At 43.6% G+C, this 62,837-nt stretch overlaps 2 protein-coding genes and 1 long non-coding RNA gene across 16 annotated transcripts; all 3 read left to right on the top strand.

Moving 5' to 3' along the window:
- Positions 1-16,671: 16,671 nt before the first annotated feature.
- LOC127302141 (vacuolar-sorting protein BRO1) lies at positions 16,672-22,021 on the top strand. The gene is made up of 8 exons (XM_051332541.2): positions 16,672-17,442; positions 17,774-18,724; positions 18,876-18,965; positions 19,058-19,126; positions 19,973-20,113; positions 20,409-20,457; positions 20,988-21,091; positions 21,205-22,021. The coding sequence occupies exons 1-8, from the start codon at positions 16,774-16,776 to the stop codon at positions 21,799-21,801; spliced, it is 2,670 nt and encodes an 889-aa protein (XP_051188501.1). The 5' UTR covers positions 16,672-16,773; the 3' UTR covers positions 21,802-22,021.
- A 964-nt stretch (positions 22,022-22,985) lies between these two features.
- On the top strand, positions 22,986-41,277 carry LOC127302109 (uncharacterized). 14 transcript variants are annotated; one of them, XM_051332469.2, is made up of 6 exons: positions 22,986-23,272; positions 23,341-23,451; positions 24,067-24,166; positions 24,435-24,556; positions 40,498-40,551; positions 40,739-41,277. In XM_051332469.2, exons 1-6 carry the CDS (start codon positions 23,184-23,186, stop codon positions 40,740-40,742), a joined length of 480 nt encoding a protein of 159 aa, XP_051188429.1. In that variant the 5' UTR covers positions 22,986-23,183; the 3' UTR covers positions 40,743-41,277. The 14 variants fall into 14 exon arrangements, 4 of the variants coding, with proteins under 4 accessions (XP_051188429.1, XP_051188443.1, XP_051188451.1 ...); XM_051332483.2 differs by lacking the exon at positions 24,067-24,166 and having other exon boundaries at positions 22,996-23,252; positions 40,498-40,632; XR_007852674.2 differs by lacking the exon at positions 24,067-24,166 and having other exon boundaries at positions 22,997-23,272; positions 40,526-40,551.
- Positions 41,278-57,057: 15,780 nt separating this feature from the next.
- Positions 57,058-59,650, top strand: LOC127302102 (uncharacterized). The gene is made up of 3 exons (XR_007852644.2): positions 57,058-57,145; positions 57,256-58,097; positions 58,433-59,650. It is a non-coding gene; the product is annotated as an uncharacterized lncRNA (long non-coding RNA).
- Positions 59,651-62,837: the final 3,187 nt, after the last annotated feature.

Here is a 62,837-nt window from a genome sequence, read left to right as displayed (position 1 = left end):
TGGCCCTTCGGCATCTCGTCAATAGGTTAGTTCCAGAAAACGCATAAATATGACTTAAAGTATGCATAAAACATGTAGATATCATCAATAATGTGGCATGGAACATAAGAAATTATCGATACGTCGGAGACGTATCAAGTAGTACAAGAGCATCACCCTTAGCCTAGAAAGCTATAAGCTAGTTAGCACCCCTCATGACTAGTTGCTAGTGCTAAAACTAAAAGTGACTACTCTAGATGGGAACTTGTGAAAACCAATGACTTTGAAAACCTTGGAATGATGAGTCATTCTATTGAAAGATTTTGAAGGTGAATATGACCTGTGAATGACATGGTGAACTTTACAAAAACTGATGGTTGGGTTCGGATGCGATACCATTCCAATTCTTGAGTACCCCCCACAATACCTGAATCTGAGTAGGGCTTAACTGGAAACTTATGTATTTTAGTATGAGTTCCCTCTGAACAAGCGTCATAGGGGTTATGCCAAGGCTGCCTCCACTAAAAGTGAAATGACGTGAAATGAGGTGAATGTCAGACCCAAGCCCTGTGCAGTTCCCAGGTTGACTGTTGGTCCTCACTGGGAGGCCAAGCTCATGGGGAGAGGTGCCTATACTAGGGTATATAAATGAAAGGTTATGATTGGTAGTTCGCGCACTGCGTGCGATAAATCAGGGCCAGTTACCCCTGACGAACTATTGCAGTTATTGTGGCACAAGTGTGCAACCTCTGCAGAGTGTAACCCTATTCGAATAGCCGCGTCCGCGGTCATGGACAGTTGGAAATGGCATACTATTCCGTCATCAGAACTTTTCCAAAAATATGAATGGTGACTTGTGACTTGAATTTGAAAGGTGACTTTTACTTTGAATCACAACAGAGTTGTGGGAATGACACTAATGTTCCCACTTGAGTTAAGAAAATGAAGAGGTTTTGTTTACTAAAGTGCTTATGAAATAAAACTAGCTTTATGCAAATGAAACTAGAGCTTAGCACCCCCTTACCATAGTTGATAGTACTTACATTAGTATTAGTTTGTGAGTACTTTAAAGTACTCACGGCTTTGTCCCTGGCTATTCAAATGGCTAGACTATGAAGAGGAGTATCAGAACCAGGAAGAAGGACAGCAGGACGTCTACGACAACTAGGACCACTCATGACATCAATAGTTGCCTGTGGAACAGATGGACCACAACCGCTACTTCGCTTCCGCTATGTGTTTTGTAATTGATCAATAGATCAACTATTATTGTAATGAGACTGGATCATGTGATCCTTTTAATTGTAAGACTATTATGATGTTGTAATGAATGATGTTCTGTGATATCAATCTGTTATGTCTCGCAAAAACAATATTCCTGGGATTGCGAGGAATGGCATAATAGGCATCTGGACTTAAAAATCCGGGTGTTGACATCATGGAGGGTCATATACGTAGCCGAAGTGAGGCGTTAATACTCCCCACACTGCTCCTTACTGGGTTGTTTTTTTTGTGGTCCTGATTATTAAGGATTGATGGTGGAAAATGTTGTTCTGCTCATTGCTCGGCATGATAGGCACATACGTCAAGCCCTGTGGTTCCAGTTATTAAACGTGGATCTTTTTTGCGAAAAGGACCTAGCGTTAAAATAAACATATGATAGTACAAAGCATCTTAAGAAAAAAAAAACATACAATAAAATCCTTAAGATGTCATTCATCTTCAACCTCCAGACCGTGTCGATGGCGCGCCACCGCTACCGCTCCTCCCTAAGCTGGCCTAACGTTGTTGGTTGCAGACAGGAAGCTGCTGAACGGGTCTAGAAGACCACATCCATCCCAGATACAAAGAGGAAGAAGTAACAGTCGATGAAGCTCCTTGACGATCTGGAAATCCCAAGCTAGAAGAAGTCCCCTTGATAGACACACCAATTGCCAAGATCCAAAGATAACCAACAGATCTGGCAACGCAAACCCTCACAGGCCCTTCGTTGACTCCGAATCGAACGCCCACGAGGTAGTTTGTGGCCGGAGAGAAAATTTTCCAACATGCCATCGCCGCCTCCACCTCGTCGATGCCGCTAGGGGGACAAAAACAAAGGAAAATAGGCCTACAAAAATCAAACAATGAAAGAGGATGGGTCCCCACTCCTCTATTTGTCGGTGTTGCCGCCGGACAGAGGGGAAGAGGGGGACCGTGTTGGCTGGATTAGGGGGCATTCGCTTGGTACTCGGGAGTGACCTTAGGTCCTCACAAAATCTCGTAGTTGCCCTCTTCCCTCCGTGGATCACAAAGAGACGAAAACAAGTTTGATCACCCAAGGGAAGACGTCAGAGTGGCTATTGTGGTGAGTATGTGAAAGGACACGGATGTCGCCTAGAGGGGGGGGGGGTGAATAGGCGATTTAAAACTTTTACGAGATGGGCTTAACAAATGCGGAATAAAACTAGCGTTTACTTTGTCAAGCCCAAAGCCTATATACTATGGTTCACCTATGTGCACCAACAACTTATTCTAAGCAAGAGTTCATCTATGTGCACCAACAACTTATGCTAAGCAATACAAGCAAGTATGTGATAGCAAAATATATATAACTTCAAGCACGAAGGCTATCACAAGGTAAAGTGCATAAGTAAAGAGCTCGGGTATAGAGATAACCGAGGCACGCGGGAGACGATGATTTATCCCGGAGTTCACACTCTTGCGAGTGCTAATCTCCGGTGGAGAGGTGCGGTTGCTTAGTGCTCCCGAACGCCACAAGAGGCTCACCTTGAGGTGTGGTTGCTTGATGCACACCAACGCCACAAAGGCCTCACCCCAAGATGCGGTACTCACACCACACACCGAACGCCACGAAGGCGCCTCACCTAAATCTCCGGTGACCCTCGCCACAAAGGCCTAGGTCACGGTTCCACTAAGGGATTTCCTTCGAGGCGGAAACCGAGCCTTACACAAAGATTGGGGCACACATCCACAACTTAATTGGAGGCTCCCAACAAATCGTCACAAAGGCCTAGAATCCGTCTAGGGTTCCAAGAACCCAAGAGTAACAACCTTCTTGCTTTCACCACCACGAATCACCGTGGAGAACTCAAACCGATGCACCAAATGCAATGGCAAGAACACCACAAAGATGCTCAAGTCCTTCTCTCTCAAATTCCAACAAAGCTACAAAAGCTATGGGGGGAATAAGAGAGGAAGAACAAATAGGAGGAGGAACACCAAATTTCTCCAAGATCTAGATCTAGTGGATTCCCCTCACAAAGAGAGGGATTTGATTGGTGAAGATGTAGATCTAGATCTCCTCTATCTTTCTCTCAAATAGATGCAAGATTCATGGGAGGGAGAGGGAGATAGCAAGCTCAAAGAAGGTCAACAATGGGGGCAAAAACGAGCTCAAACGGATGGGGAACTTTGGGGAAGAAGACCCCCTTAAATAGGGCAAGAGAAATCTGCCCGTTATGCACAAAACTCGTCAAAACCGGAACTTCCGGTCATTTGGGGCGGAACTTCCGCCCCCCGGAAGTTCCGGCCAACTTCCGGGTGAAGTAGGGCGCCCCCGGAATGCTCCCGGTATGTTTTCTGCGTGCAGATTCATCATTTCCGGAAGTTCAGCGGAAGTAGGGCGGAAGTTCCGGCCACCGGAACTTCCGGCCAACTTCCGGCCAAAAAACTGCTTCACGGAAACTTGAATAACTTTTGCATCCGGACTCCGATTTTGATGATCTTGGGCTCGTTTCGAAGCTAGTAACAAGCTCTACAAGATCATGCAGGGAACCATCATAGTCCAGTAAGTTAGGATAGAAACAAATGATGAAAGGTTTGACCTATCTAAAAAAGACATACCGGTAAAACCTCCAATCTTGAAAATGCAACAAGTTGAGTTAGGAAACTCGGATTTGGGTGAAACCAATTTTGTTGTAAAGAAGATGACAAGAGCTACCCCACAAAGAGTGAAAAGCTTAAGAACAAGTGGGGTAGGTTTTTCTATGTATTTTAGAGTGAAACCTCTCAATACGAGAAACCGAGAAAAACTCCAATATCGAAAACGCAACAAGTGATTCATGCGGAATCCGTTTTCGATGAACTAGAACTTGTCATGAGAATAAGCACAAGCTCTAAAACACCATATGGATAAGATAAAAATAACAACCAAGAAAGATGATGCAAGGATGCAAAGGTTTGAGCTCTCCGAAGGATACAATCGAGTTACTCACTCGAGAGCCCTCTTGATAGTACGTCAACTAAACTATAAACCGGTCTCCAACTACACTATGAGACCGGTGAGAGAGAAACCCTATCAAGAAAAAACCTTATACTTGCGCATTCCACTTGAGCTCGATGATGACGATCTTGACCGCAACAAGATGGAACACATTTCTTGTTTGTGCTTGCTTGACGAAGTCTTGTAGATTGCTCCCCCATAAACCACCATGGGAGAGCTTCTTCTTCGGCGCAACTTCACATATCCATGATCACCATATGGATGGCAAGATTCAATCAAAGGATCTCTTCAAGATGGCTCATCTTGAACTTGCACTTCATTTCTTCATACTTCATCATGTTGATGTCTTGAAGTAACTTGAGGGCTCACTTCATCTTCATCTTCAAGACATACTTGACACTTGATATCCTTCATCAATTTCTTCTTATTGCAACCTAATACAAACATGTTGATGTCCTGAAGTAACTTGATGGCTCACTTCATCTTCATCTTCAAGACATACTTGACACTTGATATCCTTCATCAAATTCTTCTTATTGCAACCTTAAAGCCAATATATGGTTCAAGAATTGCCTATGGACAACTCCTACAAATATAACTCAATGCAAACATTAGTCCATAGGGATTGTCATTAATTACCAAAACCACACATGGGGGCTCCATGCACTTTCAATCTCCCCCATTTTGGTAATGGATGACAATCTCTTTGAGAGGGTTTATATAAGGAATTGATGTAACAAACAAGTTGAATATATAGAGCAAACTCCCCCATAATATATGCATGTGTGAATGATCTTGACTTTCATTGCATATATTGGCATTCAAAGCCTAGTGGAGTTTCCTCTAACTATTCAACTATGCAAAGCAACAAGATGCAATGCAATAAAGGCACATGCTTAAGCACAAAGCAAAGACATAACCAAATTCCATTAAACCCTCCAAACTTCTCCCCCATTGGCACCAATTGCCGAAATGGGTGAAAAATTTAGAAGGCCAATATAGTGAGAGTTCCTCCATAGCGTGTGCATTTCTCATAATTTGAGTGGAATCAAATGCACATATCCAATTACGAATATTCGGAAGGAATCACACCATAGATAGGATCAAAGATTGCAAAAAGATAACAAAGTCAAGAAGCTTCAACAAATGAAGCAAGCAACCAAATGAACCACAGAGAAGATACCAAAAGAAAGATAGATATTATGATAAGATCAAGAAGATTGCTCTAAATAATATGAGGAAGCTCCCCAAGGTTTGTGCACAAAACAAGACAATTTGCATTGGAGTATAAAGTGCACAAACATGGAATCATCACTCCCATAATATCATTCAAAAACAAAATATACCAAGTGAATCAAACTCTAATGATCACCAAAAGATAGTGCTCTAAATTAAATGAGGAAGCTCCCCAAGGTACATGCATAAATTAAAATGTTGTATTTGAATACAATATGCATAACATGGAATCCTCACTCCCTCATTACCATTTAAAACACAAACATTTGGAATAGATCATAGATAGAGAAATAAGCTTAACACTTGCAACAAACAAATAGTTGAGCAACAAGTAAGAGGCACCATAATAAAAAGGCTCAACCAAGAGGATATGTGAAAGGCATGATAAAGCATATTATAAGACTATTACAAGGATGAGCAAAAAGCATCATCATAGTCTTCAATGAATTATATTGCTTAGCATGACCAATCAACACGCAATAAATAAATAAGATATCAAAAGGAGATGTATCATCTCTTATGTGTATAAGTTTCTCTAAGTGGGCAATATCACAAAGATATTTATCCACAAAGAAACATGCACACATAAAATAGATACGCAAGAAAAATAGTATGATATCCAAGACGAAGTCATGCAATATACCAATAAGAATTTTTGCTTAATAGCATGGCCAAAGGCTCAATTTTATCTTATTGTACATTCATGAACTTCAACCACAAACAACTAAAATACATCACAAATATCAACAAGGGATAGAAGATAGTTGGGATGCATTTGAGAAAGGTAACAAGTATCACAAACGGGGATACCAAAAGAAGTAACTAAATTTGCACTTTCATCTATATTGCACATGTGAGAGCCTTGAGGAATTGATATGCAACAAAATTGCTAGATAGGCATAGTTGGGATGGATGAATCATGAGCATGATTTAAAATACTTCCCAACAAATGCACTCATCTCAAATTACTCACATTCACAATAAAGAGGTTTCATTAAGACTTTTGCAAGAAGCACAACATTTGCAAATCAAGAGATTCATGCCAAGATGCAACCATAAGGTTGGATACAAGAAAAGTATGCATGAGAAGATACTTGTTACCGAGATAGCATTGGTGTGGATGTAGTAGATATGTGTTCGTTGACCATCCTAGCTTGCCTCAAGTTACCATTGAGTCACCACTTCTTTCCAAGAGAGAGACAAGCATCCAATGCATATCCATTGTACCTAACACAAAGGTAAGTACAAAATGGTCCCCAAACTAATTGGGTCCGAAGTAGTTAGACACACTACAACATATAGGACGAACTCCACAATACTATGTGCATATAGATATGAAATTGAATTTCATGCACATCTTAATCAAATTAGGATTTGATGGAGTTTACCCTATATATTGGATCAAAGAAAGTAACACATGCCATAAGATATACATATATTAAATATGCATGCACAATACTTTCAAGAACCAAAGGAAGATACAATTTGGACAAAACACAAAATAAATCAAGAGACAATGGTTGCCCAAATTATATCAAAGAATCAAATCAACACAAGATTTACTCTAAAGACTTATCTCATAATAAGAAGCTAATTAAGCCTAAACACAATGGAATGAGATAACCAACTCCCAAGAGAGCAAGGTTCCAACAAATAAACCAAACCCTCGACACTTTTTATGATGGCACAAAGTACCAAAAAGAAAATTTATGACTCCCAAAACCAAATTTTTTATAAAGATCAAGAGATGTTAAGCATTCTAACAAATATAGGAGAGCTCCCCCAAGATTAGTGCATTATCTAGGATTTTGCATATGAATACTAAATGCACACAACTAGGATCATCACGCTACCTAAATCTACTAAAATGCTAAGAAAGTTTGAATAGACAAATTAGATCCATAAGATGCAAGGAAGACACATGGGAGTCAAAGCACAACACATTCATGGCAATAAATAAGACAATTTAAACACAAGAGCCAATGTAAATATGATCAATAAATTTCTACCCAATAATAGATTGCCAATTGTCCTAGGACAAGAGGTATTAGGAAATATTTTCCGGTGGTAGTTTGTAAGTATATGTAAGATCATTTTTACACCAAATAAAGCATATGGTAAAAGATAAGAGTTAACCATCATGCAAAGAGAGTTTCTTGATAGCTTCAATTAGTCATACCAACATGCAAAGCAATTAATAGTATTCATACCAACATGCAAAGCAATTAATAGTATTCATACCAACATGCAAAGCAATTAATAGCATTCATACCAACATGCAAAGCAATTAATAGTATGACTTGAAGCACATGGTTTTCCAAAAATGTATTGAGGGACACATTGTGAAAAACCATGCCAAGAAAAACTTTCACAAATAAGATCCACAAAGATATTAGCAATGAAGCCATTTAAGCAAATTGGAACTTGTTTGAGAAAACATGTCACATATGAGAGACAATTTACAATATCAATTCTATGTGACACAACCTCAAATGTTCACATTTCCTAGGCTTGTAATATGCACAAAGCTTATTACTCCCCCATAATGTGATAAGGAATTTATTTTCACAAGAGGCAAATAAGATCCAACTAGAGATATTAATGGACATTAGAATTTGAATTTCTCATGAAGATGACTTACCACATAGAGACTAGATAATCTTGCAATATCAATTCTAAGTGATATTCCTCATGTACACACATTGTTAGGATTGTGAAATTCCTAAAGGCATATCACTCCCCCAAAATGTTATAGTCCATTAATCTCTCATAAGAGCCATATAAGATACAACAAGATGCAAAGAGGCTCCAACACAGGCACAAATACATGGTGTGCAACCTAACATACATAGAATTGATTTCTCAAGAAAAACAAGTAGGATGCACAACATATACAAACACATGTTAGGAACAAAACTAACACATGCAAAGGGGCGAGTAACTTTCAATATAAATGAGTTGAGCACATGTTACCGCAAGGAGGAACATTGGGTGTATGATAGAAGTAAGATAACCAAAAGACTTGGCTTGAGATAATATAAATGATGAAGATCCCTTAATTCTTCATGATGTAGCCAAGTCTCCAATGCCCTCCAACAAGCACCTATTGATCAAGTTTTGGATTGTTGGTCCCCAACTAAGTTGGGTCCTAAGAGGTTAGTCACAATAGGCTTGGCAACCCAAATGGTTCTTTTCTTGACACCACTTTGAGCACCAACATATTTGGCAAACACATTGCCACCCTCATCCTTACGAAGAGAATAAACATCATCAATGGAGATAGAGTTGGATGAGGTACCAATAGTGCAAAAAGAGGAGATGTGGCCCTTCTCACGGCATATGTAGCAAGTTCTTTTCTTCTCCTTCTTCTCACTAGATTTCTCCACAATGGGAGCATTGGCTTGATTCTTCTTGGGAAGTGGAATTTCTTCAACTTGAGGTTGAATATGAGTTTGAGCTTGAGGCCGCTTCCCTTTTTGCTTCTTCTTCAAAGGGCAAGATCTAACATGGTGCCCTTCAATTTTGCACTTGAAGCAAACAATCTTGGCCGGGTCTTTGACTTGTACTTGGCCCTTGTTGTTGTTGTTGTTGTTGTTGTTGTTGTTGTTGTTGTTGTTGTTGTTGTTGTTGTTGTTCTTGGACTTGTTCTTGTTGTTGGATTTGAATCCAAGTCCACTCTTGTCATTGGGGGATTGTTGCACACTTAACATCGTGTCAAGTTTGCATTTCCCTTCATGACTCTTTACCAAGTCGGTCTTCAAAGAAGTGACTTGGGCCTTGAGCTCTTTGATTTCCTCTACATGGTTAGTAATAACACAAGTACTAGAGGAAGTAGAACCTTCATTGTTATGGCAACAAGGCAAGGAAGATAATTCATCACAAGATTTAGCAATACTATGAGTGGATGAATTACTAGGACTAGCACATGGCAATATAGCATTTTGGGTAGTAGTGCTAGTATCCACATGAGGCTCACACGGTGTTGCCTTTGATATGATAGCCTCATGAGCTAACTTTAGCCTATCATGAGAAGCTAGAAGATCCTCATGGGAGCTAGAAAGCTTTCCATGATTTTCTTCCAATTTCCCATAATTTCTAGTTAGCAACTCAAGTTGAGCCCTTAGCTCAACATTCTCCTTCAAGATAGATGCTTCACAAGAAGTAGAGTTAGTAGCACAAGCATCATCACAAGACATATTAAGAAGAGAGGGTAACATAGCATGCTCTTTTAAATAGGAAGCTTGAAGTTGCTCATGGGACTTGGTGAGGATAGAGTGTTCGCTCTCCAAGACCTTGTGGGCCTTGTCTAGATCATCTAGATCCTTAACAAGTTTATCATGACCAACACCAACTTTGCGATTTTCCTTTTTAAGCATTTTTACTTGAGCTTTAGCATGGTCTCTTTCCTTAGTGAGTTTAGAAACTATTTCATTTTGAGACACTTCAAGGGTTTCAAGTTGCTCTTCAAGAGAGGCTATGGTCTCTTGTTCTTCTTCAAGATCATTCTTTAGGGATGCTACATCATTGGCATACTCTCGTTCAAGAGCACCCTTTTTATCAATGGTGTTCTCATGCATCCAAATAATTTTTTGGCTCTCAATAGCGGTAGTCAAGATTTCAAAGAAGTGAGTACTAGCAATTTTATCTTTGCAAATAACCTTGAATACGCTCTTACCCTTATCGCGTAGAGAGACAACCCAATCCTCTTCTTCATATTCATCCTCATCCTTATCACCACGAGACATATTAGGTTCCATGGTAGGAGGTACCGTGGAACCCTTGGCCATAAGGCATATATGAGGACCGTGAGATAAAGATGAGGAGTTACTTGAGGCTCCTTTCAAGATCTTGTCTTGACCAATAGAATCTTTGGTTTCCTCTACATTGTTAGACACACAACAACTAGAGGAAATAGAATCATTTTTATCATGGCCACAAGACAATGCAAGCATATCATCATTAGATTTTTTCAAACAACTTACACATGATATGCAAGGACTATCAACACAAGCACGTAAATCATTTCTAGTGCTAGATGTGTTTGAGTCCGTAGATGAAACATTGCAATGAGATAGAGATGAAGAATCATTAATAGAAAGCTCAAAATCAACATTGCAATTTTCATCACCACTCACCATATCATTACCTTGTGTCTTGACACACTTTGGTGAAGTGGATGAAGATGAGAACTCATCACGGCCGGAAGTGGAAGCAATGCAATCATCCTTAATAATATTGGACACATCATATTTATCTTGAATTTTTGTCCATAACTCATGAGCGCTCCAAAAAGGCAAGTATGGAAAAAGACCTACATCTCTCAAAGCATTCATAAGAACATAAGAAGCTTGAGAATTGAGATATAAATTTTTCTCATCCTCTAATGATAGATTTTGTGAATCCATAGGAGGAGAAAAACCTATATCTACAATTTTCTCCATATGAGGGTCAATGTCCCGAAAATGACTAAGCATGCAAATTTTCCAAACATCATAATTTGTGCCATCTAATATAAGAGTGTTATCATGCACTAATCCTCTAGCCGACATCTTTACTCTCAAGGCGGTGAAGCCTAAGAATGAGAGACCTTGCTCTGATACCAATTGAAAGGACACGGATGTCGCCTAGAGGGGGGGGGGGTGAATAGGCGATTTAAAACTTTTACGAGATGGGCTTAACAAATGCGGAATAAAACTAGCGTTTACTTTGTCAAGCCCAAAGCCTATATACTATGGTTCACCTATGTGCACCAACAACTTATGCTAAGCAATACAAGCAAGTATGTGATAGCAAGATATATATAACTTCAAGCACGAAGGCTATCACAAGGTAAAGTGCATAAGTAAAGAGCTCGGGTATAGAGATAACCGAGGCACGCGGGAGACGATGATTTATCCCGGAGTTCACACTCTTGCGAGTGCTAATCTCCGGTGGAGAGGTGCGGTTGCTTAGTGCTCCCGAACGCCACAAGAGGCTCACCTTGAGGTGTGGTTGCTTGATGCACACCAACGCCACAAAGGCCTCACCCCAAGATGCGGTACTCACACCACACACCGAACGCCACGAAGGCGCCTCACCTAAATCTCCGGTGACCCTCGCCACAAAGGCCTAGGTCACGGTTCCACTAAGGGATTTCCTTCGAGGCGGAAACCGGGCCTTACACAAAGATTGGGGCATACATCCACAACTTAATTGGAGGCTCCCAACAAATCGTCACAAAGGCCTAGAATCCGTCTAGGGTTCCAAGAACCCAAGAGTAACAACCTTCTTGCTTTCACCACCACGAATCACCGTGGAGAACTCAAACCGATGCACCAAATGCAATGGCAAGAACACCACAAAGATGCTCAAGTCCTTCTCTCTCAAATTCCAACAAAGCTACAAAAGCTATGGGGGGAATAAGAGAGGAAGAACAAATAGGAGGAGGAACACCAAATTTCTCCAAGATCTAGATCTAGTGGATTCCCCTCACAAAGAGAGGGATTTGATTGGTGAAGATGTAGATCTAGATCTCCTCTATCTTTCTCTCAAATAGATGCAAGATTCATGGGAGGGAGAGGGAGATAGCAAGCTCAAAGAAGGTCAACAATGGGGGCAAAAACGAGCTCAAACGGATGGGGAACTTTGGGGAAGAAGACCCCCTTAAATAGGGCAAGAGAAATCTGCCCGTTATGCACAAAACTCGTCAAAACCGGAACTTCCGGTCATTTGGGGCGGAACTTCCGCCCCCCGGAAGTTCCGGCCAACTTCCGGGTGAAGTAGGGCGCCCCCGGAATGCTCCCGGTATGTTTTCTGCGTGCAGATTCGTCATTTCCGGAAGTTCAGCGGAAGTAGGGCGGAAGTTCCGGCCACCGGAACTTCCGGCCAACTTCCGGCCAAAAAACTGCTTCACGGAAACTTGAATAACTTTTGCATCCGGACTCCGATTTTGATGATCTTGGGCTCGTTTCGAAGCTAGTAACAAGCTCTACAAGATCATGCAGGGAACCATCATAGTCCAGTAAGTTAGGATAGAAACAAATGATGAAAGGTTTGACCTATCTAAAAAAGACATACCGGTAAAACCTCCAATCTTGAAAATGCAACAAGTTGAGTTAGGAAACTCGGATTTGGGTGAAACCAATTTTTTTGTAAAGAAGATGACAAGAGCTACCCCACAAAGAGTGAAAAGCTTAAGAACAAGTGGGGTAGGTTTTTCTATGTATTTTAGAGTGAAACCTCTCAATACGAGAAACCGAGAAAAACTCCAATATCGAAAACGCAACAAGTGATTCATGCGGAATCCGTTTTCGATGAACTAGAACTTGTCATGAGAATAAGCACAAGCTCTAAAACACCATATGGATAAGATACAAATAACAACCAAGAAAGATGATGCAAGGATGCAAAGGTTTGAGCTCTCCGAAGGATACAATCGAGTTACTCACTCGAGAGCCCTCTTGATAGTACGGCAAGTAAACTATAAACCGGTCTCCAACTACACTATGAGACCGGTGAGAGAGAAACCCTATCAAGAGAAAACCTTATACTTGCGCATTCCACTTGAGCTCGATGATGACGATCTTGACCGCAACAAGATGGAACACCTTTCTTGCTTGTGCTTGCTTGACGAAGTCTTGTAGATTGCTCCCCCATAAACCACCATGGGAGAGCTTCTTCTTCGGCGCAACTTCACATATCCATGATCACCATATGGATGGCAAGATTCAATCAAAGGATCTCTTCAAGATGGCTCATCTTGAACTTGCACTTCATTTCTTCATACTTCATCATGTTGATGTCTTGAAGTAACTTGAGGGCTCACTTCATCTTCATCTTCAAGACATACTTGACACTTGATATCCTTCATCAATTTCTTCTTATTGCAACCTAATACAAACATGTTGATGTCCTGAAGTAACTTGATGGCTCACTTCATCTTCATCTTCAAGACATACTTGACACTTGATATCCTTCATCAAATTCTTCTTATTGCAACCTTAAAGCCAACATATGGTTCAAGAATTGCCTATGGACAACTCCTACAAATATAACTCAATGCAAACATTAGTCCATAGGGATTGTCATTAATTACCAAAACCACACATGGGGGCTCCATGCACTTTCAGTATGTCACTGAGCTGAAGTGGTGCCTTTGTTGAAGGTATTTAGGGTCGTGGAATGGGAAGGTGTCCCTATTGCTTTCAAGACACATGCTCTCTCTTGTGTGGAGTCGATGGAGTTGGGCCTTGTGGTGCGACAAACTTTGGGAATTGGGTTTACTAGCAATGTATGACATGATGACAACATTGCCAACATCGCCACATGGGCACATATAATGCAATGTGAGTTGCATGATAGAGTGTTGCACCACATGGTAGCCCATATTACATTTTTGGGACTCTTTCACAATGATTATCTTCTTCCGCCTCTTCATATGAAATCCTAAGTCGATCTCGAAGACGATGATGCCATTTGGCAAGTCTATAGAAATTATAAGATTGAAACATGTCGTCACTCAACGCACGTGTGTGTATTATAATTCCTGGAGGTTGAACTATTGTACTTTGCGGCATCAATTCTAGTGTGCACGCTAGATCGTGTGCATGTTTGTGCAGTCCTATCTATGCTTTACGATTTCAAATGTCAAGGGCACGTTCGGTAGCTCGCATGCCATTTGGCCCGCATCTAGGGATATGAAAATGGGCTGATTGGTTGCCCGGGCTCCCTCCTCATTGTGGCCCACATGATTCTTAAAGCAGCTCTAGGACAAGCCCGAGAGGAACAACCAAATCGGCCATTTTCAGCGAGCCACCTACGTCTCGCCGAAAATCGAGAACGTGGCTTCCCCGCAGAGCCACTGACGAATATGGCGCGAGCATGCGCGGAACTGCGAAAAAGTGGCAGGAAGAATTCGGTCACCGCCCTTAAACTTTTGCCATCGTATTTAGGTGTGGCACTCTCAACACCAAATCCAAATTCCCCATTTCCCCCCTCTCCGAGCTCGTTCACCCTACGAAATATACTAACATGGCGGGAGATTCCTCTCCGACTAGGTCCGGGAGGTTGGTTGCGACGATCATGGTTGTAAGCATCCGGTGGTTGTAAGCATCTCCGACCCTAATCTGTGGTAGATGTGGGTAGATTGAATGGATTCGATTGTAGGTCGTATCTTCTCCCTCGAGGACAACAATGCTGGTCCTGTCAGGAACCCCATCGAGCACAACGACAATAGTACAACCAGGTTCGCTGTCGGAGGCTCCTGGTTCCCCAACCTCCATGCTACATGTTGTTCCTCTCACTATAAGTACTCCCTGCTCTCTTATAGCTAAGATCTGATGAATTGGGTAGAGATTGTTCGCTAATGTACAATGCTTAGAGATGTTCTTCATACCCTAGTGTAGGCGATCAACCTTGTTAGCTCATCCCCTATTTGTCCACTCCCTCTGTCAAAACAAATGGCATGTCCTCGACTATGATCCACCCTTATGTCCATGACGAATTATTGTATGCACACAAACCTTCAATGGTTTGGAATCGATCTTTGCTAGAGTTCGTTCTTAACTGTTTGGTCGAGATGGTGTCCTTTACCCATGGCTTGAAAGAAGGCAAGATGAAGAAGGTTGCTTGCAATGTTCTTGACTTTACTGGGAAAGTTTGGGATTGATGCGAGCATTCTTCAGCTGTACAACCACACCAGAAAATGGAAAACCAAGTGAAGACTCATATGCAAGCTAACATAGGAAGGCAAGCTCGAATGTAGCGACAACGACACTTGCTTTGTGCTTAATGATAACATGCAACTGAGGAAGTACATGCATGTTGTGTGGTCCTGAGATTGTTCATACGTACATGTCCATCTACAACCTGAAGCATGAATACATCTAGAACAAGCTCATAGTCAACTATCCTTAGATGAAGGCAATCTTGACGTCCGGGTTTATTAACAAGCAACACCTCTATGGACCACATTTGCTGATCAAGGCATTAAACTTCATTGCTGACAATAAAGATTGATGTGCGCAATATCATGGGTCGCAACCAAGGGAGAGGAGGGCATGGCTTAAGACCTGACTGGGTAAGCAGTTTGTAACCAGACAAGAGGAGCTTGTATAAGCACAACCAAAATAGGGTAGGTGCAGGACACCAAATAAAATGGACTTTGTAGCCCAGCCGATACATCGAATTTCATTAAGAGAAACCAAACAAATCAGCAAAAGTGGCTCTGAGCTTTTTTTAATGGGCTAAGAGCATCTCTAGTAGAGCCCAAAAAGTGGAAACCAAAAAAGTGAAATTCAGTCTCCGGAAAACGTAAGTTCGTTCGATTTTGGCAGTCGCGCAGAACAGAAACTGTAACATAAGAACTAAAAACACAAAATTAAAATTCTCCCGGGAGAATTCATTGATAAGCACATATAGATGATAGTTGTTGCTCCGATTGAGCATCAAACTTTACATAATTCGAACTAATAACCTAAATTAACTACTATCGCAGCAACGCGATAATTTTGCCCAAAATTCGGCCCCGGCGGCCTCTACGCGCGAGGGCGGAGGTGGTGGCGTTCGAAGGCGAGGCGGCGGACGCGTCGAGCTCCTACTCCGCGTCGAGCTCGACGATCTCCAGCTTCACGCGACGGACGCGTTCTTCTCAGCGCGCCGCCTCGCGGGACCTGCCGGACGGCGTCGGCCTCCTCGCGGCGCCAGTTGGTCCACCGGCGTGTACCTTGCAAGCTTCCCGGGGGCGTGAGCCCCTAGTTGGTCCACTGGCGGGCGCTGCGCTTGCGCGCGCCCTCTGAGCGGACCCATTTGCGCCGCTCCTCCTCCGTGCGGAATACGGGTGGGCACGGCGAGTCCCCGCCGCCCAAACTTCCTCCTCCCCTAGCGGAGCTTCCGCGGCTAGCCATCCGGAGCTCGAGGGCGGCGATGCGATGCTGCCGACGCGAGAATTTCTCGTCGGAGCTGGCGGAGCGAGGCGGCAGAGGGGAGTAGGGTTTCACGAGGTTTCATCAAGTTCTAGAAATCCGTATGTATCCAGTTTGTTTTTTTGAACTGAAACAATACACGCGATGTATCTCGTTTCTCCTATGCAACACGCTAATACAGTTCTTTCTATCACCGATTGTGCGCGTAGAGTTGACCATGACTCAGTTCCGGCCTAAACAGTGCCGCGTGGCTGTCAGACGCTCGTGCACGAATCTTAGAGCACACCCAGCCAGCGTCCCCAACGCGGCGAAGTACTATCATCTGTAGTCCGTCAGTCGCCACCGCGACAAGTTCCAACTCCCCCCAAATTTCTTCACCTCGAAGCAATCCAGACCCCGATCTCCTCCCCTCCGGCCACCGCCGGCGTCCCCATGGCGGCCAACGTCATGCTGGCGATCCACGAGAAGAAGGCCACGCCCGTCGACCTCTACCGCCCGCTGCGCCAGTACATCGCCGCCGCCTACTCGGACCGCGACGCCGCCGCCGCCGACGACGACCTCTGCGCCGTGCGCGACCTCCGCGCCGCCGCCGTCGAGGCGCCCGCCCTCCCGGACCCGTCCTCCCTCGACCAGCGCCGCGCCGCGCTCCTCGCCTACGCGCGCGCGCTCGCGCTCGTCGAGCCCCGCTTCCCCGTCTCCCCCGACCGCGCGCACGTCCACTCCCTCTCCTTCACCTGGCACGACGCCTTCAAGACCGGCAAGAAGGCCAGCCTGCCCTCCCTCCACCTCGAGAGGGCCGCCGTGCTCTTCAACCTCGCCGCCGTCTACTCGCAGATCGCGCTCGCCGCGGATCGCGTCACCGACGTCGGCATCAGGACCGCCTGCGGCGCCTTCCAGAGCGCCGCGGGCGCGTTCGCGCTGCTCAGGGAGAGCGGGCTCGCCGCCAAGGCCGTCGCCGCGGGGGCTACCACCGTCGATGTCACACCCGACTGCGCCGGGATGCTCGAGAAGCTCATGCTCGCGCAGGCGCAGGAGTGCTTCTTCGAGAAGGTCATTGCTGGTGGCAAGCCGCACGCGCTTTGCTCAAAGGTCGCACGCCAGGTGCGTGCGTGCCAACACTCTCCTTGCTTGGGCTGTCTTCTCGTTGATACTATGAGCTTCTTCTGGATATTGCAAAGTGTTGATGAGAATAACTAGAACTGATATCATAGGAAGCTAATGTTATCTCAATATAACCCTTTCATAATATCGCATTACTCTGCTTTTATGTACCTCGATGTTAAACGTGCTATCTGCCTTGATATCATATATGCGTGCTAATTGCTTGGGCTGTAGCCTTGATATGAGCTTCTTCTGCTTATTGCAAAGTGTTGATGAGAATAACTAGAACTGATATCATACGTGCTATCTGCCTTGTTTTGTATGTACTCAGGTGGGTGTATACTACGAAGAAGCTTACGCGGCTCTCTGTGCGCCGCCTCTTAGTCAGCACTTCGACAAGACATGGGTCTCTCATGTCCAGCTCAAGGCAGCTCAGTTCTATGCTGATGCTTGCTATAGGTGTGCATTGGATCTTCATGAGAAAGAAGAAATTGCGCAGGAAATCGCGCGCCTAAAGATAGGAATGAGCGCCCTGGCTGATGCCAAGAAGGCAGCTAAGGGAGTTGCCGCGCAACTTCTGGATGCTGTCAATAAGCTGGAGAGTAACATGAAAACCAACTTGGATAGGGCCATCAAGGAGAACAATAGTGTTTATCTGATGCGGGTTCCAGATGCTGCTACTTTGGGCGCTCTGCCTGCAGCTTCTCTTGTAAAATCTTCTTCTTTGGCTGAAGTTCTGGATGCTAGCAAGGAGAGGCTTTTTTCATCACTTGTGCCTGATGGCAGCATGAAGGCCCTCTCTAAGTACACAGAGATGGTAGATGACATCATCCGCACCCAGGCGGAGAAACTTCAGCAATCTAGTGAGATCACGAGAGTCAGGCTCAAGGAGATGGACCTGCCTGATTCTATTCTATCATTGGAAGGTAATATCAGCATACCTGTAGATCTCAAGGAAGATGTCGAGGCTGTGCAGATAAGCGGTGGCCCTGCTGGCCTGGAAGCTGAGTTGCAGCAGCTTAGGGATTTGAGTAGGGTCAATCAGGACTTGCTTGTTCAAACTGAGGAGATGCTGCAGAAGGAGGCAAGTGAAGATTCTCAATTTCGAACTCAATTTGGAAGTCGTTGGACTAGGCCTCAATCAAGCACCCTTACCAAAAACATTCAAGACCGCTTGAATCTCTTCGCTGCTAATCTCAAGAAAGCTGCTGGTAGTGATGCTTTGATCGAACGAGGTGTGAAGGAGAACTACCCCTTGATGTCTATTCTTGACAAAAGACCGGTGAGAGTTTTAACATTTATATTAAACTAAAATGTAGATTTAGGAGATTTTGCCTTTCTTGATTTGATCCGCAATGAGTTGCATTTCCTTTAGTCATCACCATTCAGTTCTTCTCTCCTAGGTTGTTGATCAATGATTTTATGTGTTGCAGATAGAGTCTGCACTACCAAGTATTTCAAGGCCTATCATGTCCTTGGATGGGAACGAAGATGCTATTGTTGGGGCCCTTAAACAAAGCTTGGTAAAACACATTCCTTTTGTTAGCTAGTGAAAATGTAGCAGGCCCCAGTTAATTTTTCAAGCTTAGTAAAACTAATTGATGTGTCGACACAGAGGCAATTGCAATCTCTTGGTGAAGAAAGGGCAGGTCTTGAAGACATGCTTAAGGAAATGAAGAGAAAGGTACGGTCCTTACTCCTTTCCTACTGTGAGACTTTGCTATGTACATTGATCAATATTGAGGCTTGGCTCTGTCGAGTGCAACCGTAGGAATCTTGTGGTGCTTTAATTTATTTGTAACTGTCCTGCAAATACTATTTTATTTATAATCTGTTGATGACATTGACCTGCAAAATTATATATTTTGCGTGTAAACAAGGTAGTGGTCTTCTACAGTAGCCACAAGGAGCTTTGTGCAATTTTTCCTTTTTAAGTTTATTACCTCACATATTTGTTCCACGTATTCTATATACACAGGAAACATTTTTATTTTATGTTTGAACCTAGTGTTTTAGGCAATATATGGACCTAGCCCCTCAAGCGCACCTCTCACTATTTACTGCTTGAGTCTGGTAATAAATTAATTTACAAGCAATTTGCCCAGTTATCTTCGCAGTGAGAGAACCGTGCTTATGTGTTATACGTGATGTTTGTAGGGTGCTATGCTAAGAATGATTTGTGTGAAGTTGCTGTGAGAGCTTTGCTTTTAGTTTGTTACTCATGCTGCAATGAGCCATTTACTGATTTCCACTCTTTCCAAATTATCACCTTAACCTCAAGATTGAATGTAGGTGTTGTTACTTCAGTATTCAAGTTTGGTGTTCCTTGCATAGCTGAATTTGATGCCTTTCATAGTTTCATTACTTGGAAAAGTAACACTCCCTCTGATCCATACTAAGTATCACTGACTTAGTACAAAGATTTACTAAATCAGCGACACATATTACATACATAAGTTAACCCCTGTGATGCGGTCATATACATTGATTTGTGTACTGACATTTGGGACATACATTTATTTTATGCTAGGATGATATACTCCCTAAGTTAATGGCTGGTGTTGGATCACATGATGATCTTTTCAAGAAGGAGATTTCAAAGTACGATCCGATCTGTGCTGAAATTGCTGATAACATTGTGGCGCAGGAACAATTATTGCTACAAATACAGGTAAGCCTCGGTTTCTGATGAAGATGTGTAGTCCACTTTGGGACTAAATTTGTTCTACAAGTTTGCTGCAACCATTCTTTCTGCTAAATTAATAGTTAGATATGCTATTAATAACATATGTACATTGAAAACAACTCTAGAAGCATCAATCAGCATTAGCAAAGAAAAAAGAGCATCGGAAATTATCCCACAAAAAGTAGAATTAGAAGTTATTTCAAATTTCAAGCAATAAACAACACTATTATTACATAGCCTTTCTTCCTGTGTTTAAAATTATATTTGGATCCTCTTACAGGCACAAAATGAACAATTTGCTGCTGTATTCAATCTGGATGACTTCAAAGGTAACCGTTTATATTTCTCCACAAAGTGGATGGTTATATATTGTGCATTTTATGACTTCCAAACTGGCTTCATACAGTCTTAAATGGTGTACCAGCAAATGTTTTAAGAATGATTTGACCATTTATCTTTCCTTGTAACAATGAGGTTAAACAGTTATTGGTTTGATTTTGATCATGTTTGGGTCAGTTTCAGAAATTTTATCTTTTTAGTTATTCCTACAAGTATGTTCTGTGTACTTAATATGGTGGAATAGCTATTTGCTTGTACGCAGGCTTTCCCTTCCGTGCATCATTTTTTAGTGAAGTTCCTTGGATAGATACCACTTCTGTTTACTCCCATATCAAGTTCAAAATATGAGAAATCACTGCTGACACCTTCTATGTAGCTTGCTGTCTTTTAATCGCCGTCCAGTAGAAATGATATACGGATTGAGTTCTATTACGTACAGTATTTATTGCTTAGACCTGTAATACAAGATGCTTCTCAAATAATTAGCTGTGGTCCTGATTGGTGAAACGTAATTTTTCAGTTGCTCGTGAGAGATGTTACAAGCAAATTGCTGCAGCTGTTGTTAAATACCAGGAAACCAAGAAGAACATTAATGATGGCCTAAATTTTTACGTGACTTTGCAGGTTTGTGTACATCTCCATTGCATTGTGTTTTCTTATGTAATGAAAATATAGATGCTGATGATTCCTGTTAGTAGAGCTACTGATTATATTTTTAATTTAATAATCCTTCGCAGGACGCAATTGGCAGGATACAACAGCAATGCAGTGACTTCATAATGACGCGAAACATCCAGTGCCGTGAAATGATAGAGGATGTGCAAAGAAAGTTGGCAGGTTTCAACTTGTCATCTTCCAGCAACGTCTCGCAGAGGAATTCTTCTGTTCCACCAGATCAGCAGAGCCCATCACCACCACCACATGCTCCTCATGCTCAGCCTGGGGGTGATTCAAGGCCAGGTTACTCCCAACCAGGAACTAGACCTCCATACTCACAGCCATACCCTACTTATGGCGCGCCACCGCAACAACCTCAATACGGCGCGCCACCGCAACAACCTCAATACGGCGCGCCACCGCAACAACCTCAATACAGCGCGCCACCGCAACAACCTCCATATGGTGCAGCACATCCTGGTCAGTACCAGCAGCCGCCGCATCAGCCACCTCCTGGCCATGACTATGGCCAACCGGCGTATCCTGGATGGCGTGGGCCGTACTACAATGGGCAGCAGCCACAGTCGCAGCAACCAGGGCCATATCCACAAGCGCCGTACAATGCCCCAGGGGCTTACCCTCCTCAGCACCAGAGTAACTACTACAGGCCTCAGTAAGAGACCATCTTGTTCTGCAGCGGCCATTTGGTTTTTTTTTTCTTGTGGTGGATCATGTCCTTGTGGATTGCATTATTGTATATACTTTTGGGGAGTAATGCCGATGGTGCACAGGTTGGTTAGACACTACCCTGTATGATTTGTATGTGTAATAATGAATTGGCATGTCATTACTAGGCTTCAACATTGGATGTATGGAGGAACGATTCCTTTTCAAGAAGGTATCAAGTGGGATCCCACATAAGTTTCATTTGTAGTGCAATTAGGCCAAAATTTACACTGAAAAACCAAATTAGACTACAAGTGGGATTCAGACGGGATCCCACTTGACACACTATTTCAGCCTAGATATGATAATATGATTTAATCAGCTGTGTTAGCGAGAAACTCAAATTAGCATGCACCTATTTTGGACTTCTCTATTTTGTACAGGCACCTGATAAGTTATTCAGTACAGTTCACGGAGAATATATGTCTATTGGTTTTACATTTGTTTGTGAGCTTTCAATGGTCACTAGGACAATGCCTCCGTCTTGCTGCGGAATAGCAAACATTGTTAACTTATTATACGTGACATACCTCTTCTTAGTGGGCATGTTACTTATTAATATAGAGTCAGAATGCTGGGAATTTGTATCGTGCACAAACATGAATTAAAATGTTGAAAAAATTTATATTTGGCGTGCTTCTTTGTCCCTAACCCTTTTTGTTCTCGTATCTATAGATTAGGTATAGATATAAATTACGTAGCAGAAACTAATCTATCTATACTATTATATGCAAGCTGGTGATAAGTCAGTCGTCACACTTTGGGGTCAATCATTAAAAGCATCCTAGCCGTCCAAATGTCCAATATATAACCTCAAAGAGACCGCTCAATCACACCATCGTCCGATCTACTTTCACCATAATCGGCCCCTTCTTTCCATGTTATCCGCTAATCATCAATCGCAGATAGTAATCAATCACGGTTTTAGAATCAGCCTAATCAGAGCACCTTCCAATCGCCTGCTGTCCTCCACTATCTAGTAATCAGGAGATTTCCACGATCAAGGGAATTTAAATCTACACTACTTAAAAAGAAGGAACATGTTCCTTATTCAAATCCCAATACGTCAAACCTTTCGTCGTCTCCCGTTGCGCCCCGCACGCGCACAAATGGGCCAAGCCCAGTCTCGCGTGACTTCCTCCAAGAAAACGGCAAACCCTGGCGCTCATCCTCCTCCAAAGAGTTGGGTCGGCCTCCCGACGGCGCCTCCTACCGCAAACCCTCGCGAGCTGAAGATCGGGCCAGGCGCGGCGGCGGCAGCAACGACACCTTCTAAGTGAAGAGCTGTCGTCGCCCACCGCCGCCGCCTCCTACCGCACACACCTCGCCGGCGATGGCCATCGGCTCCGTTGGATTCCCCCAACGTCCCCTGTATCCACAACGCACCCACTGTCCGCGTCTGGTAGTCTGGTTCAATTTACGGTAGGATGGTTTGGTCTGGTCTGGTTGTTGGGGTGGGACGGAGGCCTGATTTTGATCCCTCTCTGCAGCATCCAGATACGATGGAGGTGGGGCTCGCCAAGGAAGCGGTCGCGGAGGCTGCTGGGCCCGTGTGCATCGTGCCCGGACAGAAGGCGTCGCTGTGCCTCATGGGGTTCAAGGTCTGAATCCATCTATTATTCCCCGTAGTATTCTAATAGTAGCCTGATCATTATGCATATGTTATCGATCTAGCAATTAGTTGTTGAATGGTGTGATTGTTGTTCGTGAGGTGCTAATAGGAGTTTCATGATAAGTAAAACCACATCTTGGATGGGAGCCGACGGTGTCATATACGACAGAGGTAGTGGATTCACGATGGGATTTTCTTTGACTCCTCCCAGTGATCAGGGATGGGAGATTTCAGTGGATTTGTTTGCTGTCAGATTGCTATTTGTGAAATACAACAGGTAGAAATGAGCTCGATTAGTGTTGATTTGATGTTGATTTTGCAGCATGCTGGAGTCAGGATCATGTGGCTCTACCTTGTTTATCTGGTTGCATGTATAGTCACATGTGAAATATTAGGTGTCACTCAAGTTGAGGAATTGAAGGAGGCTTGAAAGAATGCACATGGTTGGAAATTTATATTCCTTTTGATTTCATAAACTGGTTCTGTTTTCTGCCAGACTCAGTACTATGTCATCGGTTTCGTGAACTGAAAAAGTCCATAGTTGGTAACCGGTTCATAAACTGAAAGTCCCAAGCGGCTGAGTTTGATTTGTAAAGCTGCACAGGCTGGCGGCACTAGGCGCGGGGATGGGAAGGCCGAGAGGGAGCGAGAAAAAGGGGTGTGACGAAAACAACACTGTTGTCGGTGGTGGTGGCCGGAGCGAGGCACGGCTATTTCCTGTGTATCTTTTTAATGTACAAGTCTCGTTTTTGTTCTGCCTGCAAGGTGTTGGAAAATCCATGCTTTGTGCTGGAAGGAACGCTCTATTTACTTTTGCCTAAATTTTTATGTTGGCTAAAAAATTCATTCACGTCTTTGATCTAGATTTGTCTATTAGATTTTGAGAACATAAGAAATGGTCTACTAAGTAAGTTGGCAGATGAGTACTTAAGCTCATGTAAGGATTTTGAGGTCTTTGTCTCGTTACTGAAGGTTAAAATTGTGGAGTTGAAGACGAAGGTGGATAGCTTTTTGAATGCTATCAGCTCAAGTGCATGGAAGTATACTAGGAGCATCAAAGAGTCATCGCTGACCGGAAGAGCATCATGTCTAAGGTTAGATTGAAGCAATAACCATATATTTAGCGCGTGAGCTCTTTGAGATCTATTATTGAACATGTAGATTGGCTTGAATTTGACTTGCTGGTAATTCAATTATTAAACAACTTAGGAAACACCGAAATATGATTTAAAACGGTGTGAATATTTAACATGTGAACTCTCTGGGAACTGTTATTGAACATGTACACTGGCTTCAATTCGAATGGTGAAACAAACAATTATTTTCCATTGTGTTGTTGAGAAAATATGTTTATCTTACCAAAAAAGGATCAACTGAAAAATGACTTCAATAAACAATGAAGCCACTTTGTCTTAAAATATGATGGTTTTATAAAAAAAAAAGATAGTACTGGTTTCTCAGTTATGATTTGCTGTACTGATATGTTAGTATAGAAAGTAAGATTGGCACTTCTGTCTTATTATTGGGTTATAGAGATATTCTAAGTGGTCTGTGCTATCATCTAGCAACATAAGCTGTGCCAAAATGCTGCTGGCCAACCACCTCAATTGTCTTCGCCTTGTGTTAGCATGTCAGAAAAGCTAAAATACGACCGTCCAAATTGTGTTCTCTTTGCCTTGTTTTCCAGTGAAATTTTTACTATTAAAAGTTGTATTTGTTTGTATGTCATCCACATCTCTGATAATTTGCATGTCCATTAAGTTTACATGTGAAGTGAGAAAGAACTTGCTGCCCAATTCTGTTATAATAATTGCGCTGAGGCTGGACATGATAATCTGTATTAGAGTGAATGGAGTTTCCGTGAAAGAACACTGTGGAACATGCAGTTTTAACTTTCATGATTGTCAACACCCGGATTTTTAAGTCCGGATGCCTATTATGTCATACATCGCAATCCCAGGAAATTGTTGTTGCGAGGCATAATAGTTAAGTATCACAGTCATCATTCATTACAAACCATAACGTCTTACAACTTGGAATCACATGATCCATATTACACAAATAGTTGATCTAATGATCAACGAACAAACACAAGTTCATAGCGGAAGCGTAAGATACAAGGACTCTCTAGTCCACAGGCCAACGCTTGACGTTAGAAGCTCCTAGTTGTGGTAGACGTCCTGCTGATCGTCATCCTCGTACTGCTGCTCTGCTTCATAGTCTCGCCATTTGAATAGCCAGGGACAAAGCCGTGAGTACTTTAAGTACTCGCAATCTAATACTAATGTAAGTACTAACATTGCTATTGAAAGTGTTCTAAGCTCTAGGTTTATTTGCATAAAGCCAATTTTATTTGATAAACATTTTTGCAAACAACTCCTCATGTGCTAACTAACTCAAGTGGGAACATTAGTGTCATTCCCACAACTCAGTTGTGATTCAAATTCAAAGTCACCCTTCAAGTTCAAGTTCAAAAATCACCAGTCACATAGATATAAATTCTGATGACGGAAACAGAATGGCCTTTCCAATTGTCCATATCCGCGGACGCGGCTATTCGAATAGTTCTACACTCTGCAGAGGTTGCACACTTGTGCCACAACATTTGATTACATCCGTCAGGGATAAAACCCCGAATAATCTTAACTCAGTACGCGGATCATCAACCGTTAACCTTTCACTTACACACCCTAGTATAGGCACCTCTCCCCATGAGCTTGGCCTCCCGGTGAAAACCAACTGTTAACCCGGGAACTGCACAGGGCTTGGCCGTACAATTCACCTCAATTCACATCATTTCTCAACAACGGAGGCAGCCTCAAGCATAACCCCTATGATGTGTGTTCAGAGGGAACACATACTAAGACACATAAATTTCCAGCTAAGCCCTACCCATAATCAGGTATTGTGGGGGTACTTAATATTGGTAAGGTATCGCATCCAACTCAATCATCAGTTTTTAGCCCAAAATCACCAAGTCAAATTCATGTCATATTCACCTTCAAAATCTTTCAATGGAAATGACTCATCATTCCAAGGTTTTCACCATCATCATTTCATAAACACATGTTCCCATCTAGAGTAGTCATTTTTAATTTAGCACTAGCAACTAGGTATGAGGGGTGCTAAGTATTTGCTTTGCTTCTAGGCTAAGTTTGATACTCTTGTACTAACTCAATACTAACCAGGTAAATCATAAATCAAAAGGTACTTTGATAAAACAAAGGTAAATAAAGCTTGTAAAGTAAAACTGGGAAATAGGATCATAAGCATAAAGTAAATGGGGTAATGCTTTGCTCATGGTGAGCTTTGCACTTTGCAAGAGTATTATCTTGCCTTGGTTGGGAAACTGGTCAAAGTGGTCTTCTTCTTCTTGGAAGTAGACCTCCTCCTCCTCCTGGTACTCCTCGGTACTAGCGTCTAAAATACGAATACGGGGTACACAATCATCACACCAAACTAATTTACTAAACTAGGCACAAACATGGTTCACACACTTGAACTAGCATCACATATTCCTATTAAGTTGGTGGATGTGTTTTTCTTATTAGTTAAGAAAAATAATTTCCTCTCATATTAGTCTTAAAGGTTACTTTGAATTATTCAGAGAAATAATTTCCTCTCATTATCTTATTAAGATTTAATTTCTCTTATGCATAATATGTGACCTAGGTTGACCCAAGTCAACCTCTTCACACTTATCATTTGGAGAAAATGATTTAAATGAGGTGAGCACCTCATACAATTTAATTCTAGCAGATCAAAGATTTAATATCACCAACAATTCCTATGAGACCTAAATGACCAGAGTCTCTACTTCATTTGGAATTGGTGGTGACAAGATTTAAATGAGAGAAACTCTCTCATAAGATTTCTTAATAGTTTTGGACAATATCTTTGACTAGAAATAGCCATAAAGTCATTTAAATCAACTAAGCCATGATCATTCAAAGTAGGCATGGCATATATTTGTAGAAACAATTAGTATAAGTGAAATGTGAATTATTGGAGGTGGAATTAACTGAAAAGCATTTATGGTTGATTTTTAAGAATTATTATAAGGCAGAAAAGTCCCTGCCTTGTTTATTTTGTCATTTTAATTCTACAATAGATCTAGGGTTCTATCCAGTGGCATTGTGTAGATAAAATCCTAAGCCTTCCAACAATATCAAGTTTGTAAAATTTGGCCGAGTAGATTTGTCCCTATTGAATTTCAAAGTTTGCATCAGATTAGGGTATTTTTCTAATTTCCAAATTTGAATTCAAACCGTGGGCTCGCGCGGGAAATAGCTGGGCTGCAGAGAGAAAGAGAGTTGGGCCGGCCCAGTACTGCGTCCAGCGCAGCGGGCCAGCTGACAAGGTGGGGGCCACCTGTCTGTGGGCTGTCACGCCCGAAGCGGTACGGGGAGAGGAGAGCCGTGCGATTAGAACGCGATCGCACGGTCGAGAAGCGTCGTCATCGACGACGAGCGAGGGACTCACTGGCGGCGGCGGTAGGGGGTCGGCGAGCTCGTTGGAGCTCCGGCGGTCGTCGGCGATGTGCGCAGCAACGTTGGAGTGGATGAGGAAGCGCCTGGAAGCAGTTGCGTCTCCAATGGCGGCCTCCTGCTCCGGCGGACTCCGTGTACTGGCGGCGGCGGTGATCTTGCGATTAGAGCAGTGGGGTGGCTACTTGGTGAAATTGAGAGGTCGAGGAGAGCTGTGAGGATGAGTGGAAGCGATTGGTGTGCTCGGATTGAGTGGAGGCGTCCTCCTTTTATAGCGGCGAGAGGTGGCAGTGGGGCGGAGCGGCAGTCGTCGTCATCGTCGCCGTTCCAAGGTGGCGAAGGGCCAAGGCGTGGGCGCGTACGGTTGCTGGCGTCCTGGCGAGGCTGACGCGCGCGATCGTGGCGCGGCAGGGGCTCTGTAGAGATGGCGCGCTTGACGGGAGTGCTCGGGCCATGGCGGACAGGCGTTGTCGTGGTCGTCACGGCTGACGTTCCCGCGGGCTAGTGGGCGTGTCCAGGCGGTCCAGTGAGCCGTCGTGCGTCGACTGGTGCTGAGAGGAGGGGTCGAGGTGATGCGAGGCAGTGGGCGTCGTCACGCCCTGGCGTGTCCAGGGTTGGCGCCATGCGCGCTCTGGCGCGGCATGGACGCGTTCTGGGCGCCACTGGGCGCGCCTGTTCTGGCGTCTCCGATGCATGGCTTCGTCGAGTCAAGGGCTGGGCAGTGTCAGGTGAGTGTGAGGAAGAGAAATGGCATGGTGGTGCAGTCCAGAGGTGACCAGGTGAGGAGATGGCATGAGATGGACATGCCATGCCACGGCATGGCATACTCTGGTCAATGTGGTCAAGCACAGGTGCGGGCAAGTGGGTGAGAGGGTGCAGGGAGGTGAAGGAAGCTCAGGGGTGCAGTGGAGGCTCAGGCTTGGACTAAGTCTCCACAAATTTCAGTATGGGCACAATTTGATTCCCTGCATACAAGGTGTTTGATAGAATGCCCGCAAGAAATTAATTTTTGAATTTTAAAAATCTTTTTGGTGGGTTGTAATCATATATTAAATGGAGCATTTTGGTGGTGGTGGTGATCAAAATGGAATTGAGATGCAAAATCACATTTTGCATATGATCTTGCATATGTGAGTTTGTTCCAACTTTGCTTGCTTCCCATTTGAATTTGGTAAGGAATTTGAGGTGGTGGTTTTGGGCAAAGTTGAAGTGCTTGATGTTGTCTTGGATGAGGTGCAGAGAGTTGACAAAGTGTAGAAGTGAAAAGTAAAAATCCAGGGGCTCAAAGTGGGCATCAGGGTAAAAATGGCACATATGACCATAATCACATGTGAGCTCCATTTTGATTCAAATTTGTTTTGAATTGAGTTGGCTTGATTTCAAAGGTGTTAATAAGTGTTTAGTAACCATTTACAAGTGATGGTGCAAACCAATTTGGCCTAGATCAAAGATTTGTAAAAATGGCATAGGCCTTATGTGAGTGTGAAGTGGATTTTTAGAATTTCTTTTCTATTTCATTTTTATTTGACTTGGGTTGATCCAGGGATCATTGCTAGGGTTTTAGAGTGAGAGTAACACATAACCAAGCATCATGGCAAAAGCACACTCAAATAAATTAATAAGGTGGGCTAATATGCATAGTCCTATATGATGAGAAAAAGTTTTTGTTGGCTCTGAAATTTGGATTCTTGAATTCTCTCTTTCTTGTTCATTTTATTGAAACTTGGGATGTTACAAACCCTTCCCCCTTACAAAAGATCTCGTCCCGAGATCTAGAGAAAACTAGGTACTAAAGAGATCTGGGTATTCCTTCTTCATGTCTTCCTCGCGTTCCCAAGTTGCTTCTTCTTCGGTGTGATTACTCCATTGTATCTTCAGGAACTTGATACTTCTGGTGCGGGTGGTCCTGAATGCTTCTTCAAGGATGCGAATCGGCACTTCGCGGTAGGTTAGATCCTTGTTGATATCAATGGCTCTGTGGTCGATGTTCTTGAATACTTCGGTCTTTTCCGGCACTTCTAGGCACTTCCGAAGCAGTGAGATGTGGAACACATTGTGTACGGCGGACATCTCTTCTGGCAGTTCCAGCTGGTATGAGACTTCTCCTCGGTGACTCAGAATTTTGAATGGTCCGACATATCTGGGGGCGAGCTTTCCTTTGAGTTGGAATCTCTGCATTCCCTTGAGGGGTGAGACTTTGAGATACACAAAATTTCTGATCTCGAATGTCATCTCTCGACGTCTCTTGTCGGCGTAGCTCTTCTGTCTTGACTGGGCGGTCTTGAGGTACTCGCGGATCTTGTGCACCTTCTCTTCGGCTTCGCGGAGAACATCGGGGCCGAAGACTTGACTATCTCCGACTTCCGACCAGTTCAGAGGGGTACGGCATTTCCTTCCGTACAGGGCTTCAAAGGGGGCCATCTGTAAGCTGGCTTAGTAGCTATTGTTGTAGGAGAATTCTGCATAGGGTAGGCAGTCTTCCCATTTGGATCCGTACTCTAGCACACAGGCTCTTAACATATCTTCCAGTATCTGGTTGACTCTCTCGGTCTGTCCGTCAGTTTGCGGGTGATAAGCTGTGCTGAAATTCAGTCGGGTTCCTAGTCCTTCATGCACTTTCTGCCAGAATCTTGAGGTGAATTGTGATCCTCTATCTGACACAATCGACTTCGGTGTTCCATGCAGGCTGACTATTCTGGAGATGTATAACTCAGCTAGCTTTGGGCCTTGGTAGGTGGTCTTGACAGGGATGAAATGTGCAACCTTAGTCAACCTATCGATGACTACCCAAATGGAGTCATTTCCTCGGCTAGATTTGGGCAATCCTGTGATAAAGTCCATACCGACAGAATCCCATTTCCACTCAGGAATCTGTAAGGGTTGCAACAGTCCTGCGGGTCGTTGATGTTCTGCTTTGACTCGTTGACAGATATCACACTTGGCGATGTAGCTTCCTATCTCTCGCTTCATTCCGTGCCACCAGAATTGTTCCTTCAGGTCTTGGTACATCTTGGTTCCTCCGGGGTGAATGGAATACAGTGTATCATGAGCTTCCTTCAGAATGACTTGTTTCAACTCTGAATCTGATGGTACACACAGGCGTTCGTTGTACCAAAGAACTCCTTTTTTCATCTACGGTGAATCCTGGTGCCTTTCCTGCAGCTATCTGGTTCTTGATTCCGTCAATGCTGGCATTTCCCTTCTGGGCTTCTTTTATCTGGCTCATCAAAGTGGGTTGGAGCTCAATGCTGGCGAGGAATCCTTCGCTCACTAGCTCTAGTCTGAATTGTTCAAACTCTTGGTACAGGCTTGGTTGCTCTATTGCGATTATGGAGTTCAACTGACACGGCAGTCTGCTCAAGGCATCCGCTACCACATTGGCCTTGCCGGGGTGGTAGTGAATTTCCATGTCGTAATCCTTGATTAATTCAATCCATCTGCGTTGTCTCATGTTCAGCTCCTTCTGGGTGAAAATGTACTTCAGGCTCTTGTGATCTGAATATATCTCGCATCGATTACCCATGAGGTAATGACGCCAAACCTTCAGGGCTAACACTACGGCGGCTAACTCCAAGTCATGAGTTGGATAGTTCTGTTCATGTTGCTTCAGTTGCCTTGATAGGTAAGATATCACCTTGCCTTCTTGCATCAACACACATCCAAGACCAGTCTTGGATGCATCACAATAGACATCAAATGGTTTGGTGACATCGGGCATGATCAAAATTGGGGCTGTGGTTAATCTGAGCTTGAGTAGCTGAAAGCTTTCTTCACATTTGTCATTCCAGTCAAATTTCCGGTCCTTCTTCAGCAGTTGAGTCATTGGTCTTGCGATGCTTGAAAATCCTTCAACGAATCGGCGGTAATATCCCGCCAATCCTAGAAATGCTCGGACTTCAGTCTGGGTGGTTGGGGCTTTCCATTCCTCAACGGTTTTGATTTTTGCGGGATCTACAGCAATTCCTCCTGCAGACAAGATGTGTCCCAGGAATCCCACTTCTTTCAACCAAAACTCACATTTGCTAAACTTGGCGTACAACTGATGCTGCCTAAGGGTTTCTAGAACCACTTCCAAATGTTGCTCATGTTCTTCTTCTGATTTGGAGTAGATAAGGATGTCGTCAATGAAGACAACGACAAACTTATCCAGGAATTCCATAAAGATCTTATTCATGAGATTCATGAAGTAAGCGGGGGCATTGGTCAGTCCAAAGGACATGACATTGTACTCATACAGTCCATATCTGGTGGTAAAGGCAGTCTTGGGAATATCTGTTGCTCGGATCTTCAGTTGGTGGTAACCTGTCCTCAGATCAATCTTTGAGAATACTTGGGCACCGGTTAGCTGGTCAAACAGGTCTTCTATCTTTGGTAAGGGATATTTGTTCTTGATGGTGACATCGTTAAGCTTACGATAATCCGTAACCAAACGAGTGGCACCGTCCTTTTTATCCACAAACAAAACTGGTGATCTCCAAGGCGACGCACTTGGTCGAATCAGACCTTTGTACAGCATATCATCCAATTGCTTCTTCAATTCCATTAACTCTGCGGGGTTCATGCTATAGGCTCTCTGGGCTATAGGTCATGTTCCCGGGATTAACTCAATGATAAACTCGATATCCCGGTCCGGGGGCATACCGGGTAGATCATCCGGAAACACATCAGGGTATCGACAGACGACCCTGATTTGATCCAGAGTTGGTTTAGCTACACTTTGGTTGCAGGTGAAAGTTCTGGGTAGTTTTTCAGACAAGTGTTCTATTATTATTCCGGTGCTACTAGTCATGGTGATGGCCTTCTTGGCGCAGTCTATCAATCCATGATGTTTCGCCATCCAATCCATACCCAGGACTACTTCCAATCCTTTTGTTCCCAGAACAATCAAGTTTGCATAAAAGTCTATTTCATGGATTCTGATGGGTACATCTTTGCAAAATTTTCTAGCTTTAGTTGTTGATCCAGGTATTTGAACTACCATGACATGTTTCAAGCTGATTGGTTGAATCTTACTAGTGCACACAAAATCTTCTGTAACGAACGAATGCGATGCTCCAGAATCAAACAACACTCTTGCTGGTATTGAGTTAACAGAGAACATACCCAGCACCACGTCAGGTGCTTCCTGGGCTTCCTCAGCATTCATGTGGTAGAGGCGACCTCCGCGGTTGTGCGGGTTGTTGGGGGCGAACTTCTTGCCGGTGGAGACACGGCGTTGCTGCTGAGCTGGTGGTGCGGGGTTGCCTGCAAGCTTGGCGAGCCTCTTGGGACACTCATTGGAGTAATGCCCCACTACACCACACTCATAGCAAGTGATGGTGGTCTTGTCCTGCTTGTTCGCGACGGGGATTGCATTGCTCCCGGTCCTTGGTGCGGTGTTGGTGTTGTTGTTGTTGTTGTTGTGGTTGGGGGCTCTCGGCGGAGCGCGGTTGTAGTTGTTGTTGTTGTTGTTGTAGTGGCCTCCTGGCCTCGAGTTTCCTCCACTCCGGTTCTGATAACCGGGGCGCGAGTTCTGCATTGGTGGCTTGTTGTTCCTCGGAGTGAAACCTCCGCTTGAGCTAGGGCGATACTTCTGTGGGTGGCTTGATCCACTCTGGTTCATCATGCGGCGCTTGCGGTTCTCGCTGGCTTGGTGCAGTTTGCCTTCCATTTGGATGGCGGAGTCAACAAGGGCTTCAAGGTCGGCAAAGGGGATGTTGATCAACACAGTCTGCATCTCATCATGCAGTCCATTCAGGAACCTTTCCTTCCTCTTCTCAGTAGTGTCGGTCTCATCCGGGGCGTACCTTGACAGTGTGAGAAACTTGTCGCGGTATTCCACCACGGACATCCGGCCTTGCTTCAGTTCACGGAACTCATCTCTCATCTTCTTTATCAGACCCGGGGGCACATGGTACTTGCTGAATTTGAGCTTGAAATCAGTCCAAGTGATAAACTGTCCCGCGTTCATGGCACGGGTGCTTGTCCACCAAGCTCTTGCTGGTCCTGCTAAGTAGTGCGTGGCAAACAGCACTTTCTCATTCTCTTCAACTCCAGCTACCTCTAGATTGTTCTCCATAGTTTGGAGCCAATCATCTGCATCAAGTGGTTCCTCAGTCTTGCTGAAAACTGGCGGGTTGGTATTCTGGAAGTTCTTGAGCTTGGATCCTGGATGATCATGGTGGCCTTGATTGTTGTTGGCAAGCTGTTGAAGTGCTGCAATGTTGGCTTGCCTTTCAGCTCTTTCTGCTTCTCTATCTTCCAGCATAACTTGCAACATCTGCATCATAGCGTCTTGATTCGCGTTGCGAGTTGGAGGGGCCATCTGAGCATTGAGATTGATCATGAGATAAGAGGGAAATTTTCTATGGCTTGTTTTGTGTTTAAGTTCAAACGCTTAAAACTTGAGTCTTTTCATGATGACACAAACATACATTCATTCATAGCAAACAACACACATTACAAGCTAACACACTAAGGGTTTTAAGAACCCCTTTTTCTCCAAGCTACGATACATGGGGCGGGATACAACTCACACCTACGATAGTGCATAAGTGAACTACTCCTCATCCTCATCAACATCGATTGGGGTGTGGTCATCATCTTCGTCGTCCAGAAAGTCGTAGTCTTCCCCCTCGGTGTTCTCATCCTCCTCGAAGTCGTTGTCGTCACTCAGGTAGTTGCTTCCTCCCTGAATGTCTTCTCCATCTTCCTCCATCTTCTTCATCTGCTCCTCCTGGGCCTTGACAGTGGCCTCGAGTGCGGCTATCTTCGCGCGGAGGCGAGTGATGGTGGCATCCCTCTTCGCCCGCTGCTGGCGGAGGGTCCTGCGGTCATTGGCGAGCATCTTGATGGCGTCTCCTTGCTCGATGATGCGGGCGTGAGTCTGGTTGGCGTACTCACGAGAGTGGTCGAGATCCTGCTGCGTGTGGTACAGCATGAAGTCGAGATGCTCCACATGGTGCTTCAGCTCCGGGTGGGATGACATGTCCATGGGCTCTCCAGCAGAGTTACGCCTCGCGAGGTGAGAAAAGCGAGGGTGCTTGAGTGCCTCCCCGCTCATCCCGCACAGGCGTGCGAGTCCCTCCTGAAGGGCGCGGGCAAGTCCGTCCAGCCAGTTGCTCTCCATGAAGGAGAAGAGGATCCTCTCAGAAGTGGGAGGCTCCATCTTGCCCCTCAAATCCGCAGTGATGATCCACTGCAGTTCGCCTCCTGGCTGGTTCGCGATCTGGGCTCCGTGGAACTTCGGGTGCGGGCGACCAAGGTGGTCGGACAGGGCGTTGAGGTCGTGCTCGAAGATCAAGCTTCCCCCATTCCCAAGCTGGTAAAACTTCGTGTTCACGGGCTCCATCTGAAAGTGAAGTAAAGGATTAAGTTAGAGAAGTGAACAAGTGTGGCAAAATTTTAGTTATATTTCTAAGGAAGAGCATGACTTCTTGTTTTTCCAAAGATCTCAAGGAGAAGACAAAGACTTAAATTTTCAGAAATACTTCATTCCTTTTTGAAACTAAATTTTTAGAACGTCCATTTCTAACTAGGGTCTCCTAAGGTCAAACAATGGCTCTGATACCAACTTGTCAACACCCGGATTTTTAAGTCCGGATGCCTATTATGTCATACATCGCAATCCCAGGAAATTGTTGTTGCGAGGCATAATAGTTAAGTATCACAGTCATCATTCATTACAAACCATAATGTCTTACAACTTGGAATCACATGATCCATATTACACAAATAGTTGATCTAATGATCAACGAACAAACACAAGTTCATAGCGGAAGCGTAAGATACAAGGACTCTCTAGTCCACAGGCCAACGCTTGACGTTAGAAGCTCCTAGTTGTGGTAGACGTCCTGCTGATCGTCATCCTCGTACTGCTGCTCGGCTTCATAGTCTGGCCATTTGAATAGCCAGGGACAAAGCCGTGAGTACTTTAAGTACTCGCAATCTAATACTAATGTAAGTACTAACATTGCTATTGAAAGTGTTCTAAGCTCTAGGTTTATTTGCATAAAGCCAATTTTATTTGATAAACATTTTTGCAAACAACTCCTCATGTGCTAACTAACTCAAGTGGGAACATTAGTGTCATTCCCACAACTCAGTTGTGATTCAAATTCAAAGTCACCCTTCAAGTTCAAGTTCAAAAATCACCAGTCACATAGATATAAATTCTGATGACGGAAACAGAATGGCCTTTCCAATTGTCCATATCCGCGGACGCGGCTATTCGAATAGTTCTACACTCTGCAGAGGTTGCACACTTGTGCCACAACATTTGATTACATCCGTCAGGGATAAAACCCCGAATAATCTTAACTCAGTACGCGGATCATCAACCGTTAACCTTTCACTTACACACCCTAGTATAGGCACCTCTCCCCATGAGCTTGGCCTCCCGGTGAAAACCAACTGTTAACCCGGGAACTGCACAGGGCTTGGCCGTACAATTCACCTCAATTCACATCATTTCTCAACAACGGAGGCAGCCTCAAGCATAACCCCTATGATGTGTGTTCAGAGGGAACACATACTAAGACACATAAATTTCCAGCTAAGCCCTACCCATAATCAGGTATTGTGGGGGTACTTAATATTGGTAAGGTATCGCATCCAACTCAATCATCAGTTTTTAGCCCAAAATCACCAAGTCAAATTCATGTCATATTCACCTTCAAAATCTTTCAATGGAAATGACTCATCATTCCAAGGTTTTCACCATCATCATTTCATAAACACATGTTCCCATCTAGAGTAGTCATTTTTAATTTAGCACTAGCAACTAGGTATGAGGGGTGCTAAGTATTTGCTTTGCTTCTAGGCTAAGTTTGATACTCTTGTACTAACTCAATACTAACCAGGTAAATCATAAATCAAAAGGTACTTTGATAAAACAAAGGTAAATAAAGCTTGTAAAGTAAAACTGGGAAATAGGATCATAAGCATAAAGTAAATGGGGTAATGCTTTGCTCATGGTGAGCTTTGCACTTTGCAAGAGTATTATCTTGCCTTGGTTGGGAAACTGGTCAAAGTGGTCTTCTTCTTCTTGGAAGTAGACCTCCTCCTCCTCCTGGTACTCCTCGGTACTAGCGTCTAAAATACGAATACGGGGTACACAATCATCACACCAAACTAATTTACTAAACTAGGCACAAACATGGTTCACACACTTGAACTAGCATCACATATTCCTATTAAGTTGGTGGATGTGTTTTTCTTATTAGTTAAGAAAAATAATTTCCTCTCATATTAGTCTTAAAGGTTACTTTGAATTATTCAGAGAAATAATTTCCTCTCATTATCTTATTAAGATTTAATTTCTCTTATGCATAATATGTGACCTAGGTTGACCCAAGTCAACCTCTTCACACTTATCATTTGGAGAAAATGATTTAAATGAGGTGAGCACCTCATACAATTTAATTCTAGCAGATCAAAGATTTAATATCACCAACAATTCCTATGAGACCTAAATGACCAGAGTCTCTACTTCATTTGGAATTGGTGGTGACAAGATTTAAATGAGAGAAACTCTCTCATAAGATTTCTTAATAGTTTTGGACAATATCTTTGACTAGAAATAGCCATAAAGTCATTTAAATCAACTAAGCCATGATCATTCAAAGTAGGCATGGCATATTTTTGTAGAAACAATTATTATAAGTGAAATGTGAATTATTGGAGGTGGAATTAACTGAAAAGCATTTATGGTTGATTTTTAAGAATTATTATAAGGCAGAAAAGTCCCTGCCTTGTTTATTTTGTCATTTTAATTCTACAATAGATCTAGGGTTCTATCCAGTGGCATTGTGTAGATAAAATCCTAAGCTTTCCAACAATATCAAGTTTGTAAAATTTGGCCGAGTAGATTTGTCCCTATTGAATTTCAAAGTTTGCATCAGATTAGGGTATTTTTCTAATTTCCAAATTTGAATTCAAACCGTGGGCTCGCGCGGGAAATAGCTGGGCTGCAGAGAGAAAGAGAGTTGGGCCGGCCCAGTACTGCGTCCAGCGCAGCGGGCCAGCTGACAAGGTGGGGGCCACCTGTCTGTGGGCTGTCACGCCCGAAGCGGTACGGGGAGAGGAGAGCCGTGCGATTAGAACGCGATCGCACGGTCGAGAAGCGTCGTCGTCGACGACGAGCGAGGGACTCACTGGCGGCGGCGGTAGGGGGTCGGCGAGCTCGTCGGAGCTCCGGCGGTCATCGGCGATGTGCGCAGCAACGTTGGAGTGGATGAGGAAGCGCCTGGAAGCAGTTGCGTCTCCAATGGCGGCCTCCTGCTCCGGCGGACTCCGTGTACTGGCGGCGGTGGTGATCTTGCGATTAGAGCAGTGGGGTGGCTACTTGGTGAAATTGAGAGGTCGAGGAGAGCTGTGAGGATGAGTGGAAGCGATTGGTGTGCTCGGATTGAGTGGAGGCGTCCTCCTTTTATAGCGGCGAGAGGTGGCAGTGGGGCGGAGCGGCAGTCGTCGTCATCGTCGCCGTTCCAAGGTGGCGAAGGGCCAAGGCGTGGGCGCGTACGGTTGCTGGCGTCCTGGCGAGGCTGACGCGCGCGATCGTGGCGCGGCAGGGGCTCTGTAGAGATGGCGCGCTTGACGGGAGTGCTCGGGCCATGGCGGACAGGCGTTGTCGTGGTCGTCACGGCTGACGTTCCCGCGGGCTAGTGGGCGTGTCCAGGCGGTCCAGTGAGCCGTCGTGCGTCGACTGGTGCTGAGAGGAGGGGTCGAGGTGATGCGAGGCAGTGGGCGTCGTCACGCCCTGGCGTGTCCAGGGTTGGCGCCATGCGCGCTCTGGCGCGGCATGGACGCGTTCTGGGCGCCACTGGGCGCGCCTGTTCTGGCGTCTCCGATGCATGGCTTCGTCGAGTCAAGGGCTGGGCAGTGTCAGGTGAGTGTGAGGAAGAGAAATGGCATGGTGGTGCAGTCCAGAGGTGACCAGGTGAGGAGATGGCATGAGATGGACATGCCATGCCACGGCATGGCATACTCTGGTCAATGTGGTCAAGCACAGGTGCGGGCAAGTGGGTGAGAGGGTGCAGGGAGGTGAAGGGAAGCTCCAGGGGTGCAGTGGAGGCTCAGGCTTGGACTAAGTCTCCACAAATTTCAGTATGGGCACAATTTGATTCCCTGCATACAAGGTGTTTGATAGAATGCCCGCAAGAAATTAATTTTTGAATTTTAAAAATCTTTTTGGTGGGTTGTAATCATATATTAAATGGAGCATTTTGGTGGTGGTGGTGATCAAAATGGAATTGAGATGCAAAATCACATTTTGCATATGATCTTGCATATGTGAGTTTGTTCCAACTTTGCTTGCTTCCCATTTGAATTTGGTAAGGAATTTGAGGTGGTGGTTTTGGGCAAAGTTGAAGTGCTTGATGTTGTCTTGGATGAGGTGCAGAGAGTTGACAAAGTGTAGAAGTGAAAAGTAAAAATCCAGGGGCTCAAAGTGGGCATCAGGGTAAAAATGGCACATATGACCATAATCACATGTGAGCTCCATTTTGATTCAAATTTGTTTTGAATTGAGTTGGCTTGATTTCAAAGGTGTTAATAAGTGTTTAGTAACCATTTACAAGTGATGGTGCAAACCAATTTGGCCTAGATCAAAGATTTGTAAAAATGGCATAGGCCTTATGTGAGTGTGAAGTGGATTTTTAGAATTTCTTTTCTATTTCATTTTTATTTGACTTGGGTTGATCCAGGGATCATTGCTAGGGTTTTAGAGTGAGAGTAACACATAACCAAGCATCATGGCAAAAGCACACTCAAATAAATTAATAAGGTGGGCTAATATGCATAGTCCTATATGATGAGAAAAAGTTTTTGTTGGCTCTGAAATTTGGATTCTTGAATTCTCTCTTTCTTGTTCATTTTATTGAAACTTGGGATGTTACAATGATGCTGGCATATTAGTAGACATGGTGAAAGATTCTCTAGCAAGATAGAGAATATGACAGTGCAGGTTATGGTCATGATTGTTGTCTGCATGGCATGAATGGAAGTTGCATGGCCTGCAATGATCCAGAGTTTGGTAGAGAACAAGGTGGACATTCCCTGAATGAACCTTCTGCCCGCCTTGTTGAGAACATATGGTTTTGCTTGAACTATATGTGCCAAACTTGGATGAGGTTACACATTGCCATGTAAGATCTTTTTTTTTGTGATCAGTCAGCCATATAGCTAATTGCAAGCTTTGTCAGAGTATGTCCAGTCATAATTGCAAGGTAGCGAGTGTCTAGATATATCTAAATTTTAACAAACTTGCGACATCCTTTTATGGAGAGTGGTAGTACTATGGGTTATTTTAGCATGACTTCCGAACTTAAAGATAGGCTACGGCCAGTCGAGAGCCAATATTTGCGGCTGAATTTGAGAACTTATGGAGCTTTAGTATTTGACATGTGTCTCATCTTCCGAACAATAAATCAGTGCACCTGAAATTTGTTTAGGGGGCATTCAATGTTCTTATCTGCAACTTCTGTTTTTCCCATGTAATATTTTCCTTGAATGGTATTTAAGTTTATCGCTGATTACCTTAATAAAGTTCCTATTTCTTTCCGAGGCAGGTTTCATGTAGTTAAATATCTGTGGCAGGTGGTGATGCAGAACTTGCACCAAGCGTACGTCGATGAATTTTTTACAAGTTTTCTTAGTTAGCCTGCTAATAATAATAGGAGAAATTGCAAAGATGGTATCTATAGGTATAGGTAGAGTTTGAATATTGTGTGCCTTTCTTTCAACTGGTTCCGATTTTGCTTTCGTGTAATTACAAATAGAAATAGCTAACTTTGTTGTACTAATTTTCAGGTAAAATAGGGCGAGTATCTAGAAGCATATAATCATCTGGGGCGAGACCTTAATCTTAAGTACCACAAATGTCCGATTTATGCAATGAACAATGCTGAAATGCGATGCTTTACTAATAGCCAAGTTGATTAGCCTGAATCAAACTCTTGAAGCTGTCTCCTAGGAGGGATCCTTACTTTCCCCTCATCATCAGTGTAACATTTTCTCGGGGAATTCAAGTGAAGTCAGTACAAGCTACTGAAATACTCTCAGATGAGTAGTTGGACACGTTAGAAGCAAATGAAGATGCAAGCCCTGGCCGTCACGTGTCAGCAAATTATGTGACTAATTAGACAGTATTTACTACTAAGTACTATAAATCTATAATCTAGAATTATAGGTTGATGATTTGCTCTTTTGGAATAACAATCTGTCAACCTGAACTGTTTTTTGACCTGCCTATCTTTCTATGTACTAATAGGTTGATTTGCTCTTCTGGAATAACAATCACTCAACCTGACTTCTTTACCACCGGATAGTACAATCTATTGGTCCCTTTCTATGTCCGTGTTTACAGTAAGTGGCATTTGTTGGTGTTGTGCTGATACTTCCAGACAATTATTATTTACCACATTATACTTGGAAAAGTGATGCATGAAAAGCTAACTACAGGTACGTTGCAGTTCGTTCGGTAGCATGTGCTTCAGAGCATTTAATTCTGATTAGCAGAATGTGCTTTCTAATTCCATGTCTTCAGAGCTAAGTCCCCGCGTTCTCATTTTGGTTGCTTCCACTTTACAATATTTGGTTATTGTTGATTTCCGTCTTCCTTGCACCTTTGGACATAATAACAATACATATTTCTCTCTTCATGGTAAAGCTCCTCTTACGGTGAATAATCGTGGAACGACTTTGTGGGCGCGTATCACGTGAAGATCGTTTTAATTTTTTTGAAATTAAAAAATGTGTGTAACGTGTATTTCAAAATAAAAGAAGCATGCTCCCATGTGCCAAAAAATCATTCTCAGAAATTAATATATAAGATAAATTCATGCTTTATTTATCATTGTGCACAACACTATCTAACCTTCCATCTTAACAAGTGCTTATTTCGTGTGCCTTGACGATGTAAATTTTTCTCTCCCGTAGCAACGCACGGGCATTTGTGCTAGTAGAAAGAAATATGTCAGACCCTTCTCTGTGTGCCGAATCAAAACTTGTCAAATCCTCGTCGGGAAACCAGCAAATCTCCGCATAGTCTCGGCTACCCTTTTGTACGCTCTCTCCTCTCTAGGGGTGAAAATTGATCGGATGCAGATTGGATATTGCTCTTTTTGTATCCATTTCTGTATTTTTAAAATGAATATAGATGCGGATACGAATGTTGCCGAATACAAATTTGGAGCAGATTTTACTTGAATAAGAATATAGATGTTTTCTCAATTCAGAGCAGGAGCAGATACGAATATAATGAAATAATAGATTCATGTCTTATAATGAGCTAACTATAGAATGGTAGAGAGATAAATAAAATGTGAGAATGCATGTACTCCATCCGTCTCGGTTCATAGGGCTTACGCGTATTTCTAGGTTGTCAATTTGGCTAACATAATATCATTTGTATAATATAAAAATTATATCATTAGAAAGTAGAACATCTAAGCTTTCTAATGATATATATTTTGTAATACATATGTGACATTATCATCGTTAAATATACGACCTAGGGATACGCGTAAACCATGTGAATTAAATCACATAAATGAACATTTGACTGATTTGTTAGCTTCTCTAGGTTAGATAATTGGTATATTGGGGTCGAATTACTAAAATTGGCTAACATAATCTTATTCGGATACGGATATATAAATTTCTATATCAACATTTGCTTCAAAATTCAATAGCGTATTTGTATTTTTTTTTTGTAAAACATATCCGGATATTCACCATATCCATTTCCATGGACGCCATGATTCGGATATTACCACTTCCATTTTAAATTCCTCGAATACGAATGTTGGATAATATGAACTACCCACTACCACTTTTCACCTATACTTCTCTCAATCTCTCATAGACCCGTCCTCTCGAGCGCCTTCATCCTCTCCCATCACCCGACATCTCTCTCTACCTACGAGAAGGTCCACCTCGAGCTCGACTCCACCGACAGTCCGTCCGCCGCCCTTGCCACCACCCCACTTCAACCGGCCCATCCAGATAGGGCTTATGATTCCACATCCTGCCTCGCTTATCTCCCACTGATTCCCAGCCGCCGTGAACCTCGACGACCAGCGACGACGGCACGACCAGTACCAAGCTTGACCAGCACTAGCATACCATGGCGCGACACAAATAGAACCAGAAATGGCATCGCACAAGGCGGAGTAGCACGTGTTGGTGCCGCGCGATCAACACCAGCTCCCCCTGTGGCAGGATCCTCTCCCCCGGCGGCTGGAATGGCCAGCCCCGAAAACAAAATTGAGTTGGGGTGTGTTTGGTAGCTTGGGAACCCCTTGGCTCGCATCGGCCCAACATTTTTGGGGCCGTTTGGTTCCCTAGGCTCAGTTGCCCTCTTGCATAGCACGGGTCTTAAAGCACCCATGGGACAGGCCCCGGAGGAACGCCCAGTTTGACAGTTTCTCCAGGGCCAGGCCCTGGCGAGAGGAAAATCAACAACACCGTTCGTGTGGGAGCTCTGCCTCGGCATGGCGGGAGAGGCTGAAATCCCAGCGGCATTGCGCGGCAAAGGTAGGTCTCCCTCTTCGATTACCCTCTCCATTACCCCCCTCCCAAATTTTCCGTTCCCCCAATTTTCGCACCGGTGGCGGCGACGACCCAGATCTGGCAGTGGGCATCTCCCTTCGGTTTTCGGCGCCGGACCAGGGTCCTCTTTTCCAGCCGCGGTGGAGCCTGCACACATCTTCGGCGGCTTTCGTCCGTGTCCATCGTCCGCCATGACGGAGGTAAGGGGAAACTCCTCTGCTCTACTGTAGTGTTAGATTCATGTTGGTAGAACTAGTTGGGTTCGATAAGACCGTTCGTAATGCACATATCTTGTTTGAGTAGACCGACCACCTCCAGCTTGTGCATCACGCCGCAACACTCATCATTTGCATACAAGCCTGGATCCTGATGGTGCACAAGAGAGCAGTTAGGCATGCTGCTTTTCCTCGTGTGAGTTACAGTCCTATGGTACAACGAGATCATGAGAGGATTGCCAACCTAAACCACATCTACAACTCCAACGACATAGAGGACTGCTACGGATGAGAAGAGCCCCTTTCTATGCACTCGTGAAAATGTTCAGGACTAGAGGACTGCTGACTGATAGCATCCACACCTCTGTGGAAGAAGAAGTTGCAATGTTTCTTCATGTCGTGGGTCATAACCAGATGTTCAAAGTCATCCATAGCATATTCAGGCGATCCACATAGACTATCTCTCGTTACTTCTAGCAGGTGTTGTATGCAATTGGGGAGCTCAGAGGTGAAATGATCAAGTCAGTATCAACGAACACACCAACCAAGATCAAGAACAGCTACATGTGGTTCCCCTATTTCGGGGTGAGTACAAAATCATGTTCCTTCTACCTATCAGATGTCCGGTACTGTCAGAAACATGATTGTGTGCTAATTTTTTTTACATGATTGCATAGGGACTATTGATGGTACTCATGTCACTGCAAAGGTACCGAGATCAATGTTTGCAGCATTCCGCGGAAGGAAGCACTACACCGGCCAGAACGTGCTAGCAGCTGTGGATTTTGTTATGAGGTTCATCTACGTGCTTGCTGGGTGGGAGGGTTCAGCTCATGATGCGAGCATCCTGGCCGACAGCTTGTGAAGGCCTGATGGGTTGCAAATCCTTGAGGGTAAGTTCTACCTTGGAGATGCTAGATATATATGCATGCCGACCTGGTATTCTACCGCCCTTCAGGAAAACAAGGTACCACCTCAACGAGTTCTCTGTGAAGCACCGACCTCATAATGCGAAAGAGTTGTTCAATCTGAGACACTCAAGCCTTAGAGTCACCATTGAGAGGGCCTTTGCTGCATTGAAGAACAGGTTCAAGGTCCTTAACCAGAAACCGTACCACACTTTTGACACTCAAGTAAAGTTGGTCATTGCTTGATGCATTCTTCACAACTGGATCCTAGGTTGGGGCGAGGATGAGTTCTTCGAAGAGGTTGTCACCTTTGATGAAGTAGAGACCGGCCATGGCGTGGACGCAGGTGACAATGATGCCCGGAAGGCGAAGAGGCAAGAGTGGGCATACGCAATGTGGGAAGCCAGAGGTAACACCACCATCTGAGAAGAAGTGAAGAAGTGAACAAGAAGAAGAAGTGAAGAAGAAGAAGAACCCCCTATGATCCCTTGTTTCTCGAACCCCTATTCGATCCGCGTATGTTGAACGATCCCGTTATGATAAACTGCCATTCGTAGTAGCTAGGGAGCATCATGTTATAAACTACCATTCGTACTTGATGGGTTCGTAGCATGGAAAAAAAATTCTACCGCGAATAAGAACAAATCCAAGATCCAATCTAGGAGAAGGCAAGATCTAATCTATGAAAATTGAAGCAACGAGATGGAATAAGAGACTAACCCTCGAAGATCCAAAGCCTTACGAGATCAGATCTCGTTGTTGGTGTAGTCGATCGTACCGGTGCTGCAATCCGGCAGCACTTCCGTACTCGGTCGCGTGTACGGTGTCGGTGAAGTCCTTCCTCTCGCCGTTCCAGCGGGCAGCGGAGGTGTGGTAGCTTCTCATCGGAAACTCAGCAGCACGACGGCGTGGTGATGGTGGTGGAGGAGAAAATCTGCAGGGTTTTGCCAAGCCGGAGCAGACGTATGGTGGAGGAAGAGAGGGGGGCGACCAGACTTCTGGTGTGAGGGGTGGCTGCCCCCCTGCCCCCTCCCCTCTTTATTCAGGGGGGGAGTTGTAGGATAACGTTGCATAGAAAACAAAAAATTTCCTACCGCGAACACGCAATCCAAGCCAAGATGCAATCTAGAAGACGGTAGCAACGAGGGGTTTATCGAGTCTCACCCTTGAAGAGATTCCAAAGCCTACAAGAGGAGGCTCTTGTTGCTGCGGTAGACGTTCACTTGCCGCTTGCAAAAGCGCGTAGAAGATCTTGATCACGATCGCTTCCGGCGCCACGAACGGGCAGCACCTCCGTACTCGGTCACACGTTCGGTTGTTGATGAAGACGACGTCCACCTCCCCGTTCCAGCGGGCAGCGGAAGTAGTAGCTCCTCTTGAATCCGACAGCACGACGGCGTGGTGTCGGTAGTGGTGGAGAAGTCCGGCGGAGCTTCGCTAAGCGTGCGGGATTTAGTGGAGGAGAGAGGCCGCTAGGGTTTGGGGAGAGGGGGCGCCGGCCACTATAGGGGTGCGGCCACCTTGTGGTTCTTGGGTGGCCGGCCCCCTCCCCTTGGCCCCTCATTATATAGGTGGAACCCCAAGTGTTGGTCTCCAAGTCTTCGAATAAGACCCGAACCAAAAACCTTCCATATGGTGGGGAAACCTACCCAAGCTAGGACTCCCACTAGAGGTGGGAGTTCCACCTTCCATATGGGGGGGGGGGGTGGCCGGCCCCCTAAGGGCGAGTCCACTTGGTACTCCACCCCCACTAGGGTTGGCCGGCCATGGAGGTGGAGTCCCACCGGGACTCCACCTTCCTTGGTGGTTTCTTCCGGACTTTTCTAGAACCTTCTAGAACCTTCCATAGAACCTTCCGCATCATTTTAATTCACATAAAATGACATGCTATATATGAATCTTATTCTCCGGACCATTCCGGAACTCCTCGTGATGTCCGGGATCTCATCCGGGACTCCGAACAAATATTCGAACTCCATTCCATATTCAAGTTCTACCATTTCAACATCCAACTTTAAGTGTGTCACCCTACGGTTCGTGAACTATGCGGACATGGTTGAGTACTCACTCCGACCAATAACCAATAGCGGGATCTGGAGATCCATAATGGCTCCCACATATTCAACGATGACTTTAGTGATCGAATGAACCATTCACATACGATACCAATTCCCTTTGTCACGCGATATTTTACTTGTCCGAGGTTTGATCTTCGGTATCACTCTATACCTTGTTCAACCTCGTCTCCTGACAAGTACTCTTTACTCGTACCGTGGTATGTGGTCTCTTATGAACTTATTCATATGCTTGCAAGACATTAGACGACATTCCACCGAGAGGGCCCAGAGTATATCTATCCGTCATTGGGATGGACAAATCCCACTGTTGATCCATATGCCTCAACTCATACTTTCCGGATACTTAATCCCACCTTTATAACCACCCATTTACGCAGTGGCGTTTGATGTAATCAAAGTACCTTTCCGGTATAAGTGATTTACATGATCTCATGGTCATAAGGACTAGGTAACTATGTATCGAAAGCTTATAGCAAATAACTTAATGACGAGATCTTATGCTACGCTTAATTGGGTGTGTCCATTACATCATTCATATAATGATATAACCTTGTTATTAATAACATCCAATGTTCATGATTATGAAACTAATCATCCATTAATCAACAAGCTAGTTTAAGAGGCATACTAGGGACTTCTTGTTGTCTACATATCACACATGTACTAATGTTTCGGTTAATACAATTATAGCATGATATATAAACATTTATCATAAACATAAAGATATAAATAATAACCACTTTATTATTGCCTCTAGGGCATATCTCCTTCAGTCTCCCACTTGCACTAGAGTCAATAATCTAGATTACATTGTAATATACCTAACACCCATGGCATTCTGGTGTTGGTCATGTTTTGCCCTAGGGAGAGCTTTAGTCAACGGATCTGCTACATTCAGATCAGTGTGTACTTTGCAAATCTTTACTTCTCCATCTTCGATGTACTCGCGAATCGAGTGGTAACGCAGCTTGATATGCTTCAGCCTCTTGTGTGACCTTGGCTCTTGTGCATTGGCGATGGCACCCATGTTATCACAGTATATGATTAATGGGTCCAATGCACTAGGAACCACATCGAGCTCTACAATGAACCTCTTCATCCATACCGCTTCTGATGAAGCCTCTGAAGCCGCTATGGACTCTGATTCTGTTGAAGACTTCGCCACCGTGCACTGCTTCGAGCTTGCCCACCATCGCAGCACCATTCAATATAAACACGTACCCGACCGTGACTTAGAGTCATCAGGATCAGTGTTCCAACTTGCATCGGTGTAACCGTTTACAACGAGCTCTTGGTCACCTCCATAACAAAGAAACATATCCTTAGTTCTTTTCAAGTACTTCAGGATATTCTTGACCGCTGTCCAGTGTTCCATTCCTGGATCACTTTGATATCTGCTAGTCAAACTAACAGCATGTGCTATATCCGGTCTAGTACATAGCATGGCATACATGATAGATCCTACTGCTGAGGCATAGGGGATATTACTCATCCTTTCTCTTTCTTCTGCCGTAGCCGGTCCTTGAGTCTTACTCAAGACCTTGCCTGGTAACATAGGTAAGAACCCTTTCTTACTTTCGTCCATTCTAAACTTCTTTAGAATCTTGTCCAGGTATGTACTCTGTGATAGCCCTATTAGGCGTCTTGATCTATCTCTATAAATCTTGATGCCTAATATATACGATGCTTCACCAAGGTCTTTCATTGAAAAACTATTATTCAAATAACCTTTAACACTGCTTAATAGTTCTATATCATTCCCGATTAATAATAGGTCATCTACATATAATATCAGGAATGCTACAGAGCTCCCACTCACTTTCTTGTAAATACAGGCCTCTCCATGACACTGTATAAACCCGAAGTCTTTGATCACCTTATCAAAGCGTCGGTTCCAACTTCTTGATGCTTGCTTCAGTCCATAGATTGAACGCTGAAGTTTGCATACTTTGTCAACATTTTTAGGATCGACAAAACCTTTGGGTTGTACCATATACAACTCTTCCTCAATGTCTCCATTAAGGAACGCCGTTTTGACATCCATCTGCCAAATCTCATAATCGAAAAATGCAGCTATTGCTAACAAAATCCTCACAGATTTTAGCTTTGCTACAGGTGAGAAAGTCTCATCGTAGTCAACTCCTTGAATTTGTCGGAAACCCTTTGCGACAAGTCGAGCTTTATAGACAGTAATATTACCATCAGCATCTGTTTTTCTCTTGAAGATCCATTTATTCTCGACAGCCTTTCGGCTATCAGGTAAGTCTACCAAAGTCCATACTTTGTTATCATACATGGATCCCATTTCGGATTTCATGGCTTCTTGCCATTTGTTGGAATCTGGGCTCATCATCGCTTCTTCATACGTCACAGGGTCCTCATCATTGTTATCCACAATCATGACATTTAGACAAGGATCATACCAATCAGGAGTGGTACGTTCCCTTGTCGATCTGCGAGGTTCAAAGAGTTTCCTCGTTCGAAGTTTCATGATCATTATCATTAGCTTCCTCTGTTGCGGTGCAGTGGTACAGAACAGTTTCCGGTGCGCTACTCTGATCAACGAGTATAGATTCATCAATCTCATCAAGTTCTACTTTTCTTCCAGTCACTTCTTTAGTGAGAAATTCTTTCTCAAGAAAGGTTCCGTTCTTAGCAACAAAGATTTTGCCTTCGGATTTGTGATAGAAAGTATACCCTATAGTTTCCTTAGGGTATCCTATGAAGATGCATTTCTCCGCTTTGGGTTCTAGCTTGTCCGGTTGTAACTTCTTTACATAGGCTTCGCAACCCCAAACTTTCAGGAACGACAGCTTAGGTTTCTTATTAAACCATAATTCATACGGTGTCGTTTCTACGGATTTTGATGGTGCTCTATTTAAAGTGAATGCGGCTGTCTCTAATGCATAACTCCAAAATGATAACGGCAAATCAGTAAGAGACATCATAGGACGAACCATATCTAAGAGAGTTCGATTACGACGTTCGGACACACCGTTTCGTTGAGGTGTTCCCGGCGGTGTCAATTGTGAAAGTATTCCACATTTCTTTAAATGCATGCCAAACTCATAACTCAGATATTCACCTCCACGATCAGATCGTAGAAATTTAATCTTCTTGTTACGTTGATTTTCTACTTCACTTTGGAATTCCTTAAACTTCTCGAAAGTTTCGGACTTATGTTTCATGAAATAGATATACCCATATCTACTCAGATCATCTGTGAAGGTTAGAACATAACGATAACCATCGCGCGATGCTACGCTCATCGGTCCGCACACATCGGTATGTATGATTCCCAATAAGTCAGTAGCTCGCTCCATCATACCAGAAAATGGAGTCTTTGTCATTTTTCCCATTAGACATGCTTCGCATCTATCAAGTGACTCAAAGTCAAGTGATTCAAGTAATCCATCTTTATGGAGTTTCTTCATGCGTTTCACTCCAATATGACCAAAACGACAGTGCCACATATAAGTAGAATTATCATTCAATTTAATTCGCTTAGCATCAACGTTATGTATATGCGTATCACTACTATCGAGATCTAACAGAAATAAGCCATTCTTTTCTGGTGCTTGACCATAAAAGATATTATTCATAAAAATAGAACAACCTTTATTCTCAGACTTGAATGAATAACCGTCTTGCATTAAACAAGATCCAGATATAATGTGCATGCTCAACGCAGGTACAAAATAACAATTATTTAGGCTTAAAACTAATCCCGAAGGTAGATGTAGAGGAAGTGTGCCGACTGCGATCACATTGACCTTGGATCCGTTTCCAACGCGCATCGTCACTTCATCTTTCATTAGTCTCCGTTTATTCTTTAGTTCCTGTGTCGAGTTACAAATATGAGCAACCGAACCAGTATCAAATACCCAGGTACTAGAACGAGGACCAGTGAGATAAACATCTATAACATGTATATCAGATATACCTTCTTTCTTCTTCTTGACAAGGCCGCTCTTCAGATCAGCCAGATACTTGGAGCAATTACGCTTCCAGTGTCCCTTCTCCTTGAAGTAATAGCACTCAGCATCAGGCTTAGGGCCGTTCTTAGGTTTCATAGGAGGCGTGGCAGCTTTCTTGCCACCCTTCTTGAATTTTCCCTTAGACTTGCCCTGTTTCTTGAAACTGGTGGTCTTGTTGACCATCAACACTTGGTGCTCTTTCTTGATCTCAATCTCAGCAGCTTTTAGCATGCCAAAGAGTTCAGGTAACTCCTTGTTCATGTTCTGCATATTGTAGTTCATCACAAAGTTCTTGTAACTTGGTGGCAGTGATTGAAGGACACGATTAATCCCCAGTCTGTTAGGAATCACTATTCCCAAGTCACTGAGTTTCTTCGCATGCCCGGTCATGGCGAGCATGTGCTCACTAACGGAGCTGCCTTCTTCCATCATACAGTTGAAGAATTGTTTCGATGCTTCATAGCATTCCACGGCCGCATGAGTCTCAAAAATAGCTTTCAGCTCTTTCATCAACTCATGAGGATCGTGGTGCTCAAAACGTTTTTGAAGATCGGATTCCAGACTGCACAGGATGGCACACTGAACTTGAGAGTACCGAATTTTCCGAGTCTCGTAAACAACTTTTACTTCATCGGTTTCAGTTTCTGCAGGAGGGTCACCTAGCGGTGCATCAAGCACATATTGCAGATTTCCGCCAGAGAGGAAGATCCTCACATGATGGAACCAGTCGGTGAAGTTGCTACCGTTGCTCTTGAGTTTTTATTTCTCTAGGAACTGGTTAAAATTGATTGGGGACGCCATCTCTACAACATATATTTGCAAAAGTTTAGACTAAGTTTATGACAAATTGAGTTCAAATTTTCATTCAACATAATTAAAAATCTAGATGAACTCCCACTCAAAACAATATCCCTCGCATTGTCTTAGTGATCACACGAACCAAATCCACCGCACCTAAGTCCGATCATCACGAGACAAGGTGTGATTTCAATGGCGAACACTCAAAGTGTTCATCATATCAACCATATGATTCATGCTCTACCTTTCGGTATCACGTGTTCCGAGACCATGTCTGTACATGCTAGGCTCGTCAAGGCCACCTTAGTATCCGCATGTGCAAAACTTTCTTGCACCCGTTGTATGTACTTGTTGATTCTAACACACCCGATCATCACGAGATGCTTCAAAACGACAAGTCATGGTAACGGTGCTACTAAGGATGAACACTTTATTATCTTGAGATTTTAGTGAGGGATCATCTTATAATGCTACCGTCGCGATCTAAGCAAAATAAGATGCTTAAAAGGATTAACATCACATGCAGTTCATATGTGATATGATATGGCCCTTTTGTCTTTGCGCCTTTGATCTTCATCTCCAAAGCACGGACATGATCTCCATCATCTTCGGGCATGATCTCCATCATCGTCGGCGTAGCGTCAAGGTCAATGGCGCCGTCTTCATGATTGTCCTCCATGTAGCAACTATTACAACTACTTTGAAATACTACTCAACATGAAATTTAAAGACAACCATAAGGCTCCTGCCGGTTGCCACAATACAATAATGATCATCTCATACATATTCATCATCACATAATGGCCATATCACATCACCAAACCCTGCAAAAACAAGTTAGACGTCTCTAATTTGGTTTGCATATTTTACGTGGTTTAGGGTTTTCGAGAGAGATCTAATCTACCTACGAACATGAACCACAACGTTGATACTAATGTTTTCAATAGAAGAGTAAATTGAATCTTCACTGTAGTAGGAGAGACAGACACCCGCAAAGCCTCTTATGCAATACAAGTTGCATGTCGAACGAGGAACAAGTCTCATGAACGCGGTCATGTAAAGTTAGTCCGAGCCGCTTCATCCCACTATGCCACAAAGATGCAAAGTACTCAAACTAAAGATAACAAGAGCATCAACGCCCACAAAACCATTGTGTTCTACTCGTGCAACCATCTATGCATAGACCTGGCTCTGATACCACTGTAGGATAACGTTGCATAGAAAACAAAAATTTTCCTACCGCGAACACGCAATCCAAGCCAAGATGCAATCTAGAAGACGGTAGCAACGAGGGGTTTATCGAGTCTCACCCTTGAAGAGATTCCAAAGCCTACAAGAGGAGGCTCTTGTTGCTGCGGTAGACGTTCACTTGCCGCTTGCAAAAGCGCGTAGAAGATCTTGATCACGATCGCTTCCGGCGCCACGAACGGGCAGCACCTCCGTACTCGGTCACACGTTCGGTTGTTGATGAAGACGACGTCCACCTCCCCGTTCCAGCGGGCAGCGGAAGTAGTAGCTCCTCTTGAATCCGACAGCACGACGGCGTGGTGTCGGTAGTGGTGGAGAAGTCCGGCGGAGCTTCGCTAAGCGTGCGGGATTTAGTGGAGGAGAGAGGCCGCTAGGGTTTGGGGAGAGGGGGCGCCGGCCACTATAGGGGTGCGGCCACCTTGTGGTTCTTGGGTGGCCGGCCCCCTCCCCTTGGCCCCTCATTATATAGGTGGAACCCCAAGTGTTGGTCTCCAAGTCTTCGAATAAGACCCGAACCAAAAACCTTCCATATGGTGGGGAAACCTACCCAAGCTAGGACTCCCACTAGAGGTGGGAGTTCCACCTTCCATATGGGGGGGTGGCCGGCCCCCTAAGGGGGAGTCCACTTGGGACTCCACCCCCACTAGGGTTGGCCGGCCATGGAGGTGGAGTCCCACCGGGACTCCACCTTCCTTGGTGGTTTCTTCCGGACTTTTCTAGAACCTTCTAGAACCTTCCATAGAACCTTCCGCATCATTTTAATTCACTTAAAATGACATCCTATATATGAATCTTATTCTCCGGACCATTCCGGAACTCCTCGTGATGTCTGGGATCTCATCCGGGACTCCGAACAAATATTCGAACTCCATTCCATATTCAAGTTCTACCATTTCAACATCCAACTTTAAGTGTGTCACCCTACGGTTCGTGAACTATGCGGACATGGTTGAGTACTCACTCCGACCAATAACCAATAGCGGGATCTGGAGATCCATAATGGCTCCCACATATTCAACGATGACTTTAGTGATCGAATGAACCATTCACATACGATACCAATTCCCTTTGTCACGTGATATTTTACTTGTCCGAGGTTTGATCTTCGGTATCACTCTATACCTTGTTCAACCTCGTCTCCTGACAAGTACTCTTTACTCGTACCGTGGTATGTGGTCTCTTATGAACTTATTCATATGCTTGCAAGACATTAGACGACATTCCACCGAGAGGGCCCAGAGTATATCTATCCGTCATCGGGATGGACAAATCCCACTGTTGATCCATATGCCTCAACTCATACTTTCCGGATACTTAATCCCACCTTTATAACCACCCATTTACGCAGTGGCGTTTGATGTAATCAAAGTACCTTTCCGGTATAAGTGATTTACATGATCTCATGGTCATAAGGACTAGGTAACTATGTATCGAAAGCTTATAGCAAATAACTTAATGACGAGATCTTATGCTACGCTTAATTGGGTGTGTCCATTACATCATTCATATAATGATATAACCTTGTTATTAATAACATCCAATGTTCATGATTATGAAACTAATCATCCATTAATCAACAAGCTAGTTTAAGAGGCATACTAGGGACTTCTTGTTGTCTACATATCACACATGTACTAATGTTTCGGTTAATACAATTATAGCATGATATATAAACATTTATCATAAACATAAAGATATAAATAATAACCACTTTATTATTGCCTCTAGGGCATATCTCCTTCAGGAGTTTGGTTGGGGTGGCCCCCTATGCCCCAACCCATCTAGGGCCGGCGGCCAAGAGGGGGGAGGGGCCCCTAGGGTTTTGGGGAACCCTAGTGGGCTGACCGACTTGGGCCTTGAGGGGCATGTGCCCCTGGCCCATTAGGGCTAGGCTGCACCCCCTCGGCCAATGTTGGAACTCCTAGGGTCGTGGGCCCCTTGGTGGACCCCTAGAACCTTCTAGAACTTTCCCGGTCGTCCATCGGAAAAATCCCGAACTTTTCCGAAACCTAGAAATCAACTTCCCTTATATGAATCTTATTCTACGGACCATTCCGGACCTCCTCGTGATGTCCTGGATCCCATCCCAGACTCCGAACAACATTCGGTCTCCATCTCATATTCCGAAGCTACTATACAACATCAAACCTTAAGCGCGTCACCCTACGGTTCGTGAACTATGCGGACATGATCGAGACTCCTCTTTGACCAATAACCAATAGCGGGACCTGGAGATCCATAATGGCTCCCATAGATTCAGCGATAACTTAGTGATCGGTTGAACCATTAAAATACGATACCGATTCCCTTTGTCACGCGATACTTTACTTGTCCGTGATTTGATCATCGATATCTCCATACCTAGTTCAACCGCTTTACCGACAAGTACACTTTACTCGTACTGTGGTATGTCATCTCTTGTGACCTTGTCACATGCTTGCAAGCTAATTAGACGACATTCCACCGAGAGGGCCCAGAGTATATCTATCCGTCATCGGGATGGACAAATCCCACTCTTGAACCATATGCCTCAACTCATAATTTTCGAATACTCAATTCCATCTTTATAACCACCCATTTACGCAGTGGCGTTTGATGTAATCAAAGTACCCTTCCGGTGTAAGTGATTTAAATGATCTCATGGTCGAAGGACTAGGTAACTATGTATCGAAAGTCTATAGCAAGATAAACTTAATGACTTGATCTTATGCTACACTTATTTGGGTGTGTCCATTATATCATTCACTCAATGACATAAACTTGTTATTAACAACATCCAATGTTCATGATCAGGAAATCATGATCATCTATTAATCAACAAGCTAGTTTAACAAGAGGCTTACTAGGGACTCTTTTCTGTTTACATAACACACAAGTATTAATGTTTCCGGTTAATACAATTATAGCATGTGATGCAAACATTTATCATAAACACAAAGATATAATAATAACCATTTTATTATTGCCTCTTGGGCATATCTCCAACACTCTCCCACTTGCACTAGAGTCAATAATCTAGATTACATGGTAATGTACCTAACACCCATGGCGTTCTGGTGTAGGTCATATTTTGCTCTAGGGAGAGTTTTAGTCAACGGATCTGCCATATTTAGATCTGTGTGTAATTACAAATCTTTATGTCACCATCTTCGACATATATACTCGCGAATCACATGAAAGCACAGCTTGATATGCTTCAGCTGTTGTGTGACATTGGCTCTTGTGCATTGGCTATGGAACGCATGTTATCACAATAGATGGTCAATGGGTCCAATGCACTAGGAACCACACCAAGCTCAGTAATGAATCTTTTCATCCATATCGCTTCCGATGACGCCTCCGAAGCCGCTATGTATTCAGATTCAGTTGAAGACTTCGCCACCACGCTCTGCTTAGCACTTATCCAGCTTACTGCAGCACCATTTCTCTACTACTTAAAAAGACTAAACATGTTCCTTATTTTTCCCCGCCTCTAATACGTCAAAATCTTGGTCGTACGTTCGTCGTTCCGCTCGACCGCCCGCGCCTAAGTGGGCCAAGCCCAGCAGATGTTACCAATCCATCATCTCTCCCATTTCACTCATCGCTCATCTCGCATCCATTGCCTCCAACGCCGCCGTCACCACACCAAGGTCGATGCCGAGCTGCCACCAGCACCAAGATCTGCCGCCGCTTTGTAGGCTGAGGCCCGGCCTCGCGATCCAGGGGCTCCCTTTGTTGGGGCGCCCGAACCAGGCCACCGCGCTCACCCCGACGATGAGACCGAGCGCTAAGGTTCGGCGCTGCCGACCTCGGCCAACGCGCCTCGCCAACATCCTGTTCGACCCCGGCCACCGCGCCTCACCCCGACGCAGGAGCGCAAGGACCACCGCCACCTCCAGTTCGACTTCGTTTTCGACGACCACCTCCCATCTCCATCCCAACTCCTGCGTAAGTCCCCATCCACTGATCCACGTGCCTCCTTGCGAATTACCTTGCACCAATTTCATGGTTCAGAGCCCTTCGCTCGTCTAATTAACAACAGATCTAGCCTAGATGAGAACATACTTCGTCCTTTTGTTAATTTCATATAGGATATGTCAGGGTTATCTGGGAGTGGTGGTTTGTGCCTTCAGCAAACGTAGAAGGACCTGTCAAAATGGATTTTCTTTCATAATTCAAATGATCCTCCAGAGTACTTTTTCGAATTGTAGACAAACATACATTTTAGTAGGAGCTTTTTCACTTTATTGCTTGCTTTATAGTTTATACAAAGAGTTTTCTTTGTATTTACGGTCTTACTCCTTTTGGAAATGTTAGCAGGTGAGGCGATTCGCTGAAAAGATGTCTGCTCGGGTGTAATGGGAGCCTTTTTCTTATGCATGTATTTGTTTCCTGCACACAAATTCAGTTCTCTTTGTGGAATTTCGAATTATTTTGGTGCTCTGGTTTTGCATACTAGGTATGCTATATTGTTTGCGAGAAATTTAATTTCGCCACGTTTATCTATTGCCATTGTATGTCTTCTGATTCAATTTTCTTAAAACGGATCAACATTTATGTTCGCTCTAGGGATGAAAAGTGAGTTCAATACTTCAAATGCTAAATTGTTGCGTATGTCATGTGCTCGATGGAGTGGGACTGCCGGTGTGACAAGTTGAAGAACAACATTCTTGGAATTGAAAAATTATCCCGCGGTATTTCTTGAAGCCCAAGGTTGCAATGAAGCCTTTTACGGAATAGTTGGAGCAAATTATTACAGCTAAAATTCTTGCATCTGCAAGTGGCATTCCATCATCTGCTGAAATTGATTGAGATATATTCCTTAATCCCAATTGTTCTGCAGTGTGAGACAATTTATTCATGCCGGCACATTATTGCTTGCATCGGTCTAATAGTCTATGGGTGGCCCTCATGATGTCATGAGAAAATTTACTTATTTGTTGATCTTGGGTTCAATCTATTTTATCTATTTAGTAGTTTTGGTTCAAAGCTTTATTCTTCTATTATTTCAGGGACAATTTCTCTATTAGCCTATTTAGTCATTCTCAAAGAAGTTGACCCTAGCACGTGCTCCTAGGCACTATGCGAGAGTGAATGGTGGGCCATGCACTAATAAAGTAGTACAATTTTATAGCTCACTATTATACTTGTTTGCTCTAAGATGACTATAGATGATATGGCACTTAGCTTATAGCCAACAGTTGACTCTACTAATGAACTTTGATGAGATGCCAATATCTGTGATTTTTTTTATGATAGAAGTCCGTGCCGGCCGAAAGTTGACTCTACCATCTCATCAAAGAATACTATTTAGCTCATAGGTGACATGGCACAATATCTGTGATTTTTTTTGTTCTTCAATAGATGGACCATGTCCGCTCAAAGTCAGAGGTTTATCACGAGCATGACATGTACAGATTCTTCTTATCTCTTACCACCTATGTTCAGTTGACTGCTTATGTGGAACACACATGCGCAACTCCATTGAAATAACATATGACTTCAGATAGCATCTTCCGATTCTGTTCGATTGAAACTGTTACTATCATTTTATCGATGGTTACGAATTACAAGTGCATTTTCTTGATCTTCTGTCACCTAGATTTACTTATGTTTATAAGATTTCAGATTCATGTTGTGAGGTCAACTTTTGCTATTTTTAGTTGTTCTATACCCTCCAGTTAATGCAAACAAGCAAACTACTCCTTCGGATACTACTAACTGCAACTATGTCTTGAAATTGAAGAGGATTTTGGGCACGCAAGAGTTAAAACAAATCAGGCAACAAAAGCTAATTCAAGAAGCCATTGACAATTGGTGAGACTGTCTACCTTATTTGCTAAGTATTTGTCGACTATCGTAGCATATATACCTACTGAATGTGTTTGCTGCAATTAGTGACGAACAATACGAGTGGTCTGTTTCTCATTGGAGCAGGTTGCATTTATGCATCTAAACTTTATTTATCAATCCTACCTTCCTCCCATGATGATAAATGAGCTCTTCTAGCAAACAATTTGTAGAACTAAGTTGTCAATTTAAAACACAATCTCTGATCAATATGGTAATGTAGCAGCACTTCACAGTCGTGATTGCAGTGTGCAATCACGAGATCACTAGGTATGGTGCTCCAGATTGAAATCATCAGTTTTATTACCGGTCTGCTTAATTACCTATAGTTTTTTGATCAACCTTGTACATTCTTCATCTGGTATAGAGTAGTTGACATTTTTCTTGGATATTCTGTAGTTGTTTTACTCAAAATTAGCATGCATATGCTGCAGACTGAATGACTGAATGTTGGCCCTATGAATGACCCTGCACTACCCATTTTAAAAACTTCACAATGCTGAACAGAGTTTAGGATAACATCATAATAGATTTTCCCAGCCTAAGTTGACCCAAGCCTATCACAAACAGGGGCATATGTTTTTAGATCCAAAACATGGCATTGTTTCTGTTTAGGAAGCACACATCAAACAGTCTATTTACTACAGTATGTCTAAATGAGTACAGTGACCATGGTATCTGAGTATTTTATCTTGTATCTGATAAATTGTTGATCAAACGGTATGCATTGTTTATAAATTTTTAGTTTCGTCAAGAAGCTACAGTAGGAATAACTACTGTTTCCAACAAGGGCGGCTCTGACCTCCCAGATTCCTGTCAGCGGCCCGTTGTGGTGCCCGGCGATCTTCTCACCGTCTCGATCGCCACGGCCGCTGCCGCACCAACATCACTACTCCCGGCCATCTCCACTTGGCTGAGGTCTTGGACGATGCTGAGCCTAGGCAGCAGTCCTGGTTCATCGGCTGGAGGACTGCCTCCACAGACTCGTGGTCCAAAGCCACAAGGTGGCCTCACAGCGCACGGATGGAAATTCCCAGTTGAAGACAAGGTACATCCTTATCCCCATCCCCTTTGCTTAATAGATCTGGACTGGAGAATTAAATCAAAATTATCTAGACCAAATAGCTGGCATACATATGAAAGGTGTGTCACTGAAGGAGTTTATACATGTTTGGTTATGATCGTTGATGACAGCAGTAGCATCATCCCTACACATAGATCACAATTTCTATAGTTTCAAAGGCTTGAACGATAAACACCGTGAAAAATTCCAAAGCATGCACAACGGTGCATTCATATGTCTAAGAAAATGGAAACACATGGTTCAAGTAAAAGCAAGTTGGGACTTTACCAACCGGTATGAGTTTTAAATTAGAAGTAACCTGAACAACCAAGAGAAACTGACCCAGATCTTTTTTATCACTCTGAATGTAATGACCCAAAATTTAGTTAGGAACACTAATAAAAGGAGGACGCAGGTCTTGTGAAGGCAAATGCATCTCTCCGACTTCAATACTATGGTGCATAAAAAAGCACTTGTGAAGGCAAATGCAGGTCTTGTGAAGGCAAATGCATCTCTCCGACTTCAATACTATGGTGCATAAAAAGCACTTGCAAACCATACAAAAATCATCCTGAATATGGAAATTACCATGCCTTGCATTGAAACTCCTTAAAAGACTTCAAGCACTACATTCCTGGGCGGCTGGGCAGGTACGGAGTTTCTTCCGAGCTGTACAATTCCATGCCAATAAAATTCCCATCACTATCAATAAGTGGCCCTCCGATCCCATCCTAGCACAAAACAAAAGTAGTACGTAAACAAAGATGATATTTGCAAACCTTTGCAGACATAAAGAAAAATTGTTATTCGTGAACCTTAATTAATTAGTGGATTAAAAATATGCAAATTAGTGCATGTAGCATACCTTTGTCATTTTAAAAGTGGACATCTTAAGTTCTTTGCAGATTAGACACGTGATAAGGTGGTTTGAGTCAGTATTTTTCAATTTTTCCATGGATCTTCCAAAATGATAGTTAATCACATGGTGTCTCCTTTTATAGACTACTTTCAGTAAAGGGTAATGTTTGGTGGTCGAACAACTGCTTCTCTGTTTGTCGGGAACCCTCAGATGATTACAAGTTGCTCTTGGATTCTTATAGATTGTAATTCATAGAGGAACGAATTTAAGTATGCTACACGTTGTAGAACACTTATGTGAATGAATTACTTATTTGGTTCTTTAAATTGATGACAGAGCTTGCTGTTTTTACTTCCAGAAAAAAAGAAAATTTTAGTTTCTCTGTAAGACAAAGTTTACATTGAAACGACAAAACATATAGACTGGAGTTGGAAAGACTTATAGCATGCATGTAAATCCAACATCCTTGGGCTTACATTATGTGATGATTACTGAATTTACCAATTCAGCTTTGGTCTTATGTATTTGTTTACTTCGGATGTTGACCGGGGCGAAACATTTTGCATTGCCTCCCTTATAGACTCTTTAACAAAACGATGCTTAGCAATATCACCAAAGCCACCTCCATTCCAAATCACGCCTCTTAAATTTTGCATTATTAGTAAAAAAATTTAACTCTTTTTCTAATACTTCTATGAATGTTAGAAGAATCATAAACTTTTATTTGCCTTACTTTCTTTTCTTTTATAGGTGGTAAAGGATCTCCTACTAATTCTTCTACATCACTATACTCTTTATCCTCATCAACAAGATCTTCAAATAAGGCTGACACATTGGACATTACTAAATTGGAGGGACCATCATCCCCTTCAATAACATAATCAACACTTTTTTGTAAAAACTGAATATTTCGACTCTCTTCAAACCTCTTAATATCGTCTACTATTTTCCCCGCGTCATGTATGTTTTTTCCTAGAGAAACTCCTAACCGTTCAGCTAATTCAATAATCTCCGAATTATCTTTATTAATAAAAGATAAGTTAGAATGTGTACCTGTCACTCACTGTAGGAGTATCACGGTGCTGAGCTAGCTTCATAGCTCTATCCAAAGCGTCATCATCCGCATTGTCCTTACGCCGCAGACGTGCACTTGAGCGAGCCATAGTAGGAGCAATACCACCAAAGGCTATAACTTCCTCCTTAGTAGGCGTTGACTTCATCTGACTCTTCTCATGGACATCATTTGCCACTCCGTCAAGTGGATGTTCAATGTTTTTAACCGAATCAATAACATCAATGGAGATAGAACAATAGGATCATATAGTAATATGTTATTTTGATTCAAACCTACCACTGCCTTATTGTTCATATTAGTAATAGTAGGTACAGACTTAGCTCCATTGAGCTCATCCTCCAACTGTTCAATATGATTATTCAAATTAGTCTCTGGTTTTTGAGGCAAATCAAAATAGAGATTTAAATCCGCATTACAACATACCTCAGTCACAGATCGGCCACACCATTGTGCAGCTCAGAAGATCTCACCGCATGTGCTAGGAGAGGTGGCGCACCAGATCCCGCCTCGGGGGTCGCCATGTCCCGCCGCGTATCGCCCGCGTACAGGGCCATCTCCTCCACTTGACTGACGCCCTGGCAATCTGGCGCAGGAGACAGCACAGCCGCGGTCGGCACTACCTCAGCAGGCTGCTGCCAATCATGCACATCAACCGAAACAGATACACTGGCTCCAATGATTGGTCTGTCTCCCCTAATGATAAGCTCATGATCCAAGGCATAATCAGTTTGGAAAACACCAACTTCTCTGTCTTTTTCTGGCCTAGATGAAAACTGTTGTATATGTTGATTTTGGACACTGTTTTGAGTCAGATTTTTTCCAGTGACTTCGAGTTCCTTGTGCGAACCAAAAACAGCAGGAAAAACATGTGGTATAGTAACATTCTCAATGATGGGAGATGGAGGCAAAGATCCAAAAGTTAGCACCAAAGAATTTTGTTGTAGACCTGTATTGTTATTATTTCCCACTACTCCCTGGTTTGCTCCTAGATTCATAGTTTTCTCAACCTCCATATGCATAACATCATCTCTATTAATACCATTGTTGTTATCATCCCCATTTCCACCATTACCACCATTACCACCATTCCCATCATCATTACCACCATTGTCTTGAGGACCTTCAGCCATATCCATCTCACCTTGAAAATTCTTATTTTCCACTTCAAAGCCAAGGCGAAAGAAATCTCTAGAAATATACACATCAGAAGTCTCCGGAATAAGTGATGCATCCATACACCCAATCCTTAACCTTAGTACCTTGGTCTTCCTTGTGAATGCCATATCCACCTCCATTGTCTTCCC

This window comes from Lolium perenne, chromosome 1 (assembly GCF_019359855.2).
Source record: "Lolium perenne isolate Kyuss_39 chromosome 1, Kyuss_2.0, whole genome shotgun sequence".
Classification (NCBI taxonomy): domain Eukaryota; kingdom Viridiplantae; phylum Streptophyta; class Magnoliopsida; order Poales; family Poaceae; genus Lolium; species Lolium perenne.
The sequence above is the reverse complement of the archived record's forward strand: the minus strand, read 5'-3'. Positions and strand labels throughout refer to the sequence as shown.

Coding starts and splice junctions, on each gene's coding strand:
- LOC127302109 (XM_051332469.2), top strand. CDS start 23,184: ATGGCCATCGGCTCCGTTGGATTCCCCCAACGTCCCCTGTATCCACAA. Junction 23,452..24,066: donor TGTGCCTCATGGGGTTCAAG/GTCTGAATCCAT, acceptor AAAGCTGCACAG/GCTGGCGGCACTAGGCGCGG. Junction 24,167..24,434: donor GTGGTGGTGGCCGGAGCGAG/GCACGGCTATTT, acceptor TCGTTACTGAAG/GTTAAAATTGTGGAGTTGAA.
- LOC127302141 (XM_051332541.2), top strand. CDS start 16,774: ATGGCGGCCAACGTCATGCTGGCGATCCACGAGAAGAAGGCCACGCCC. Junction 18,725..18,875: donor CTATTCTTGACAAAAGACCG/GTGAGAGTTTTA, acceptor TATGTGTTGCAG/ATAGAGTCTGCACTACCAAG. Junction 18,966..19,057: donor GGGCCCTTAAACAAAGCTTG/GTAAAACACATT, acceptor GTGTCGACACAG/AGGCAATTGCAATCTCTTGG.